Source organism: Condylostylus longicornis, unplaced genomic scaffold (genome assembly GCF_029603195.1).
Source record: "Condylostylus longicornis isolate FDR11 unplaced genomic scaffold, ASM2960319v2 ptg000018l, whole genome shotgun sequence".
In the NCBI taxonomy this organism is placed as follows: Eukaryota; Metazoa; Arthropoda; class Insecta; order Diptera; family Dolichopodidae; genus Condylostylus; species Condylostylus longicornis.
Window position 1 is genome coordinate 8760504 of NW_026577987.1, and position 72089 is coordinate 8832592.

The following is a 72089-nucleotide window of genomic DNA, read 5'->3' on the forward strand; positions in this document are numbered from 1 at the left end:
TTACAATTTGGAAAAAATCAATTATCGGTACTATATAAATTAGTTTTCCAACAGTGTATAAGCTCTATCGAATTTCTATAAGAGGCAAAATGAAATAGTTATCGGTTTCATATCCAAATTATTATCCACATCTAAACTAATTAGCAATTTACTACAATTAGCAATATGAATTAATTGGTATGAATAAAATTGTTACGGCGAAATTTGCTTATTTTATAAACCATGGGTTTGATCGCCTTCTTTTTTTTAATTTTACATTGCATGGGTGTAAATTGCAGTATATAGTTTCCATATTAGTATTGAATATAATTTAATTTTAATTTAAAACTTTGTAGTATGCAAGTTCAATAAAACCATTTAATATTATTTTATAATCTTATCTAATTGCATTATTTTTCGATTATTGTTAATTTCCATGAAACTTATCCTTGTAATTGTTTCATACAGCCTAATTGATAGTATATATTTTTGGAATTATTCCAAATAAAATATGAATAAATTTTAATTTTACAATAATTTTAATTTGAATATTAAAAATCACTTAGATATGGAAAAATGGATGAAACTAGATTTTCTATTTTGTTTTGTAACTAATAAACAAAAAATATAGCTTAGTCAATCATATCTAGAAAATTTTTCTTGAAAACTGAAATTCTTGCATAAAATTTGATTACATAATAATTTACTCCAAAAATTGAAAAACACAAGATAATAATTGCTAAAACTTTTATTTAAATGAATTTTTTTTATGTTTTTTAAATTTTCAAACATATTAATATATTTTGCTTGAAGGAAAGTTAAAGAAAAAAATAAATTTGGATATAGCACTTTTCATACTTGAGTAGCACTCGAAAAATTTTTCCAAAAACTATTTTCACCAAAGTAATTATTGCATACATTCAGAACGAAAACTGTAACAAGTTTTAACAAATTAGTTGAATTCGACAGATATTTTTATTATTACAGTAATTGATACATTTACTGTTGACTTTTTGGATTTTATAAAAATTTGGAAAAGTTTATAGTTTCAAAAAAATTCAAGAGAATTTGAGATGGAAAAAGTTTTTTTGTTGCACTTTCCTCTTAAGAGAAGAGCGATAGAAATATACGTTAGGTTTCACCTAACAATCCATTTGCATATAGAATTTCAGCTTGTTAGTTTTGTAAACAGACTTATGGGCGAAATGGAACAAATAACAACTTATTTTTTCAAATTTTATTTGAAAATGTGCTAAAGGAAAACTACAGTACAAACGAGAACATATCAAGGACATTTCAATATGTAACATTGTATATGTTTTCCTCTATAATCAAAAAGTTTCCTTATCCTTTTGTCTTTAACTAAATGTATGCGATTGTCTTTTTTCCTTTTATTCTCTTTTTCTCTTGTGTGTTATACATTTTTTTTTTATAAAGTCATAATGCAGAAGGACATAAATTTTTTTTTACCATAAAAATGTCCTTATTCTTTACTATAATGTGAACTATAGATTTTATATTTAAATATTTTTACTACATTTATTTTTGTTATACGACACAAAAGTAAATGTTTTGTGTATTGAAATTATGTAGGCTTTTGTTTTAAAATTTATATTGTATGATGTAATTGGGTTAAAATAATTGTTTTCTATCTTATAGTGAAATAAAATTTTATTTATAATGAAAAGTATAATGAAATCAGCGTCGAGTCTATAACATATTTGAAAAATGTGTACTTTCAATGGGCGTCTCAAAAACTAAAATTTGTTCTTCAAAGAAAACTGTGTTGAAAAATTACTGAGTTTTTTCAACCAACGTTTTTGTATAAAAATTTTTATAATTTTATAAAAGGAAAAAAGTATTTTCTTTACAGTAAAATTAGGCTAATTAAGTATTTTTTCTACTTTTAACAATATAAAAATTATGCAGTAAAATTTAATTATACTTATACCTATAAAGAAATTAAAGTGTTGATCTACAAGTGTTTTTCCAGACATATAACAAAAATTTACTTTAATGATTTATCACTGAAATGTCGATTGCATATGAGGTGATTAAGCGTACATATAAAATGTCCTTATATAAAATGTCTTTCAAAAAAAAAATTTTTATTTATAAAAATAAATAAAAGTATTCAGAATTTTCTAAATGCCGCAAATTTCACTATAATTATCAATATGCTTAATAAGTTTTTATTATTTAACCCTATCGATTTGCATGGTACAGTTTTTTAAAGCTTATAATTTAAAACATCTCTAAAATTTGTAAATTAAGCCGCAAACGTTTGAAAACGGGGATTTTTCATATGTTTTTTTGGTATTTTATCTCATTTCGTCAAAATTCTTGAAGAAGTCGAACGCAAAATTTGTGGATTCAAGTATTTTTCAGTCAATGTCTGTTAACAAAATACTAAATTTTATTTAAAAAATTTTTGTTAAGTGTATTATTTTAGTACTATTTAGGTAAACTTTTAAAATTTTTTTTAGATAATTGCACTATTCGTGTTTTATAGTAGCATGAATTTGTACCTCTACTCTTCTGGAAACAGCTGTTTTTTTTTCTACCTAAAACTATTTCATTTGTTAATCTGATCCATTACCTTCACTGGTTATTTTTTTAAATTATTTTAACCCTTGGCTTTTCTTGCTTTTTAAATAAAACTGCTGTCATACAAAAGCACAGATAACTTGAACTTCTTTTCTAAAATAGTAATATTGCAGCAATTCTCTTTTGATTGTGTAATTTATTATTTTTTCGTTAGAAAAATTGTCCCTTAGTTTATTTTATACTTTTAAAGTGGCATAAAAACATAATTTGAGTTTATTCTAACTAAAATCTAAGTGCGATTTATGAAATATGACAAATAATTTATCTGAATGTCATATGACGGCTTGATTGTCATGTGGTGAAATTTCGTACTAATTTTTATGTAGTGAAAATTGTGCTTTTTACAACGGTATAGCGAGTGAGTTTCAAATCGAAACATATGAAATTTTTTTGTTGCAATTTAAAAAACCAATATAACTGCTATATCAAAATCGCTTGGTGACATGAGATTTCGAATTGGGGCTATTATTTTTAGAATAATTTTTTTTTACATAATTTTATTGTATATTTAAATTTCGAGTTTTTTTCTTTTTTTTCATATACCTTCAGAATTTTTAAACATACTAATGATGAATAATTAGTATAATAAGGTATAAAATTTGTTTGCTAGTAGTTTAAGTATTTTTTTGTTCTCGTATACACTATAAGCTTTTGCAAAATTTACTTATACGTTTTACATTTGCAACTACAATATTAAAAATTATAAAAATATCCCATTTTAAATTTTAAATTTTTTTTCCTTATACTTTATTTTTTTTGCCTTTATCCACTCCAAACTTATGTTTTACATTTATACTAAAGGAAAAAAGACGTTTTTACACTAAGTACACATTAATTCAAAAGTTCAATGAATAAAAACAAAAATAATAACCTGAAATGGATGAGAGTTAAAAAGAAGGTTTGAGAGGAAAGAAAAAGTTGAGCTTTTCAATTCTCTCTACGAAACTGAATATAGACTAAGTATGTGTGTTTGCACTTGAATTATATGTTGAGGAAAACGTGGAAAATTATATATTTTTTGTTTGAAAGCTTTAAACACTTTTTTACCTCGAATAATTTTTAAAATATAAGTTTAATTTTTATTTGTTTTTTTTTGGCTAAAATCCTACCATTATGCAAAGAGAAAATTCAATTTACTTTTCCTTTTTGGGCTACGTATATTTTTCCTATTTTATTCTTTTCTATTTTTAACTTGTTATATTCCATTTGTTTTAAAGGTATTATTACATGCAATAAACAAGTATGTAAGTATTTACAAATACTTATATATTTATATATATATTTTATACCTACGTGCATACAAAGTGATTCTTCTGTTTGTCCAATATGCTAGTTACAATTTTACAAGGTATTTAAAGTAAAATTATAAAGCCCAATGATAATTTGTACATATTTGAGAATCACACATGGATTAAGTTCGTATATAATGTGCAATTTTTCATATAAAGGCAAATGTTTTCAATATTTTGTTCTTTTCGAAGCCTGTTTTAATTTGTCGTCAGATAGTTCCATATTTGAAATCAAAGTAAAACTGACAATATGAGTTTTCGTTTCACAAAAAAAAAAACAAATATGTTAGTATCGTTTTGCCCACAAATTTTGTAAAGATCTCACTCAAATATTTCATTAATCTAAATTTTATTGATTTCGACACATCGCTGGAAAGTGAATACTACTTATGGTTTTGAAAATGAGTTCATTAAGTTTATTATTCTACTTGTCGTTCTTCAAAACTTGTAATGAAAAATATTAATATGGCGCTCAGAAAGATCTTCTTGTAGGCTTCCTAATTTCAGAAAGATGGAAAATTTCTTTATTATTTTTTCATTCGGGCCTATTTTATCACCCCGGTTTAGTAATACCATCGGATTTCAGACACTCTGTGTAACAAAATCATAATATATTACATATACTTGTAGTATAGTATTGATAAACTTAAGTAAGAAACAAATTCTGTAGAAATAGGAAAAAAGTGAAAATAAAAATAGAACTCCATTTTCCTTTAGGAATTTCTTCTATCACTATTTTTTGTTTCAACTAAAAAAAAAAATATTTTAATTTTTTACGATTATGTCTGTTCTTTTTTTGTACACATAATTATGGTGCGGATTTAACTCTATTACATAAGTATTTTAACTATTTTTGAATGTATGAATGAGTATGTATATATGTATGAATACATGTATAACAAGGTATGTTTGAGTGTAATTTGTGAGTAGATACGTAATTGGTAGAGAAAAATATGGAAAAAAATTTAATTATATAATTTTTAAATTTAGCTTGTATAGGTTTTTCTACACGAAATTTTTTGTAAATCTTAAAGAGATTTGAAAAAATCAGTGAAAAAATTTTGAGTTGTTTTTAGAGTTTAAGATAAGAGGTATGTGTGTACATAAGTAATAATAATATTTTAGTTAATGAATGTAGATTTTAGTTGACAGCCATTAAGTTATTGTAGTTAATTGTTTTTTTTTTCAATTATAATTCTCGATTTTGTCCTGAATTGGGAAGAGAGGAAAAAATGCACAGTATCGAATAGCATACAGACACAAAGTTAATTATTCTTTTAAATTATTTGATTTATTCTTAATGTTTAATGTTCGAATAAGTTCGAAGTAAATAAATATAACAATTTTTAATATACATACTTATATTTACATACACATTATTTAAACAAACCTTTTAAAGTTTTCATTGTTTTTTCTATTTTCAGGTAATGTTTTATGCTGCATCTGGAATTTGTCAAATTTTAGTACTTATTTCATAGCTTCATATACATTTTATGTATGTATATATAATTTCAGTGTTAATTGCAAAGCAAACAATACTTGTTTATACTCCAATAATTCTGTGTGTGGGATCCGACATTCATGAAAGTGCAATCAACTAATTGAAAAGAACCCAATTATTACAAAGCTCAGAATTAAGAGGAATAAAATAAAAAAATATAAATATTAATATAAAAAAAACTGGCTACATATTGGTCTAATTAAGCTATCCGTTTAGAAATGAAAATGGTTAAATAAATACCAATTAACAAGACCAATTCTGCCCGTTTGCAATTTTTTGAAATTTTAAGCATACCCTATTCTTGTTTTAAAGACAAAAATTGCAAATTGCTAGTTTACCATTAGGAATTAGTAGACCACATAAAAAGCTCTCCGAATCTCGAATGTAAGCCACCAAAAAGGACACATGTTATTTTTTTTTAACATTTTATTTTACTGATATTAAACACAAGTTTTTTTTGCTATAAAACATAACAAGGAAATTAAAGAATAAGTAAAAAACAAAAGGACAGTTGTATGTACAACATCTTGTCCTAGTTTTTTTTTTTTAATTTTTTAAGTTTTTCTCTTGTTTGTTTTTTTTTTAATTTCATTTTTTTCTTTCTTCTCTTTCTTCCTTAGAGCATCCTGTGTTGTAAATGCTTCTGTATGTTTGTATATATAGTAAAACGTAAATATATTTTTACTACAGCCATCTATAATAGGTAGAGTAGAAAAAAAAATTCTATTATAAAAATGCAGGTTTTAGTAAAAAGTTTTGAGAGAAAGAGTGCATAAAATAAGGTCGAATAAACTCGTTACATACCTTTTTCAACAAAAGGCAAAAAACACAATGTTTTTTACACGAAAAATCTGAAATTTGCATATTGTTAGGCTTCATATATAGCTAGTAAGAAATTACATTCGTCCTTTGCTATTATTGTTCTTATGTTTCTTATGGCATAGAATATTATGCATCTGTATACATGTATGTAATTAAAAATTATTCTTATATGTTTTTTATGAATTTTCGTACAACCTATTGTACGCTTAAATTCTTGAATTGTTATGAATGCGATGGGATTACATGGTAATGAATCGTTGAGAAAATTATTTTAATTAAAATTAAAACAGAAAAAATTATGCGTTTCCCGTTTCTTTTTTTTTTATTTTTGATAAATACAAAACAATTTAATTTAATTGGAATTGAAAAAAAAATTGTTTTAATTTGTTTATGTAGCGGAGTAGTCATTATAAATTATTGAAAAGTTGCATCGTTCCAAAAAAGCAAGGATTTTTAATTCGCAATGAAACTCAACGAATTAAATTCAAAAAAAATTTTCGAAAAACTAAATTTTTTACTTTTACAAATTTGTAACATGCTTGAGTTATTCTTCAATATCCAAAAGTTTTTTTTATTAAGCTCTTCTTCTATAATTTTGTAATATTTTTTGCAGTAATTATAAAAAACTTGAAAATTCTTTAAGAACTTTAAGCACAGCTGTTATTTTCTAACATGCTATATGTGCAAATTTTGGAGTTAGGATTTATCGAATGTGCTTCACGTAAATTAGAGCTGAATTATCGAAAATCCCTTAAAGTACATATTTTTTTCCGCTTACTAAGCAATTACATTTATAGAAAGTATAAAAAAGTTTCCTTTTTCAGTATCTAATAATTCGAACTAATAATAGCAATTTAGAGCTAAGAACTTTTTATTTTTTGTATAATACGAGATTATTAATTCCTTAATTAGTGATACGTCATAAACAAAATTTCAAGATTGTTTTAAACCAAGAAGTGAAACTAAGAGCTCTAAAATGCATAGCTTGGAAATATATGGTTGTATATATATATGAATATATGCTTGTGTATGACGGTAATAATTTCTAATAATAATAATCATCAGTATTTTAAATTATAAAATATTTAAATAACGAAATTCTCAGAATGTAAAGTTAAAGATCCTTAATGAATATTATACAAACATATACATGATTTTTGCATATACATACTTTGGATATAGTATATATATGTACATATTATGTAGTATATCAACTATAACCAGATGTTGTTGATTGTTGAAATTATATTGTCTGTTTTCCCTTTCTCTTTCAATCTAAATCTCTTTCTATCTTTCTTATCTTCTATCTATCTTATTTTTTCCCGAAATAAAATTTATTAAATATAAAAAAAGCAATTTTTAGAAAAGGGAATATTATTGATTTTCTTTAGAATTTGCTTCTCATTTTGTTTTCCGTTTTAAAGATTTGATGAATTTATTACAAGTAGGAAAAAAAGAAAAGCACACAGATTGTAGGGAAAACTTTATAAATCACATCTGTTTACAAAATAAGATGATGTTTTTTTAATATCCTATCTTATTTAATAGAGATAGACGGACATATGTATATTATATATGTATACGTATACAAATTTTTACATTTGTTGTTATTATAAAAGGAAGAAATTCTTATTCTAAATCAATGATAAAATTTATTCATACTACGAGTATATCTAAGATTCTATGGTAATCAAGTACGTGCATATTAATATTTACGTCTACATATATGATTTTTACATAGTCCGTACGTATGTATGGTCAAAAATGTAAAATCGGCTCATATAATGAAAGTACCGTTTCTAAGTCAACTATACTTGAAATATAAAATTTTGAGAAAATTTTTGTCTATTTCTATATATAAATATAGAGATATAGATAACTCGACCCGTAGAATAACACAGAAATTTTAACTCGATCCGTACTAAAAGTTCAGTTGCTATAACACTTAATTTCCTTGAAGAAGATCCAGATGGCTGTCGCATTTTAAGATGATATTGCTTTTTGTATAAAATTTCAAAGAAATCTTTTTAATATTTTCTTCAAAAATATCAAAAGTATGAAATTGGCCCGTAGGTTCCAATTTTGAAGCCTTGGCATAACCAAAAAACTATAATCATTGCGTAACATAGCTAAAGTTAACCCAGATATAAATTATAATCAAAATCGATTCAGTTTAAACAGAGATTTGCGAGGGCACAGATAATTATACCGAAGTCTATTCAAAGATAATTTATGTTTTTCTATCACGGATGAAATTGAACTCCTGTTGAAAACTCGACATATGATATTTGATACCATCATTATACTCTGTTAATTTACAAAATTCATAATATAAAAAAAAATCCCGATTAAAATAAAAATTTGTGTATGGATGAGCTATGTCAAATACTAAAAGCAAATTTAAAATTGGTAATCAAATGGCAACGGGTTAATTCTTTTAGGAGATTTTTCAAATTTTATAATTTTTTAGCTAAAAATTTATGCATAATTTCCTGTTAAAGAAGGAATTCTTGTGAATTAACGGTAAAAAGTACATGATATGTAATATATAAAAAGTTAGGGTTTATGTACAAGTTTCCGAAATTCTAGGAGGACTTAACAAATTTTTGACAGCGAAATTTACAAAAAAAAAAATGTCAATTAAGGGCGTTTAACTCGATTTTCAAAATAAGTGTACTTACTTAGTCTTAAATCGATGATATAAATATATTATGAATTTACATACATATGTGTAGGCATGATTAAACTTAAAGTTCTCAAATTTTCTTACTATTGTGTTATGTGCACGTTTTTTAAAATAATTTTGAGTACATGTAATGTATTTCTTATAAATTGTTTATGAAGATACATTTAAATTTAAATGTGTATACATTTATGTGAATCTAAATATTATATAAATGAATTTTGTAGGTGGATGATAGGTAAAAATACATATACATCCGTGTAATATTATTCTATTCTCTATACAGTAAGTAGAAATTTTTAAATGTGGTTATTGAGTATGAATTCGTTTAGTTATGTAGGTTGAGTATAGATGCGATATTTATACTTTTTTTTAACAATGGATTGCGGAAAAAATATTTCAAATATAAAAAATGAATGAAAAGAAAATTTTTATTTCTCTTTCTTTTTCAAAATCTTGTTTAAGAGCAACACAAAAAGTACTTTAATTTAAAAAGGAAAAAAAATTCCTATATTGTTTTAATCTTCTTCTTAGATCCTTATTTCTCTTTCCCTATCCCCTCTGTTCACTCTTTGGTTCAATGAAACCTATACATTTTACGAGTATATAAGTATAAGTATAATTTTGATTGAAAAGTTAATGACTAGCAATGCTGCCAAATAGATTAGCCCAAATATCTTAATTTTTTTTAAATAAAATCTGCATTAAGAAGATTTGATAATAAAAATTTTCGAACCCTTCGAGATCTTCAATTAAAATTCAATAGAAAAAAGTAAGAAGTCAAAATATAACGATCTTAGTTTGCACCAAATCTAGAATTTAGTTGATGCGCCAAGTCGATTAATATAGAATTAATTGCAGAGGAGAATATGAAAAATTTTCTGTCATGGAAGTCAACTTTACCATGCGTTACCATAAATTGACTTTTTGATAAAAATTTTTTTTTTTGTGAACTTAGGAAAATAGAGAAAAAAGTATACAAAATTCCAATTTTCAAAAACTTCAGAAGCATTAAAAAAACTTGATTTTGAAGATAAAATATCTTTGAATGTAAAATTTCAAAATTTCAAGAATCTTATTTTGAAGTTTTGCACAAAAAATATAAAAAAAAAAAACTTCATTTTTAACATAAATCTTAACTCTTGGTAGCTCTGATGGCTAGAAACATTGCTACGTCCTATCAAAATGTCTACAGCACTAGTATGAACAATAAAGTGCTCCCATTACTTTTCTTAGATTGTTAGTAGTACCTTTGGCATATGCTATAAAAATGTATATTATAATATACATAACTGCATAATGTGTGTTTGTGTACTCGTTCTTGTTTTACAAATATAATAGTAAATTCAATAGTATATTGTTCAAGAGTCAAGTGTCAGCCACACATACCAACGTTCAAAATATACATGAGTATATTCAATCAAGTATAATATCTATAGTACGTTTTTGTTATAGAATTTACTTTGTGTTTTTTAAATGAAAAACATAGATCTTTTGCAGCTTTGCGTCTCAAAAATTCTTTAGAAAAAGATCTAAAATTTCTCAAACATATGTGAAATCAACTTTACCGTTCCTGAAGAATGGCTAAAAGTGATCAAATAAACATAAAATATTAGATATTGAATTTGGATAATTGTGTGTTAGTGAATATTTTTCAAAAATGAAAAGAATGTAAAACTTGCATGTGAAACCATGTACGAGTATGCAAGTACATTCATGTATACATAGAAGAATGTTGATATTTCGTTTTCTCCTTAAATTTTATTTTGTGAGGTCAATTCCTTAGCTCTGCATTATATGATTTGCTAAATTTTTTTCTTACTCTGACTTTATGAAATATCTGCAATAGTAAAATGCAAAGGTCAGTGTTTTAGCTTCCAGCATTTTTATCTTCTTTATTCTTTTTCTTTTCGTTCTGTCGCTGTGTACTCTGCCTTTTTATTTTGTTCTTTTTTAACATTTTTTTCAATAATTGTTGTACAATATGGAATTGGAGTATATACCATTTTCTACGTAAGAAATAAGTGTCCTTATATGTATACGGTGATTGATAGTTTAATAGCGTATTATCAGGTTTATGAATGATTCCATAGCAATTGAAAAAGGGAATTAATACTTAATAATAAAACATCTAATAAAATAAAAACTCTAAAAATTCAAGTTTTCTTGAAAAATGAAAATTTTCGAAACTCTACTACTTATTTAATTCCATTTTGTCATAAGAAAAAATTGAAATTAATCAAAAGAGATTCAACTAAAGATCAGTATATTTAATTTATCTGTATTTGGTGCAAAAACACATATGTATGTGCATATGATGTTATTTTTCCTTCAGGCAAAAGAAATGTGTAATATGACGTACTAGAATCAAACAGGATTTTTCAACAAAGATTCACCAATAGAATCTTACATGCAATACGTGTACAATGCAGAATGCGAAGGATTGCTAATGCTGTATAAATTTATTAAGTTAGATCATTTGTTTTTATGCTTTTTCTTTTTATTGGACGGAAATATTCTTTAAACCTCGAACAAAGAGATAAAAGTAATATTCTAAATTTTTTTTTAAAATTTGAATCAGAATAGTTTAGGGTTAATAATTCAATTTTTATAGCAGTATTAATTTTTTTAAAATTATATTTATTACAATATATTAAATAAGTTGTTAACACTCATCTCTTTATTATAATGTTACATAGAACCAAGAACCAATAGAACCAAGAGATTCGCTAATATTATTTTGATCCGGAAGTATACATGCTAATTTATTTTGCTTACAAAAGTATTTAAAGAAGTTTTTTAGTGAACACTTCTATATTTCATTAAATTTTCTTATTGCTTTAAACGTATTATATTAATTTCAAAGTTCAGGATAATATTCCATCTACAATTTCAGGTTGTTTCATATTTTAACTATGTTACATGTAAAGTTCAAATTCAAAAACACATGGTTTTAATCAATATATAGTTAAAAAATTTAAATGATGTAGTAGGTAAATAACTACAAAATTTCCTGTAAACTGTAGATATTTTTTTTAGGAATTAGAAATGAATCAGAACATAAACACGCATCCCTTTTTTTTATCTTCTACTAACAACTTTAAATGATTAGTGCAGCTTCCAACGTTTTTATGTACTCCCCAAGAAATATGCAAAAAATAGTGCAAATATTATCTTTCATTATTAGCTTTTAAATACGTTTGTATATGTATGTATGTATGTACATATTTAAAAAAAAATTGTTATGTAATTTTTATGAATCAACCCAACCGGGCCAAAAGAGTCGATGAAATAAAAAATTCAATATTAACGCAAAAAAAAAGAAAAAATGAGGACGAAAAAAAAAGTTTCAAAAATTCCCAAAATTCTGCAGATAAAGTATATTGCCACTATAATATGATATTGTCTACCATAATAGCATATTATAAAAGAATGATAGTTAAAAGCAATAAGCAATATATACAAAAATAAAAAAAAGCATCCATAATATAGAAGAAAAACGGGAACAAAACAGTAATTTTGTAAATCGATAAAAGGATAATAAAAAAGGAGAAAATTACATTATACAGCAATTTATTCTACATATGTATGCATAACGATAAGTAGCTATATATATGAATGTATGCACATGTATGTATATTGATTGTATATATGTACAAATACACTTATACAACATGCATCCATACGATTTACGAAATGTACGTTATCCTTTATTGATATGCTACACATAGAGTGTAGTAAGTAGTGTAGTATAGCTAAAATTAAAATTGTACATAATCAGTACGTATACATACATTTATGTTCGTATATGTATTTTTAACTTTCATACATGATTACATACTTAAATGAATTTATTTTTATAACATTTTTGTTATTAATTTTTTTTTTTTTTGTATGGATATTTAATGTGAAAAATGGTTGATTGGTGGTGGTTGTGAATGTATTGTACACTGTTATAACTGTTTTTATTTTATTTGTGTGATTCATTCAAAAAAAGAAGAATAGTATGTAAGTACAATAAAATATTCTTAAATTCTTGGAAAAACATAAAATAAACAAAAAATGGTAATAAAACGAAAATAAAGTATCAAAATTACAAAACAAAAAATGGTAATAAGGCAAAGAAAATAAATCGATACCCGGCGTAATGACAAAAAATTAAAAAAATTATTGTAGAAATGTTTACGCGAGAGGGTGTGCATTAACATCACCATATGGTGGAACGTGATGATGTCGAAAATTTTTAAGTGTATTGATTTTATAGGTTTTTTTTTTGTATACATATATAGATATACATACATATGTATATGCATACTTAATATGATTAAAAATATAATTTATTACATTTAAATCAATATACATATATACATATGTATGTATATATACAAAAATGAAACCAAAATTTTGAATCACCGTTTTTCACTAATAATCCGCTCTCGATCAATATGAAATTTATAAAAGCTGTTTAGAAAAATTCCGAAAACAAAATGAAGTTTTTTAGATGATTTCCCTAAGAAAAATAAATTTTAAAAACCTATCGGTTCGGAAGTTTAAGTGAAAAAATTTTTGCGTATGCGTATGGCTATATCTGTAATCGAAAGTTTTTTTTTTTTGATTACAGATATAGCCATACGGATTATTGTTGGAAAGTTCTTGGCAAGATTTATAATTTTACTATTCTGAAATGAACATATTAAATATACATATGTAGTTTTATCCGCTGCACAATATTGCTGATATTTAATAGATTTAAAAAAAATACCTACTATGAGGCCACTTGTGATCACATAGTAGATTTTAAGATCTACAAAAATCTTAAACCAGGAAATTGATTTTAAAGCGTTTAAAAAGTTTTTTAAAACACTGTAAGACACTTGTAACTTTTTTCTTTAGATATTGTAGATATTTGCGACGGCAGAGCTTGTATTAAAATAAATTAAATATGACTTAGAAAAAAATAACTAAACTCATTCCGAAATTAAATTAAGCATAATTTACTATTTATTATTTAAACTTGAGACTAATTTTAACTATTTACTATAGGATGTTAATCGTATTTCTATATTTTTATAAGTTGCTCTAAAATCTAAACTGAAATGTCCAGCATAATTAATTACGCCAGCCATAACTGATTACCCATATTAAAAATATCGAATTTTGATTTATCAAAGCTCTACTTTTTCTTGCTAAACTTTATGTAACTCAAATATTGCGTGGAGTAAGCAATAACTCATTTTACAGACATGTACCCAAATAAGGATTTTATTCTTTATTGGTATCAAATATAATTAAGACTGAAACAAATTTTTTCTCATCCCTAATTTGTAACTCATTAAATAACCGATTCGGCCACTCTTATTGAAAATCCTATATTTAATGCAGCATATTTAGAATTTATTAAATGTAACTCGTTATATTATATAAATATTTTTGATAGATTTTAACTATTTATAGATTTATAGTTTTACGTTTGAGTAATTCTTCAAATATGGTTTTAATTCATTCAATAATCGTAAACTTTTATGTATGCACTTATTATAATACATATTTATTTGTGTATGTGCATATATACTGGATAGACGCATTTTCAATAGTATGAGTTAGTAGTAACTATTACAAGTAAATTTAGAATGTTAAAAATAAAAAATCGAAAATAAAAAGAAGACACAAAAAATTTCATATTTATTATATTCGTTTCTTGTTTTCCTGGCTAGACATTTATTTTTGACTTTGCAAATTTTTTTTTGATCCTTTACATTTGTAATATTATTTTTTAATTTTTATAATTTTCTCCTAATATTCAGTAAACAGTTACTTTATTATACCATTCCATTTTATACCAATGAATCTGGAATAATAAAAATTTAAACAGAATTCAAAATTGATCTTATTTTTTTCTAGTTTTTTAATTAGAGTTCCAAAGAACATAATTTTCTTTAACAATTGGTTAATTATTTAACGAGTGATAGAGAGGAAAGTCGGAAACAATTCAAAGAATTCAAAGAATATGTACGAATAGTTTTCGTCAATTAATGAACATAGAGATTTTTGTTATCGAACTTCCTTGGATTTGAAAAACTGCACCAAGCGATGATTGTCACTGACTGCTAGCAAAAGTTTTTCATCTGGCTGGGCAGAAGGTAAATTCGGAAAGATTATATCAATGCACCGAGAAAGCGTGGATATTTTTGGAATGAAATATTCATGTTTACACGAAAAAATAATATGGTCATCAGGTATAGAAAAACCCTACCGTGAAACTTTAATCAAAAGTTTTAGAATTCTGAATCTTCTAGTTATTTCATGAAATCACAAATTATTAAGTATTTCAAAGAATAAGAACATAAACCAATTATTTTAGAAGATTATTTTTAATAAAAGTCTTAGTTTAAAACAAAAAGAGATGATATTTTTAAATAATGAATCGCTTATTATTTTGTTCTTAAAAAATTCGTAAATATTTGCAAAATTCGGCGCTTTAAGGATATAGTTAAGCCTTGTTTAATAATTTTATCGGTATTACTTTTATATTGAGAAGTTGATTTTATTAGTATAAAGTTAAATTAAACCAAATACAACGACAAATAAATTGTTGAAAGTTCTTTTCATTAGAGTTTCGAAGTATGTTCAAGATTCATTCATAGTAATCGTTTGATTTTGTAAATGACAATCACCTGCAATTAAGCAATTTTTACAGTTGATCTATTAGAATTTCATTAATCATTTAACCTTTAAAAAGTGTAAAAAAATTAATAAAATTATAGTGAATTGTAGTGATAGTATCAGAATTTGTGACGGTTACGTCATATTGCCTTGGAATTCATGAGTAACTTCAACAGTAAGCATTTGACATATTGGGAAATGTCATTTTATAACTATTACTAGCATAAAGTAAATAATTGTAAAAATTTTATTTAAAATCAATTAACAAAAAAAAAAACAAATACCCACATGTACATAATATTGTACATAAGTAATTTATTATGTATACGTACTATATATGAGTGTTGCAGCAATATACGTAACACAAAGATATTTTCCATTTTTTTTTTATTATCATCTAATTGTTAAATTGGCCTTTTGAAGTCTGGTGCATTATTTTTAATATTTTTTCTTATTTTATTTCATAATTTTTTGTTTGGAATTCTCATCTTCAATAATGTAATTCTTGACTATACTTTTTTTGATTTTTTGTGACCTCAACGACTTTTGATATTTTTGTTGCATAGAGTTTTTTCGTTATGAGCAGGATGAGGTCATAAACTCTCTCTGTGAAATGTTAGGAAGCAAGAAGAGTAATGGATATAAAAAGTATATCAGTTACTGGTTAATGTTTTTTAAATATTAATTCACTTACTCATATGCTGCATCTTAAATGTTTTAATATTTTTATATATCCTTAAAATTTCAGTGAACTTTAAACATTTGAAAAAGTTATAAATTTATGATATACTTTCCTGTAACCAGAGATCAACAATCAGCAGCCTTTTAAAACTTTTTGTTCGGCCCGCCAAACGACCAAAATATTTTTGCAAAAAATCAATAAATTTATTGAGTGTGAGAGTGACGAAATCTGTTTGGCTCTAACAGAAGCACAGTAAGAGAAATCTATTTTATTGTGCGGAAATAATTCATATTTTATCATAGGAATAATTAATAAAGTACCAAAGAAAACAAAAATGAATGACGAAAATCAAGATTTTAATGAAAATTTGACTTAAACATTATTTCTTTATTACTTAATGATTACACAGAAACGCTATTATGCTTTATTTGCAAAGAATCTATAAGTACATTCAAAGAATTTAGTCTGCGCCCCCACGACAAGCAAAAAATAAGTATGATAAATATGGGTCTCAATTCTGTTAAAGCTACATTTGAATATGTGGCCTGTACAAGATAATTTAATTTTGAAACTGCCTCGGTGCGCGAAAAGGTTGCTGACTCCTACTTTACACGGTAATGGTTTTTGGAAGGTGTTTTTTTATTCTCTATAATAGTCTTAATTCAAAATTTTTATTGTTACTATTATTACCGATCACATTCCATACAATTTACACATAGCACAAATTCAGTCTTACCTTGCCGTTCAATAAAGGTTCAAAGAATTGCTCTTCGAATTTAGAGTCACAATCCTGAAATTTATAATCAAAAAACCTATAAATTAATTTGACAAAACCAGGATCTTGCTTTTAAACTAAATAAAATACTTGTTCATTAAACCAGTTCTTTCAACAAATACAGAAAATTATGTTCATCTGTTACTGTAAAAATATGTACACAAATGCACAAGACTTATTAAGGTTTTCTTGAGGGGACTGATTTTTGAAAAACAGATGACAAAAAGCTACATTCATTATAATGAAAAAATTTCCCAAAATATAAAATCAAATTTAATACAATAAATTTTTATTATGTTCTGAACAATAAATTTTATGTGTAGGTAGCTTTGTTAATGTTGTGTCAAACTTATTTAATAATAACAATATATTAAAAATAATGTAATAAGGTCCCAAGTATCGCAAATATGTTATAAAAAAATATTCAAATCTGTAATCTATTGATCCATTTTTATTTAATTATCAATTACATTATATTTTATATAATATGTGCATATCTACATATTTGAAACTTAAAAATATAATCTATTAAATTTTATTAAACAAATGAAAATTAATTAACATTTTTCCTTTTTCTTTCCAGAATTTTTTTAAAAAAACTTTTGGCCTTTTTTGGACAAATTCTTCCTTCAACTTTAAATTATATATGTATGTAAATTATGTATTTCTCTTAAACGAAATTCACCACACGATAGAATTAACCATACGGAAATGAAAATTTCATCATAATAAAATCTTATTATAATTAAAATTAAATTAAAAAAAATCAATGAAATAATTTAAAAACGAATATTGAATTACATAGAATAATATTATTATGCTGGGTCGTCCATTTCCAGTCAGTATATTAAACCCAATAACGCATTTTAATCTCATTATTTTTAAATGATGTCTGATATAAGGAACGAGAAAAATCTAAAATCAAACGAAATGCCAGGTATTTAAAAAAGAAAATTAATAACTTTTATTTTATAAAAAAAAATCTTCCCATAGTATCTGTATCTGGTTTGAAACGGCTTCGGCAACTGGAATCATTGATATTAGAAAACGGTGTGTCAAATATTTTTCTTGGCTCTGGTGATGGAACGAATACAGATTTACCAAATAATCCGGGTAAATCGTTATCTGTTGAAGCTTTACTTGACGCATTACTGGTGCTGTATGATGAATGTTGTAATTCGTCACTACGACGTGAAAAGACTGTTTCAGATTTTATAGAATTAGGTAATCGTTTAAAAGTGCTTGTTATAAATCCTTTACAAATTTATATTGTTTTATTTTAGTTAAACCAGTTATTTTATTGCTAAAACAATTACGCCTGACCAGAGATGATTTCGAAGTTCTAAAAGTTATTGGGCGCGGCGCTTTTGGAGAGGTTTGTGTTGTTCGCATGGTTACCACGAATCAGATATTCGCAATGAAAATTTTAAATAAATGGGAAATGTTAAAAAGAGCAGAAACTGCATGCTTCCGTGAGGAAAGAGATGTATTAGTTTTTGGTGATCGCCGTTGGATAACAAATTTACATTATGCTTTTCAGGATGAAACTAATCTTGTAAGCATTTGATGTGAAAAAATATCTTTTGTAATTAATGTAAGCTATAAAATTAACTTTTAATTTGGTTTTTTAGTATTTGGTCATGGATTATTATTGTGGTGGTGATTTGCTTACATTACTAAGTAAATTTGAAGATCGCTTACCCGAAGACATGGCACGATTTTATATAGCAGAAATGATATTAGCAATTCATAGTATTCATGAGCTTAGATATGTTCATCGTGATATAAAACCCGATAATTTAGTATTAGATGCTAGTGGTCATATTCGTTTAGCAGATTTTGGTTCATGCCTAAAGCTTGGCCCTGGTGGTACTGTACAATCTAATGTTGCTGTTGGAACACCTGATTACATATCTCCAGAAATATTACGGGCTATGGAAGATGGCCAAGGGCGTTATGGTCCTGAATGTGATTGGTGGTCACTTGGGGTTTGCATGTACGAAATGCTGTATGGTGAAACACCATTTTATGCTGAAAGTTTGGTGGAAACTTATGGAAAAATTATGAATCATAAAAATTGCTTCGACTTCCCCCCTGATGATGGAATCGATTATCAAATATCAGAAAATGCAAAGGACTTAATTAAACGTTTAATTTGTTCACCAGAATTTCGTTTGGGTCAAAATGGAATTGATGATTTTAAGAAACATCCATGGTTCGAAGGAATCGATTGGGAAAGTATACGTTTAGGTCAAGCACCATATATACCTGAGGTTTCAAGTCCAACAGATACTTCAAATTTTGATGTAGATGATAATGATATTAGATTATCAGACGCTGTACCACCAACTGCCAATCCAGCCTTTTCTGGTTTACACTTGCCTTTCATAGGTTTTACATTTACACAAACAAGTTGTTTATCAGATGTCGGAAAAATTCGACGTGCCGATGCTGGTACTTTGGATATAATGACAGAAGCCGATGATTATAAAACAAACAATATAAATAATACTGGCGCAACAACCGGTGAGGAAAAGCGATTAAGTCCAGATAGCACTAGAAGATTACAAGATGAAATAAACATACTGACAAAGAGAAATTGTGAATTAGAAAGCCAAATAAAAAGTTTCGAACGACAGGAAATGCAAACAAAATCAAATTTAAGCAGCGGCCATGATTCAATTGACGGGCAAATGGATGCTAAAATCAAAGATTTAGAAAAACAGATTAGAATTTTAAAACAGGAAAAAGAAGATTTAGCAAAAGAGAAAGGAGATGCGCTAGAAAGACTGAAATCTCAAGATATTGAATTAAATGATGCTTTAAGTCAAAGAAAGTTGGCTATGACAGAATACTCAGAAGTTACAGATAAACTTTCTGAATTAAGAAGCCAAAAGCAAAAATTGTCGCGGCAGGTAAGATTTAATTTTTCTGTTTCATTCATCCATCTAAATATGGTTCATACTTAATTTACCTTGTAGGACAAGCCCATTTCTAAAAACTTTTATTAACTAATATTGTTTCTTATGTTTGTGTTTATGACAGAAAATCGAATATGCATTAAAGTTAAACCTGTATGAATTCAAAACCGCTATTCTGAATTTTTGTAATTAAAACAAAAAAAAAAACAATTATTTTGTTTCTGGAATTGAAAAATTTATAAAAAAAAAACTGTAATTTTAATAAAACTAATTTGATAAAAAATTTTTTTGATATACGGATTTAGTGTAGTGGTTAAAATTGTACGCTAGTAATAATGTGACGACGGTTCGAGTCACCATGAAACCACTTTCATATAAATTTTTTTTATATTGTTCTTTAATTTTTGAAAGAAACATTATGTAGCTAGGACATAAACCTAGATAGTTCATAATAAAATAGGCAACAATGTTTCTATACATTTTCAAAGAAAAGTAAAGCATACACCAATTGCGGATTTGAAAGCATTTTGAAACAAATGAAATTTATGTACTTTGGTGTAAATGTTAAAAACCTCTAAAGTACTTGACTGAATTTTGCAACATGAGTTCAAATCCAATTTGGAGGAGAAATTAAATTGCATTTGCGTTTTTATAATAAGATGTTATAAAAAATAAAAAGCCCCACTCTTTGGCTCAGCTTTACGAATCATATAGTGAAGTATGGAGAATGCGATGTGAGGGCATAAAAATGTTTGAGAGTATTAGCCTTCGGTGTCCAAGTAATTTATAGCATGGAACCCATCACCCTCGTTACTCCCAACATCTTTTTTTTAATTATATGTATCATAAAACACCTTTGATAATAATTTAATGAAAAATAACGTAGGTACGCGATAAAGAGGAAGAATTGGAAACGGCGATGCAAAAAATTGATAATTTACGTAATGATTTACGTAAAGCAGATAAAAATCGTCGTGAGATGGAATCACGTATTGAGGATGTCATTGCTGAAGTTACAAAAGAACGAAAATTACGAGAACGTTCTGAAGAATATTGTAGACAATTGCAAGCTGAAGTTCGCACTCGAAGTACGTCAGATTTAGGATCATCATCATCATTGGGTGGCATTTCTTCGGAAGCTTCTCGACTAGAAATTGATCGTATTGAAGTTCAGTTTACTGAAAAGTTAAATCAACAGCAATCTAGGTTTAATTTGGAAACAGCTTCGTTGCGAGAACAACTGAATGAAGCAGAAAAACATCGAGATATTCTTTACCGTGAATTGCAGCAAACACGAGAAAAATTTGACACAAGTCGATTGGAATCACTAACTGACACTGAAGAAACAATATCAGAATTAAAGAAACGCTATGAGCGTGAGAAAACTTTATGGATGGACGAAAAAAGGAAATTATTAAATGAAATCGAACTAGTATCAGAAAATGGTCGTAGAATCCAAGCACAACAAATGCAGGTTGAAAACGATTTTGAGGAGTTAAGGTTAGATTTGTATATGTAATTGCACATACGAGTATATGTATGTATATAGTTGTTGTTATAAATAGTTTAGCTTTTTTATTTTGAAAAATGGAAGAAAATTAATATTTATATTGCAATTATAATTGTTACATTAACAATAATATTTTAGAAGCAAAAGACAAGCAATCAGCCAATGGGAAAGACAAATGGCCGAAATTATACAGTGGGTATCAGATGAAAAAGATGCTCGTAGCTATTTGCAAGCTTTAGCAAGTAAAATGACCGAAGAATTAGAATATTTGAAACACTCAGGTAAGGGTTTGATTATTCATATCTAGATCGATTAATGATTTTTTATGTAAATAAAATTTTAGGATCATTACATCAGAACAGTTCCGACAAAAATTGGCGTAATCGTAGATCACAGAAGTTAGATAAAATGGAATTATTAAATCTCCAAAGTTCACTGCAAAGTGAAATACAAGCTAAAGCAGCTATTTCAGAAGAATTGAGTCGTACGAGAGCCGACTTGGTCGCAGCACAAAAGTTAATAAAATATATTTTTTTGCATTTACACTAAATAAATACGGTTAAACTAATTAACCATTATTGTCTTATTTTTAATTTTAGGGACCTACGGGAAGCAAGGCAACGTTGCGACTCAATTGGTCATGAATTAAAACGAAAAGATAGTCAAGTTAGGGAGTTACAGCAACGTTTAGAAAATAGTGAAGGATGTAAGTCAAATATTAAAAAATACTCCTCTAATTTTACAAAATTAATCAATACTGTATTATTTGAAATGTTAAATTATATACTTAGTGTTTGGTGATGGAAAAACTCATATAAAAAATTTAGATAAAAAAATGTTCTCTCTTTTGTTTTTGATCATATTCAAATAGAATTTGAGGAATTGAATTTTTTAGTTCATTCAAAAAACATTGTTTTGAAATTTGGAATTTTAAATTTTAAGTATTTTAAATTTAAGTATGTATTTAACGTTATATATTATGAATACTTGATATATAGTAACATAATAGCATACAGATGTATGTATTTGAATTTTTATTTGTTCAAATTTTTTCTAAACTTGCTAGGTAAACTATTGACGGCTAACTTTCTTTTCTGTAACACTATAATTTTATAAAAAAATTTGAACAAATAAAAATAAAAATACTGAAATTATGAAATACATATGTTGAATATATACTTACTTAGTTTTCCTTTAGTTATACTTAATAATTTATTTTATTATAAACAAAAATAGAAATTGAGAAAATTATGTTTCTATTTTTATTTTAATATATCTTGAAGTTTTGTTATATCAGCTAAACTGTACTTTTTAATTATTTTTTTTGATGAAATAATTTTTTAAGAACGCTTTTTTAATTTTATAAAAATTTATTTAATATCTCAACATAATTTAAACGAAAATGAAACATTTTTATTTTCATGTAAATTGTAAATTATTTAACTGATTTAAGTTGATCTAAAATATATTCAAGTAAAGAGATTAGATAATTTATTAGTAGAAATTGTATATTCATTACTAAGGGTATGAAATTTATAAGAAATGTTAATTAAATACATATTTTAAAATAAAAGTCTATAAAGATGTTAAAATTTGCATGGGAATTTTAATTACTTTTTTTCTTCCCTAAATTCCGAAATTTTTTCTTTTTATTAGTCGAAAATTCCTAACACATATTTCTGTGTTTTAACGTATTTTTAATATTAAAAATTATAAGTTATTTTCTTACTAATGAAGTAAATTAAATTCAATATCAAGGTACTATAATAATTAGTAAAAATTTGAACATAAATATTATTTAAAATTAAGTTTCAAAGCCTTTCTTTAACAAAAAAAAAAAAACACATATTTGTTAAATATTTTCCTTCTAGCTTAATTTTTAAAGCTATAAATAATGTTTTTTAAATTTTTTTGACTCTACTTTTTTTTCGATTTTCAATAAAACTGTGTTTAATTAACATTTTTTTTTTAATTAATAGTACTAAATCTGTTTTGTAAAGTGATTAAAGTTTATTTGTAAAACAGCGATGTAAAAACGTTGTAAAAATTTATTTTAATCTAATTATTTAAAGTATTCTAAATTTTTTACTTCTTGTCGTATAATAACAAATTTTTACATTAGGAAATAATACTTTCTGAAATATGTATATGCTTTTTTTCAAATATGTCCGTAACCAGAAATGCCATTTGCAAGTTGGTTGCAAATGAAGCTTAATTGTAAATGAAATTGATTACGCTAATGTTAATAGCTTAATTAAGTTTTAAATTTGCAATTTTTGGTGCATTTTTGGTTTGCTGCTTCTGGAAATGACATTTCCGACCACACAACATAACTTACAGGCAACGTAATATAATACAAATTTCAAAATATTTATAAAGTTTTCTTAATTTTTTCCTGTGAATTATAAAACAAAAACAGGAAATTTATTTCATACAGTATATAATCAATTTTTGTTGCGCATAAATTATCGCCTTTGTTTTTTTAGATACATTTCATGAGGTGATGGTTTATTGTTATAAAACTATGAAAGTTTTCAATGTAGAACTTCAAATTTCGTAATTGATTATTATAAAAATTACAAAAATTTTTGAATAATACCTCATCACCCCATTCTCTTGAACGGATTGTTTCAAACGTCTAAGAGAACGTAGCTGAATGTGTCTTGAAAATGCAAATTATTTCATTTATTTATTTTACATTTAACATTGACTGAATTCTTTACTTTGAATATTTGTGGAAAATGAAATTATTTTATAAGTTTGTTTATGCAAAGTATATTCAATCCTTTTACAAAAAAGTGTAACACAAATTATTATATTTACACATATTCATTGATATGTATTAAGTTTTCTTCTTGATTTTGTGTGTGATACATATTGTTTTAACCAAAAAATAAAGGAACAAAAACAAAAATAACATCAAATAGCTAACTTCCCTTTTCATATGTATTTATTAGTTTATTGAAATAATTAGATTCGTTTTGGAAGGTATATAAAAATTTTTAGTTTAATGTTATTTTTATTTCTTATATAAATATTTTTTTTTTATTTTTAAAATTATTATTCCACAAAAAAGAAACAACTCAAAACAAAAAAAAATTCAATTAAATTTGGTTTCATTTACATTATTTTACCACAATCTAAAAAAAAAAAAATCAATTAATTTTTTAAGGTTTTTATTTGTTTTTTACGACTTATTCCCTAATCATCTTTATTAAGTAAAAAAATATTCTAAGAAAATTTATGTAGCTGTATTAAATTTAATTTAAATAACTAAAGTTTTTTTACATGATCTTAAGAAAATCAAATAAATTTGCTAAATCAAAAAATAAATTTTAAATGCAATTTGATTTCATTAAAAAAGGAAATTATTGCAATGAAAAAACAATATTTTATGATCAATATTTTTGTTATAATAATAAAAAAATTTGATAGATTAAGGTCAAATCTCCTTCGAATTTGTTCAACATAACTATTTCACTGTGATATAGGTATTTTCATATTTATAGGAATTTTTACAAATTATTTAAATAATTACTTAAAAAAATAGCGATAAATTTTTGTAAGAAAATATCTCTTTTAAAGATATAAAAGGTATAATTTACTTCATAAAAATATTATTGTCTTTAAATGATAATATGCAGTTATTGATTTAAAAGTTTTTGATTTTCCATGCAAAAGTTTTTAATTTTATTAAATAATTTTTGTTTTGTTCTTTCACATTTATTATTTTTCTTTTTTTTTCTTTTTTTCTTTTTAATTTTTTACTCCTCTAAAATAAATTTTTAAAAATAATGAAATATTGTAAAATAAACATTGAAAAATTAAACAAATACGTTTATTTAGTACGTCGTTCATCAATTGGGACGACATCAGATATATCTAGTCAATTAGATTACAATCATAGTAACAGTACACCTTCTTTAATACCATTAACAATAAGTTGTTTCAATAATAATAATAACGAGAATGAAAATTCGAATATTAATAACAAAAATAATACAATATATAATGAAAGTATGATTACTTCAAATGAAAGTCATAACAAAATTGATTTTAAACATTATGAGACTGAAATAGATAATTTATCTGCAAGTGCGACAAATGCAAGCACTGCAAACATTTCTAATTTGGCAACAACACCTACAACAACAACATTAAATTTAATTGAGCAACTCGGTGAAATATTTAAGAAAAATAATGAAAATAGTGAACTTTTGGAAGAATCTTCCAAAAATAAAATTGCAGCAAAAAGATCATTTTCAAAACGAAGAGATTTCGAAAAAAAGCGTCGTGAGAGTGAAAGTGAAAAATTTGTTAATGAAATACATGAAAAAGAATTGCGTTGTGAAAATATTGAAGATGATGATTTAATCGACGAAAATGTTTTTTCTGATGCTTCTATGGCTCCAAATGATAATATATCGAATTTATCATTTATGGTATCCAGTGATAGTGATTTACGTTATAGAGATGACGATTGTAATTTTTCTGATGCGATTTCATTAACAAGCAGTTGTGATACTTTTGATGAGGATGAATTTATAGCGAACATATTAAGTAGCAGTACAGTAGAATTGAATGAAGTTGATCCAAATATTAATGAAAACATCGGTGGCACTGAGCTAACAGAATTTGAAAAAGAAATTGTTAACAAATATATGAAACAATTGGAAGTCAATATAAATAAAGTTGAGGAAGATCTTCTACAAAGTCGCAATAAACCGCAACAGTTGCCACAATCAAATGAAAATCTTAAAAGTCTTTCAAAAATAAATTGTAAGAATACAAATCTACTAAACAAAACAGAAAACATTGAAGAAAATAATGATCATGAATGCATTGAAGAGCATGCTAACGAAATTAATATATTAAATACTAATACTGTTAACGAGAAAAATATTAACGATAAAAGTAGTAATAATAATAATATTAGTAATAATAATAATATAAGCAATAATAGTAATAATAATAATAATAATAATATTAATAATAGTAACCATGACAAAAATAACAACAATAATAATAACGACAATAATAATAATAATAATAACGATAATATTTCGAAAAATGAAAATAATTGTGATAATCAGAATAATAGAAATAATATTCATAATATTGAAACTCGCATTAATAATGATAACGATTTAAATGATAGAAACTCAAGTAATGAAACTGTAAATGAAAACATTAATATTAACAACTTAACAAATGAACAAAACTATTTTGATAACAAAGTTAATAATAATAATTTAAATAATAAAACATGCAATAATTCAGAAATTGGGTTTAATACAGAAAATATAATGTATATAAATAGAAACGTATCAATTGAAACTAGTATCTCAAATTCAGATTTGAGTAGGAGAAAATACATTGAAGCAGATAATACTAATTTTTGTAGTAAAAAATTACATAAATCAAATATCAAATGCCATATTAATTTATTGATTGGGTTTTTTTCATGTATTTTAGGTATAATTTTTCTATTTATTCGCACTTATTTGAATGAAAATTCAAATTAAATGTATTTATTTCTTAGTAGACACACATAATTGAAATTCGTCATATAGATTAGGTATTTTGATCCTGCAAACATTGTTAAAAGATATTAAAAAAAACTAGTTTTTTTTATTTACAATTCTTAAGATATTTTATTTAAAAAATTGAAATATTGGGAATCCAAATTGTGTTATTTTAAAATTATTCAAATAATACTCACTTTGCTTAACTTCTTGAAAAAGCTGTTGTTGTATGTGTTGCTTGCTTCGAAGTTTCGAATATTACGAGCCATTATACTTAATTGTATACCGCACTTTATACGTTTTGTTTGTAAATAAATGTATAAAACATTCTTTAAAGTGCTATTTAAAAGCAGTCTATTGACTTTTCACGTTAATCATGTTTGCAAAAAGAATAAAATTGGCTTAATGTTTTTTCATCAATTTTAAATTGAAACATTTTGGAAAGCATGTTATAAAACAAATAAATTGAAAATACTAAGAAGTATTTTTGCTAATATGCATAGCATAATTCTTGTTTTGATGGTGCGAACTTTTTTTTTTTTCAAAAAATTAGTTTTAAATTATGTTTTGTTTGTTTTTTCGTTACAGTCTTTTTTATTTTGTCGAATTTTTAATTTTAATTTTATTTTTTGTTATCTGTGTTTTTTTTTGTTTCATTTACTATTTATTCTTTCAGATATTCGAAAATTCGAAAATCATTTAAAAAGAAACTATCCGCGTCGCACAAGATCAACACAAACAGCAACAATATCAGCCGATTCTTCAAATCAAGCTCTCGATTCTACCTTTCCCAATGATCATAAATTTTTTGAATCCCATAAAAATGAATTGGAAAAACCTTTTCAAAATAATTTTTTAAATAAAAATATTCAAAATAATAATAATATAATATATAAAAATCCAAATTCGAAAGATTCATCTCATTCACCTATTAAAAAATCCAAAACTATTGATATCTCAAAGGAACTAAGTAGCCAAAATAATAATTTAAAAAAATGTAATAATGCTAAAGGAAATAATTCAATTTTTTTAACCGAAATCAACTCAAACGAAAAAAATGTTAATGATTTAGTATATTCTAGTAGTAGTTTACTAGTAATTGCCAAAAACGATGATGATAAATCTTACAACAACAACGACAATAATAAAAATAATAAATATAAGAACATTATTATTAATAACTTTAACGATGATAATGATAAGCAAATGAATAATTATAATAATAATAATAATAATAATAATAATAATAATAATAATAATAATAATAATAACAATAATAATAATAATAATAATAATAATAATAATAATAATAATAGTAGAAGTAATAACAATAAGAATAATAATAATAGTAATAATAATTCGAATAATAATTCAAATAATATTAAAAATAGAAACATTAATCGAAAAAAGCAAAAGTCGAAAAAAAATCGATAGAAATACGAATTTTAATTTTTGAATACTAAATTTTTCGATATATTATATTAAATTTTTGAAGGTAATATGAATGTTTATAAGGGTTTTATAAACATCCTCAACCCAGCGATTATTTATTAGCGATTGAATACATTTAATTTATTAAACACGTTAATTTCATATGCATATTGATGAGTCACTTAAAATTTATCGGTTAATTCGATTTGCTTACACAAATATTCTGTAGTACCTTAAAGATCGAACATCATAGCTAGTGCGATAATTTTTTTTTTTTGTTATATGAACCCTTATTATCTTAATAAACATCATTTAAACTCGAAGTTTGTATCAGTATAAGGTACCAATAATTTGTCTAAAATTACCTTTTTTTGTCCGTGTGACTTTTCATATACATAAGTAGAAACTCTAAGTTATTTCAACATTTGGTTGTAATATTAAAATAACAAGTTCAATGAAACGAATCTCGAAATACTGTTGTTTAAAAGTTTGAAAAAATAGTAATTATATTTCTTACCTATTAAACTCATAATTACATTATATGTTTTTGTCTAAAATAGCAAATTTATCATAAAATGTTACCATATTTTAATTTGTTCAAATTTTTGAAAAACTTTTTAAAAAAGCAAATGCATTCAAATTTTTGTTAACTTTGTTTTATAAAATTTTTTCTGTTCATTTGTTTTCACAATATACACATACAAAAGTTTTTGTAATCTATTTAAAATTTTATTGCTCGCTTATAAAATTAAGTTATTTAATTTTAAATAAATGTACACATAACAATGTGTACATATATATTTTAATACATATATATATATATATATATAAATATTTAAATGTTGAAAATATTATTTAACTTTTTTTGTATATCACTGTTTCTCTTTATTTTTAATACATATACAATTTATGCATAATATCAAAATAAAAAAAAAATAAATTTCAATTATGTTGTATGTTTATAATTTATTTCTATTTCAAAACCATTAATATTTAAAATTTCAAATAGAATGTACGGAAATTATGATTAAAAAATTTTGGTTATTATGGTTATTAAAGCGGAGTTACATTACATAAATATTTTACAATAGATGAGAAAAAGATTAAAAAAATAGTAAAGTTAATAAGCAGCTGTTTTTTTTTGTCTTTTTTTTTTATTTGCTAAACTCGTCACAAATAACACCGAAATTAAAACAACATCAATCATTACAAATTCAGTACAACACAAAAAACATTGTTATTTACTGTTAAATTAAAAACTACATTTCGCATCAGCTCATTTCCTTCTATATGGTTTCTTACATTATTTATTTGAGTAAAAATTCATTTTAAACTTCATTAGATTTAGTTTTATATATTAAAAATATTATAAATATAAAATTTATTTTTTAGCTAATAGTTTGTTTTTCAATTTGGAAAAAAAGGTTTAATTAATTTTTTGTGTGACCTCTTTTCAATTTTTTTTTTTTTTGGTGATAAAAATTTTTCATTTAAACTTGTTGTATTTTGTACATAAAAGTAAAAGTTAGATATATAATGTAATAATTGTAATAATTTAATAATTGAAATAATTTAATAACTGTATAAATATTTTTATTAAAATTGTTTCCCTTTCTGAAATCACAGTTTATTAAAAAAAATTAAAACAATTTGATCGGTACTAATTAGGGAGATAATATTTAATTCTAATTAGGGAGATTGAATTAAATAATTAATTAAGTTATATTTTAAATTTACTACTCAATAAAATATTTTTTTTCAATTTTTATTTCATTATATGAAAATATTAAATGTTTCAATTTTAAATTCAAATGTTTTTATTTTTAATAATTCTAATTATTAAATATTTACATATTAAATATTTACATTTAATTAAAAATAATTCTAATTATTAATTATTAATTCTAATTCATTAAATTTGTGTGTAGCTTTATTAGGCATTATAATCCGGACTTAATTTTCTAATTCTGAGAACTGTTTTAGCTTATTTTTCTTAGTAGACTGTGATTTACATGAGTTATATTATATTAAATGGTTCTTCTCTTATTTTAAATACGTATAAAATATTTTTTTGAATTTAAATTTGGAAACCTAAAAAAAAGTACAAGAAAATTAAATTTAATAAACCCAAATTTGAAATCTTTTCGTAACCTGGTTTATTTCATATAATTTATTCTATTTTTTTTCGATAATATTTAAAGCACGCACCATTTCTGGAAAATCTATCAACACCTGGCTAAATAAAGCCGGTAATGGTTGGTTTTTTTTTTTAACAAAAACAGATAAATAAAAATTTTCATTGTTTAAAATAAATTTTTTTTTTGTTTTACAATTTCTTTCTTCTTTGTATGTTTACAATTTCTCCTCTTTTTTAATTTTGATCTCCTTTGTTAGCGAAATTCATATTTTTTTTTAATATCATAGCAAAAAGTTTTGATTCCATTTAAAATATTTCATAAAAATTGTTGACTTTTTTAAAAGAACATGCCTAAAATTATTGCAATTTCGTTTTTATGTTGTAAAAAATAAAAAAATTTAATTGAATTTTGTTTTTTTTTTGCATAAGTTTGTTTTTTTAATACATTTAGAGAGAAAATTTTGTTTTGAGTTGAAAAATGGAGAACTTATTTTTATATTTAACTAAGAAAAAAGTTCCAAAAGTTTATTTAAAATATTAGGAAATATTTTTTTGTTTTCGTTGTTCTCGTTAAACAGAATTTTTGGTTTAATAACAAATATACATTTATATGCATATATATTTTTTAATTCTTTAATTTATTGAGAGTTCTTTATGCTTTTGAATAAATAATACATGTATGAAAAATTTAGCTTTTTGCTTCTGAGTGGCTGGGACATATTGATCAAATAATTACTTTCACTAATGAATTAAAAAAATTCTAATTTTCAAAAAAAAAGCTATTTATATGCATAACATAATTTTTAAAAATAAAATTGGTATTTTTTTTGATAAAATTGCTTCAAAAATTTTTTAATCATTTCATCAAAGTAGAATGTGTGTAAATAAATATGATTGGGTATCATTACATTTTAACTTTCTATTATTAAATTTATTTATTTTTATTTTTACATGACTCAGAAGCAATTGGTAAAATTTAGTTTAGTTCCAAATTCACTTTTACAATTTGATTAGTTTTTAATTTATTTTATAAGCAGTTTTAAACTTTTTTAATTAATAGTTATGAAAATTTCTAACAAAAATTTTTTATCTTTTTTTTATGTTTTTTTTTGTTTCATTTTTCTACGTTTGAAAAATAATTAAAATTTTCTAAAATGACTGCTATGAATTTTGTAAAATAAAAAACAAAAACTTTGTTTTTTCTATTAAAACTCGACGATCCTTCATCCTTTTGTTCAACACAACCTTCTTTATGTTTGTGTTTGTGTTTTTTCTTTTTCTGTGAATATCGAAATGTTTGAAATGTTTTGTTGTTTTTTTTTTGTTAACAACTTTTAATTATTCTATTTATAATTCAAAAACAATAAACAAAAAATTCATCAAATTAATAAAATCATACAAAACATTATAAAATATTTCATCATTTAATGAACTAAAACAATTGTTAAACAAAAAAAAAACTATCACAATTATTATAATATCGCAAATTGCGCCCAAAAAAAATTTCAAAATGCTCGCTTATTAACGCCTGCAAAATAAAATTTATAATTTTCTTTAAAATATTAAATGCGAATTTCTAATTTTTGGAAATAACTTATTACATAATTTAATCTACAATTAAAAACAAAAAAAAACAATCTTCCTCTATTAAATATAAAACAACATCGACTTGGTTTTCGAAATAAATTTACGAAATTTCTATTCATTCATCTATCTTTGAATAATATATTGGAAATTGGTTAAAATATAACGAAATTATAACATGCGATATCTTTCGTATCCATAAAAAAATAATTCTTTTTGCAATAACGTAACGTTACCGTTTCGTCTTCATTTATTAATAATTTACAATAATTTTATTTAAAAATGAAATATTTATAAAAAAATCTGGATAAAAAATATCTAAATTAAAAAAAAACACATTCATAATGGTTGGTTGGTTGTAAATCGATCAAAAACTTTAATGCAAAATAAATGAAAATTCAAAAAAAAAATTGGAAAAATACAAAAATTCAAAAAAAAATCTAGTTTTGGAACGGCCATCATCACAAATGTCATATTTAGATCATTTCTTAAAAGAGTCTGGAGGAAAAAGTAATGTCGATGCTACTAGTATAGGTGGAGGTGGTTCAACAACACATACAATTTCATCAGCACTTGGAGGAAATATGGTAAAGAATATAATATGTACATACTTATTTGAATTTTTCTAAATTTTTATAATGTTTTAGCATCCCTCATCGAATTCAATTGCACAGTATTCACCACATCAACAGAATGCACAAAATTTGTCATCTGCATCTTCGTCATCAAATAATATTCATAATCAGCAACAACAACAACAGCAGCAGCACATATTATCACAACAACAACATTTAGCTCATGCACAACAACAGATGCTTCTTCAACAGCAACATTCAATTAGCGGCGGGGGTGTTTATTCAATTGAAAGTGAATTAGATGGTGAATTGGATGATAATCGTGCTCATAGTTTATCCAGTTCAAAATCAAATCTTAGTGATAATTCAATGGATCAGCACAGTTTACACAGTTCAATAATACAAAAGCAAAAAATTCATCAATTCTTGGTACGAACATTTAGTAGTCCAACCAAGTGTAATCACTGTACATCACTAATGGTCGGTTTAACACGTCAAGGAGTAGTTTGTGAGCTATGTGGCTTTGCTTGTCATACAGTTTGTTGTCAAAAGGTTCCTACAACTTGTCCAATACCGTCAGACCAAGCAAAAAGACCATTAGGAATAGATCCAACTCGTGGTATTGGTACTGCTTATGAAGGTTATGTTAAAGTACCAAAAATGGGTGCTGTTAAACGGGGTTGGGTTCGACAATTTGTTGTAGTTTGTGATTTTAAATTGTTTTTATATGATATAACATCAGATAGAACCGCACTGCCAAGCGTCAATGTCTCACAGGTGCTAGATATGCGTGATCCAGAGTTTGTTGTCACTGGTGTTCGAGAAAGTGATGTTATACATGCAGCTAAAAAGGATGTGCCGTGTATATTTAGAGTAAAAAATATATATTGTTATATCAATTACAACTTTAAGTTACTTTTATATTATTTCCAGATAAAAACATCATTAATTGACGGTGGCCCATCGTCACATACTTTAATGTTAGCTGATACTGAATCAGAAAGAACAAAATGGGTCGTAGCCCTGAGTGAATTACATCGAATATTAAAGCGCAATAATTTACCAAATACAGCAATATTTAGAGTACGTGAAGTTCTTGATAGTTTAGCATTGAATTTAATTCGAAGTGCATTAAGCGCATTAATAATTGATCCAGATCGCATATTGTTAGGAACGGAAGATGGCCTATTCTGTTTGGAATTAGATCAAAGCGGTATGACAATTTTTCATTTAGATGTATACTCATATAAATTTTTTATTTCGTTTATATTTAGAAATAGCACGTATTGGGGAAAGTAAACGGATTATACAGCTTTGGCATATTGTCGAAGAACAAATTCTAGTCGTATTATGTGGTAAACAACGACACGTGCGTTTGTTACCTATTCGAGCATTAGAGGCAACAGATGTTGAATGGATTAAAGTAGCTGAATCGAAAAATTGTATTACAGCTTGTACTGGCATTATTCGTCGAAGCCCACAAATTGTTTATTGTGTTGTAATCGCATTAAAACGACCTAATAATCAATCACAAATAATTGTTTATGAAATTAATCGAAATCGTACTCGACATCATAAAATGTGCGAATTTACTGTGGCATATCCGGTTCAAAGTTTGCAAGTTTTAACTGATATGAGATTGGCAGTAGGCCATCAAAGTGGTTTTACTTCATACTTCTTACAGGGTGAAGCTCAAGCAGTGCGTAAGTATTAAACACTTATGTGTCTATTAAGTCAAACTCGCATTAAGTCAAAAATTTTACATAAAAAAATTTCAGCTCTAGTCCATCCAGAAAACCAATTATGTGCGTTCTTAAATTATTCTGGGGTAGATGCAATACGGGTAATAGAAATTCAAGGTCCAGGTAGTGGTGGATATGGGGAATATTTGTTAGTGTTTCAAACTTTAGCAATTTATGTTGATTTACAAGGGCGGAAATCTCGCGATAGGGAAATTATGTATCCAGCTGTACCGACGCATATAAGTAACAGAATATTTTTATGATTAAAATATACTTTTCAACATTTTCATATTGGTTTACTCTCATTTTAGCGTATTGTGACGGTCATCTACTAGTTTTTTCTGAAACCCATTTAGACGTTTTTAATACCCAAACAGCCGAATGGGTCCAGTCAATTGGATTAAAGCGCTCCCGGCCATTGAATAATCAAGGAAATCTTGGTTTGACATATATTAATGATTCTCCGATTGTTATTTATTTAGCTAATATGCACACAAGTATGTAACTTTCACCAATGAAAACAAAATTATTATCAAAAATGTACAAACATTATTATTAAATTTGAAATATTTTACAGGAGAGCTTTTAAATACACATAGTGAACGAGATGGACGTTCAAAGCCTAAACGAAGATTTTCCATGAGAGAAGGAAATCGAATTGCACGAACTTCGTATGTTAATAATTTTTTAACTTTTTTTTAAAAGGCTGTTAATAATTAAGTTAAAACGAGTCACAACTAATAACCCATACATATTTTTGATTTACTCATATATAGTACCGATCGAAGATCAAAAATGATATCAGCACCAACGAATTTCAGTCATATTTCGCATATGGGACCCGGTGATGGTATTAAAAATCAAAGATTACTCGACTTACCAACGACCATAGAAACAGCTGATCAAACAGTAGTTCAGCAACAACAGCAAAGATTATCAATGCGTCATGCACCACCACCACCGAGAGCTCCACCACGTCCAGCTGGTTTACCACCTTATAATGGTGAATTATTAAAAAGATTTACAATTTCTCTTTTATGTTTTATAAAGATATAAGTTTTAAGCTTAAAAAAATATACATAAATTTCAGGAGCAAAACGAATAGCACCTGCAAGGCCTCGAGAACAACCACCATCCTTACCAGCTCGTTCACCTAGTCCTTTAGGAAGTATGTCTTCTTTACATGATGTTTTAAAGGTAGGACTAAAATAAATTTTGTTCATAAAAATTTGTTTTTAGTTATTTATTTAAAAAAAAATGCGCTTGATGTAATTTTAGTAGTTTTTTTTCGCTAAATCTAAAGCATTTATAATACTTACATTTCTTTTTTATTTTTTTATTCCCATTTGTAAAAAAAAATTGAATTAATAGGTCGTTGATATGCAATCTGGATCGAGACATAGTGTCGCTAGCAACAATTCTAGTTCGGTTTCAAGTCCTCCATCGCCGAGTGGTGATCGCTTGAGCTCTAGTTATGACTCGTAATTAAATTTTTAATTTTTTTTTCTTAAAATTTAGAAAATAAGAAGTTTTTAATTTCTTATATTTATTTATAATAAAAAAATTAATACTATAATAACCATTTAATATGTAACCTATTAACAAATTCACACTCATTTTCACTTCCAAAAAAAACAAACAAAAAAAAGAGAGAAAGTGTTAGAGTACAGCAAAATAATTAAGTTAAAAACACACGAAAAAATAATCATAAACATATAAATGAAATATCAAAAATTAATTTACATTAACGCTAAAATTTAGTTTGCTATTTTCACATACATTTTATAATTCGACAATAAAATTTTATTTGTAAATAACATTATTAAAATTTTAGTTGCAAATATAGGTACATTTTTCTCTTTTCTCATATATTTTTATTTATGTTTAGTTTAAATTAATTTTATTGTAAACTTCTATACAAAAAATTATTTTTTGATTATTGTTTATTTTAGCAAATAAAAAAAACTAGTTTGGAAATTCTTTTGGAACATTGCAGACAATTGCTCTTGTATTTAAAATTTTTTATTCTCAGTTCTGTTTTACATTAATAATATGAAAGTATTTTTTTTTAAATATAGAAAAAAACTGCAAAAACTAATTTTACATTTGGGAAAAAATAATTGTTGAAAATATACTCTTGACACTATGTATTCCAAATCATTTGCAGTTTTATTAAAATAATAAAAATCTAAAAATTTATTCATACTCTTATTCAAACTCTATTATGTTTTGGTAGCAAATTAAATAATAATTAATGTCATTGCTTAATATTAAATTGTATACTTCGAATAACTTACAAATTATAATAAAAAAGTATAGAAAAGTTGGAAAATTTTTTTTCAATTACTTTGTATTGAACCTGCAATTAAGTTTATATAATACAAAATTAATGCGAGTATGAATTACGACATTTATAGTTATTTAATCCATAATTCTATAGCATAACAAATTCTATACATATTGTTAAATTTTCAACAACCTAATAATTTTTTGCGACAATTTTTGGTTTTGCTCAATTAATTACAAGGGGACAAGAAAACTTTCCAGATTTTGATACATATTTTAAATTTTTATAGTATTTTAAATTTTAATTTTTTTTATTAGATGCTTACACAAAATTATGTTTAATTCATTGCCACTCATGTCATTCATAAACAAATTTTCATAAATTAAAATTCTCCATCATACTTTAATAAAAATGAAAATATTTTGTCAAATTAATATCGGGATCAAATTCATAAAAAATTAAAAAAAAAAATTTACTGTATTTCTTTAATTTAATTACTTATTAATATAATTGGTTTAATTGCTGTAATAATCAAAACAAAATTATGATAAGCTAAATTATTTAAAAGAAAATCTTTTATTTGTTTTTTTTTTCTTTGTATTTTTGTTTTTAAATTAACCAATTTGGCATCATTTTCCGAACATTGTGTTTTCACAATCGGTAATATATAAACACTCAACAAAATTTAATCTGCACATGTAGGGGCAAGTGAATTTTTCAGTTAATTGGAGTTATGCAATGGAAAATTCATCATACGAAATACAAGAAGCAACAAAATTTTTTATGGAGATTGACAACATTGTAAATTTGATTTTTAGCATGCAAAAAAATTTGATTTTCTATTTTATATTTAATTATAAATTAAAATTTTTACTTTAGAATTATTAACTTTTATGTCTAAAAATTTACAAAAATCAAAAAAAAAACAATTATTTAACAGTAAGATGCTTTTTTAAAATGATGATTTTCAAATTTTACGGCTTCTAAAATATTATGTGGGCAGCTCTTTATAATAATTTTTAATAAACAATAAAATAGCAAATTCTATATTATGAAAACTTGTAATAAAATAATTAAAATAAAGTTTCATTTTGAAGATCAATAAATATTTTAATGGTATGAACTTATTTAATTTTTAAAATTAAAAATTTTATTCAAAATTCAATTAATAATTAAACTGGAGAAATCAAAATAACTAATTTACATATACATATTTTGAAAAAGTCATTAAGGTTAATATTGTTTTTAAACAAAACTTTAAAAATTCTTTATTTAAATTATTTATTATTTTTCAAAAACAATATGTTAATATAAGTGTAGTTTCGAGAATGTAAATCATGTATGCTATGTTTTAACGTTAAAGTACTTACTTATTATTGTACGAATTGTAAAACTTTACAATCAAGTATATTTTTTTGTCGGCCTTTCGATTAGTGAAAAGTGAAAGCTTATTTTGTCTTCTTTTTTTTCACTTTTATTATTTAACAAGATTTCAAACATTTAATCAAATAATAAAAAAATATTTTAATAATATTGTAATCGATCACTATTTAAAATAATTAATCTTTTATACTAGTTAAAAATATGTTTGAAGGAATAAAACTATGAATAGTGCAACTAAAAATTGTTATAATCTCATTTATTTATTCTTTTGTTTGTTTTATAATTTAATAGATATAATTGTAGATACTTAATTAAATAGTCAAAAATCCAAAAAAAAAAAAATAATAATAAAATGTCTTGCGAATTAAAAATTACTTTGATTTTTAATAATATTTAATTCGGCATTCATAATTACAATAACTTCAATAATATATTGGTATTAAAGAATATTTTTTTTTCTGTAAATAAATTCGAATTTTATTTTATATTTTTTATGTTTTATTTAATGACTTTGATATACATCGTATTATAGCTACTTTTCTTTATATAAGTAAATAAATTTGTGTATTTAAAATATTTTTAAAAATTAAATTAATAATGTATAAATAAAGTATTTAAGCAATTTTTTAAAATATGTTAAATAAAAATAATAATCAACCATGACAAATAAAATTATAAATCACCACTGCATTTTAAAATTTTAGCTATAGTTTTATTCATTTCTTCGTCTATTATATATCAGAGTCATTGTAGAAAATACGTAGTTTGTTTATTATTTGTTTTAATTTCATATAATTTTATAATTTTAGAATAATAGTGAATTATAATAAAAAAGATTTTTTTTCTCGATATTGTAGTTTTTGTGTTATTTGAAATAATTGAGAAAAATAATTTAATGAATATTTCGTATTTATATTATTAAATAAAGCTTTCAAATGTAATATAAAATTAAAAAATAACGCATGGTAAAATAAGAAATATTAGATATATTAATATATATGTATGTAATATATTCTAAAATAAATAAGTAAATAAATTGAATATTTTTATTTTATTATACCTCGTTTTTTTTGCTTTGTATTTATTTAAATTAATGAGAATTTCCAAAACAGAACTTTATTAGTCAGTAAACATTTTTTTTTCCAAAATTCTTTCTTATACCAGATAATGTTATTGACATATTTCTAAGTAAACAATTTGAATAAACAAAATAAAAATTTAAAATTTATATAAAAACATATAAAAAATTGTGCGGTTAGTAATATTTTGAAATAAATTACATTATACTTACTTATTTAAGTAATAAAAAACTATATTTTAAAAATATGACTATTATTATTTTTTTAAAAATGTATCTAAAAATTCCTAAGAATTATCTAAGAAAGAAAGATTCGAATATGTATATGGTCGAAAATAACTTTTTTAGAGCCCTTTTGTGGCTAGCTCAAAACAAGGAGTACACTTAATAAAACATAATTTCTTTTAACTTTGCGATTTTTAATAACGTTAAAGAAACGTAGAAAAATTTTTTCTTTCGAAACTAAAATTTGATTGATTTGAATGAAAATATATTCAAGTATAAATATATTAATCGAATTAAGTTTTTGGGTGGCACAAATCAAATTCAACGTACTGCTTATTCCTTTACTAGACGAACACATATATTTGAAACAATAATGAACGCGTTTTTTTTTTTTGAAATTTCAATATTTTGGCTTTATTTGTTGACAAAAACAAACTTGTGGACTTTTTAAAGGAATTTTGTTTCAGGAATTAGAGCTTTAGAAAGGCCTATTTATTTTCGACCATTTTTTTAGAAGTTTTAAATTTTAACTTAATTTACACCGACACTTTGTCTAAGTTCGCAATTATAAATAGTACGATATGTAAATACCACTTTGGAAATACATGTTAATATAATACATATTTACAACGAATTCGATCATGTACTAAAATATTTTTTGAATATTATTTGTCTTTGCCATTCCATAGGGAAAATATTTATATTTTATTCTTGACCTTAGAAATTTTCTATTTAACAATAAAATAAGCATAACCTTAGACTTTCAATGTACTAAAATAATTCCAATTTTCGTTTAGAAAATCAAAACAAATTTTTTCATAATTTTAATATTAGAGTTTACATTTTCATTTTAATTTAATTAAACCAATCATTATACATATTTACAGTTGCCTAGACGTGTTTCTCAAGTAGTTCGTTCCAAAAGTTTGCGTGCTCTAAACAGCTTCAGATTGAAAAACACCACCACAATTTATGTATTTCCATCAGAAGTTTAAAATTCATTACATTTTATTTTCAAAAATACATAATAAAAAAAAAACAAAATAAATAAACAAAAAAAATTAACACCTAATAAAAATTTTAAAATAAATTTTAAAATTCGTAAAACATTTTTTATACATTTAAAATCTCAAGTTATATAAAAACATACATAAACATACATATTATGTAAAATTGCATACATTTTGTACACAATATTCACTGCCTATTTAATAATATTTTGTGTTGTTTTAATATTCTAAGTTTTTGAAATGGTTGTTAAATACTTCACATGATTTTAAAATGCCTTTAAGATTTACACATATGTACATATGTATTTAAGTGTAAATTTTGAATTTAACAAAAAAAAATAAATTTTGGTAATTACGTATGAAACGGAATACTCACTTTGTAATAATTAAAATGTAAATGAACTGACATATTTTGAGAATTATTTTATTTAAATTACATAATAGTCAATTGAAATTTAAATTATATTGTACATAAAAACTCTTAGCAGCCATAAGTGTACTAGCTGCTGCTTACAGCTTATATATCATATCCTTTGATTTCGAAAATTTATAGCTTTCAATAATTTTATTTGTACCAAAATTGAAGTTTTACATACTGTAGACTTTAAATTACATACATATATATTGATTTTTTTAAACTATCCCAGTATGACTTATTATGCAGTTTATTTTCTACTAGCGAGATGTGAATTCGTAGATATAATTATAATTGTCTTAAAAAGTAGTAAAATTATTAGTTTAAAAAATTAATGAATAATAATTTCTATTTTAAAATAAATTGGAAATTAAGGTCTTACGTCTAATTTAAAAAAATATGTTGTAGACATGGAGGAAGTGAAATACTTTTGAATTAAATTTTCTGTTGCCAATATTAGTGTGCCGCAAAATTTTTTCATTAAAATTAACGAGTGACAAAAAAAAACGATAAGAATGCTCTGCTCTAATTTAATAAGCTCAAATTTCATAGTGGTTATGTTGCATTTATAACTGAAATTCTTATTCAATCTCTTAAACACATCTTATTCGATGAGTTAGAAGGATGTTAGTCTTATACATATTCGTACAATTTAATATCTTTTTTTTTCCAAATATAATAAATTATAGTATAATAAAGGTATAATAAATTTTAGTCGACTTCATGTCACATGTTTAGACGACTTCATGTTTTTGAAGATGACAAGTTCAGTCCTTATATTGAAATGAGAAAATTAAGAAAAAATTTAAGAAAAATTAGAAAAAATTTAATTTCAAAAAATTAAATTTGAAGTTTGACTAAAGAATGAATCGTAGCCTATAATTACTTAAGCGAAATTATTTTTCAACATTTTTATCGAATTAAATTCATGTGAAGTATACAAAACACGCTTACTTACTACTAGTTAACTAATTATATATAAAATGTATATAATATTATTTTCCAATACAATTTTTTATTGAATTTTTTTACCTTGTTTTACATTTTTTTTATTTAAAAAAATATAATATTTAAGTTACAATAAAACATTATGATAATTACATACATATGTGTTCTAAATAAAGTACATACATATTAACTTAATAGAAAAAAAAACACTTAAATTGAATCCTATATAAAATAATTCGCTTTATGATATATTCAAAAATTTTTTGAAAGTTGCACTTACCATTTTAAAATGTTTTTGTTAATTTAGTGAATCTACATTTTTAATTATGAAAATGTTTAAAATTTTCTTTTTTAATTTTTAACAATATTTTTTGTACTTCCCTTTACTAATTATATTTTTTTTATTAGTTAACTTGCAATAATGTTGATTGTTCTACTAAAAAATTCACTGTAAAATAGAAAATTAATATTAAAACAAAATTTTTGAAGCTTCTGTATTTCTCACAATTTACTTGAGTTATTAAAACTTGGAATTTCGCATATGCAACTTTTAATTATTAAATAAACAAAAAAAAAAAGAAATTTTGAAAAAATTGTACGAAATCAATTTTTTTTAAATTATTGTTACATATAAATTTTAATCATTAATTATTTGAAACTTTATTTTCAAAATTTAAAATAATTATTCAAATACAAAATTTTCAGCCTGTGTGTTTTATTATATGCGTTTGATTTGTATTTATATTTTACATTATTTACACTAATTGTAAACTATTTCTATTATTTTAAATTTTGTAAGGCTATTGAAAAATCTTGCGTAAATATTTTTTAATATTAATAGGAAAAAAAACATTTTAAACAATTAATTAATATTTCCACCTTTCTTTAATTACACGTATACAATAAAATATGTAATAGGTTTTAAAATAATTATTAACATCAATCATATTAAAAATAAACACAAATTATATGCATAAATATATAAAATTATATAACAGGACAGAAAAAGAGAAATAATAATAGATAAATTAAAAAAGAGTTAAACCTGAATTAAAAAAAATTCATTATGACAATATTGAATATAATAGAAGAGATAAAATTAAATTGTATTTATATTACTATTGATAAAATTAAAAAGAAAAGTATAGAGTAACATATACATAGCAACTTTGATAATATAAATATTATGTATACAATATATATTATATACATATAAACACAAATAAGGATATAAGCCGTATAGATGTATGTATATATATATATATAAACTATTCATTAACAATTAATTATTATTATTATTATTATCATTATTATTATTATTATTATTATTATAATTATTATTATTATTATCATTATGAATATATATATATATATATATATATATATATATATACATGTATATTGCATAAAAGATAGTTATTATACATATTATTAAATTATAGTTTTAAGGCAAATAAAAAAATGCGTATTTTTCATAATTATTAAATATTGAAAAAAAGATAGTTATAGCGATTATACATAATTAATTATTTAATTAAAAGTTTTATTAAATTGAATTTGCATTATAGCATTATTATTGTTTAGATAAGAAAACTAATTCAATAAAAAGAAAACAAAAATTAAGATTTAAAATTATAGATCTCATTTAAAAATATTATAAATACAATATACAAACACAATGAAAAAACAAATTAGTAAAAAAAATTAAATAAACTTTTATATATATAAAAAAAAAAAAAATTATTAATTTTATTTATATAAAATATGAAAAAATTAATACAAAATATTTATTTCCAAGTTTTCAAATGCAACATTTGTTTAAAATAATTGGCAATTAAAAATAAAATTTATTACTTTAAATTTCTGCGAAAGTATAAAGTTATTACCGTAACGCTAGTTAAAAACAAATAAAAAAGAACAAAAGAAATTAAAAAAAAAGTTAACTTCTTATATTGATATGTTAGTACATACATATTCAAACATAAAATTATTTATATATACAATGTAAAATATTAATACCAATATAAAAATATAAGACTATTTCCAGTTTATTCTCACGAAGAATAATAACGGTAACTCTATATAATATTATTTTTTATATAATATAAAGAAGTTATTATCAAAATTTATAAATCAATGTTAATTAATTTAATAATTGTATTTATGATGATCGAATAATAAAATTTTTGTGTCACTTTTCAAACAATATTAATTTATTTCGGACTTATCCGGAGATTAATTGGTCATATTAGAATTTTTTATAACTTTTATCAATTTGTAAATCACTTTAGAAAATTTTTGTTTGAACACTATCAAATGGTCATTAAAGTTCCAAATTTTATTACGTAGAAAAAATTTTGTGCAAGGTCTTATTGATTTTAATGGTTCTTTTCAATGAAAAACAAAGAACTTTAAAATTATTTTCTAATTAAATACTGGTTGTTTTCGATAACTAAACTATTTAATGCATTTTTACACCGTATGCATTTATATTAATCAGTCATCATAAATTTAAATATTAAATTATTGAAATCACATTCTTCCATAAATTAATAAAGGGAAAAAGAATTGAATAAACTAAAAAAAAAAAAAAGAAATTAAACCGCATTTTCTCTGTCTCTTTCTATACGTACTCTATAAATTATACATCAATAATTATACTTGTTATTTAAATAAATAAATATTAATAAAATATTATTTAAAAGAAAATACTATATAATTTGATTATTCATTAAAAAAACACACATATACTACAAAATTTACTCGATAGCTAAGAAAAATTAAAAAAGCAATTAAAAATTGTCAATTTTTAACTCTTGCCTTCTGCAAGCTCTTTGTATTTAAGATGGTATAAAAATTATATAAATCGATATTTTATATATGTAGTTGTTACCTATGTATTCTAAATTTTTATTTACTGGTTACTAAATAATTTAAATTTTTAGAATCCTAAAATTAAATTATTCATTATTATTTTTATCTAATCATCAAAATTCTTTTAAGTATAATTATAACATTCAATTTCCAACATTTTTTTTTCAATTTCCTGTTTAGTTTCTCATAAATATAAAGAACCAGTATCCTGTTTCTTCTTATCTAATAAGTTTGAAAAATTAAATACATATGTATGTACATAAGTATACTCAACAATTTTTTTGATTCACATCTTATATAATTACCCCAATTTTTTAATTGGACACAATCTTTTACAAATTAATATAATAGAAGTTTGATAAATCTTTGTTGTTTTTGATAAATTTTTTGTAAGCAGTTTAAATAAAAATAAAAAATTTTGTTTTCTAATCAATTTTCATAACTTAAACATTTTAATAAACATCTTAAACGTACTATAATTATGAACTGAAATTTTTGTTTTAAAAAATTAAAAAAAAAAATTGGAATGCAATATGATGTGTTCTGCTTATGTAATATGAAAAAAAAAAAATAAAATAAATAAAATTATATAAATTAAAAGGATTATAAATAAATAATAATGGTTATACTACATAAATGTATTATTTTAATTAAATAAGAAAATCTAACGATAATAAAAATTCAATTGCAATAAAACCAACAAAAATCATGTAGTTGAGAAAAATTTTACATTTTACAGCCCGGCAACCATTTACGAATTCACTGTGAAACAAATTTAATATTTGATAAAGTTTGGTAAATTGATATAAAAAATATATACTTACATATTTACCATTATTTAGACATTCTGAATTTTGTCTAATGAACATTTACATATCTTGTTCTAGCCCTTCAATTGTTTTTCCCGAATTTCAGTTAGTTTACCGAATTGTTTCACATTCATTAATATAATTGCAAACCCACAAATTGTTATTTTTATTAGTAAAGATTAAATAAAAAAAATATTTTAATATTTGCAGACTCATGTTGCTTATTCATTTATTTATTAAAAATGTGCAATAAATTTAAAGTTCGAAGTTTCTATATTTTTAACAGTATTCTATAAAGTTCGAATATTCTATATACATACACTTTTATACGACTGCAGGTGTAAATTCAAGTTCAGATTTATTTGAAGATTTTATCAGAAAATATTACATCTACTTGTTTTTTCATCTTTCATATTTCCCCGTTAATTCGTTTCTTTATTTGGGGGTTGGGTTTTTTTTGTTTCCACTTTAATATAGTCTAAAATTTTATGCCTACTAAAAATCTATAAATATCTCCAAAAAAGCATTTTTTATCTTTTAAGCATTATAAATAACAAAATTATTTTTGACAACGTCAAACTAATACGACTCGTAAAAATTTAGTGAAAAAACATACGCTCATGAGAAAGATCTCATTATTTTGTACTAATAACAGAGTTAAAATTTAATACGGTCTCGTGAAGGAAGGAATTACTTTGTTGAAATATGCATGCTCAAAAACAACTCTATGAAGCTCATCGCATTATTTTCTAAAATCAGAGTTTTTATATTAAAAAATTTTTATCTGATCAGAACGTATTCTCAAACCGAACGTCAATTGAATCAACCAGGTTCCGTTCACAAAATTTTAGTGATTTGCATACTGTAGGCAAAGGCGAAATATTGTTCCACATTATCCTATACAGAAATTTTGACAAAGCACTCAATTTGTTACTGCTTGAAAAGCGTTTCGAAAGTTCGTTTTTGCTTTAAAAAGCAAATAACACATAAAACTTGTCTTGACAAGTGGGTAATATATTTTAATCATTTTTTATTTTTCAGCTGTAGCCTACTAACATTTGACTTCTCTTGTCATTTTCCGCATTAATTGGTAAGTTTTAAGACAAGTTAAAATCATAACTAAATGTCAAAGCATATGACTTTGACAATTCCAATTTTTTCATTCATTTGACAATTCATTCCATGATGTACACCCACTCTGTAATCTAAAAAAAATTGACGAAAATGTAATTTTTTAACCATATGACGACGTCTTAAAATTAAGCTTTATTCCAATTATTTCATATTTTAATCAAAAGCTTCAATTAAAATTATAAACATAATCAGGATATAAAGATCCACACAAAATTTGACAGCTGCAATAAAAAATTGTGGTATATGGAATAAAAATGCAAATTCAAAGCAACACCAAAAATTATTTCATTTTCTGATCTCAAATCTAGATGTCAAAATATACAACTTGATTGCAAACTTAATTTGTTATTGTTTCTAAACAAATTGTCACTATACAAATTTTGAAACTGTCAAAATTGGAACTGAGCTTTGCGACAATTAAAAGTAATTAACTTTAAAGGTTTGAATGAAATTATACGAGGCAATTCAAATTATGAATTTTCTATTATTAATTTAATGTTGCGTCGTAATTTTTCTGCTAGCAAATCAAAGCAAAAAGTTGTATCTTGCATTATCCGAATCTAGCTAGAAAATCTAATTCCAATGTAATACATTATCAGTCGTTTAATACACAACACACAGCATTAATTAAAATAAGGCAAAATAATTTTTAACACATACATATATATGTATTAAACATTAATTTCTGGGTACAAAATGAAAAATGTATATACATTTTATATCAACTTAAACAATTTCTTTTGTGTTTTTTTGTTTTAATTTTGTGGACGATATCTGAATCTTGAATATTTCTGAAGGTATTATACAAGTTCCTTTTATTTTTTTATTTAACAAAGTATATATGACGTCAGAGACAATTGGCGTAAACACTGGAACTGTAATGGTCGCCTGTTGACAATTTTATTTGTATTTTCCATCCAATAAAATCTCGCCCTTTTCACTTAAAATCCGAAGATATTTACAATCCGTTAATAATTTATCCAATTTTGATAAAAAAAACCTTTAAAATATCGTTGAGTGTAAACGTTTCCTACTACTTTTTAAACCAAGATACTACGAAAAAAAGTTAAAAATGCAACACTGTATGAGGAAGCTTTTTTGTTTGTTATGCTTTTAATTTTGACATTTCAATTAGAACATTTAAAATATAAGTTGTCTTGAAGGTAATTTTCAGTTGAGATTCTGCTGTTCTGTTATCTGTTGTGTTGCAAAATTGTGTATTGTGGAAATATTTTTTTTTTTTGGTGATTAAATTAAATTACATTTAAATAATGGCTGCCGCAGATGTTGAAATTCCCAAGGTAATAAAGTTCCATAATTTTCAGCAATTAAAAAAAAGGTTTGTTTAGAAATACAATAATTTTCTTGTTAAATACAATAATTTTCTTGCTGAGTAGAACTTAGCTTGTTCTACTCATGTCTGGGATCAATTTAAAGTTAAGAAGGCGTAGTTTTAATGTCTGTCGTTTTTTAAATGTTCTTTATTTTTCTTTAAAAACTTGACAAAATTTTGATTTATAGAGTGAAGAAATTTTCAAGATATACATACATTTTTCAAAATATAATTAAAAATTTGAATATAAATTTTGTATTTTATTATGAGTTTTACAAATATGAACAAAAATTTAGTTAATAGTGCAGGAAATAAAAAACAAAAATTTTTACAAAATGAAATGGATAAATTCCATTTTAAATAAAAAAATATTTGCTTGATCTCTTGAGTGAATTTTAATAAAACACATTTCCAGAGTGAAAAAGTATAATCTGGCTGTAATTACATTATTTCGTATAGTAAATACCAAATAATTAAAAAAATGTTCCATCAATAAGTTTTAATCTATTAAGACAGCAACCTAATTGTACGTTATACCTAAATTGCATTGAAACATTTTTGTAGTAATTCATTACATATTATGAAAATACTAGAAATTATCAAATCTTGTTGTTTTTGGAATTTACCTTATTATTTAGATAGACACCTGGTTATATAGTATGTGAATCCATTTATTGTTTTTTTATGTCTCCAGTCTATTTCATATATCAGGTAAACATTCGGCTATGTAAATAAAAAGTTTTCCAAATTACTAAATTTACTAAATTTTTACTTTATTATGTTACTGCAAATGTAATCGAAAAATAAATATGTACCTAGCTATATAACATATTGTAGGTAAATACTTATTGTATGCAATACAATGTGAGTACAAAAATGAATTGCGGTAGGGCATTTACCTTATGTTGAGTAATTTAAAAAGAAATCAATGAATCATAAAGAGAAATATTTATTTTTTTTTATCAAGGACATAAATAGAGAGACGACATTATTACAAGATTTAATAATAAATGGTTTCTAAGATATCAACCTTGTTATATTTTTATAGATTTTTTTGTAATATTAAACTTAAACTGGATAGTATGTTTTCTGTTGCAAATACCTACTATTTCGGTTTTCTTCAAAATATACTTAAAAATTAAATAATATGCAATCGCTTTTAAGTGCTTGTTCAAAGCAGACGGGAAGAAATCATTTATGGGTATGTTCATACTTACATTTTAATAATATTTATTATTGATTGTGACTTTGAAAATTAAAAAATATTTAATACTTATCTACCTAATCAATATACAATATTGCAAAAAATCAATAATACATGTTACCTTTGTACATATTATTCAGCTCTATGTTGGAAATTGTTAATGAGTAATAAGTGATATTTATTCAATAATCTGCATTTAACAGGGGTAAGAATATTCATACACTACGTATACATGTATGCACCTTAAAATAGCAGTATGAGATGTATATATCTACCGGATATCTACTTATTTAAATATCTAATTGAATAAAAATAAACCTTTTTATATGAAAGTGAGTGAATGTAAAAAATAATATAATGTAAGTGCTAAGAAGAATATAATTGATCAATAAATTTTATAATGATGTGGAGTCTTCATACATACATACGAGTAATAATAATTTCAATGCACAGAGCACCTACTTTTTTGAATTTATTTTACTTAATACGTTTTTAGAATATTTAATGAATTTGTAAACTCTTATGTTATGTATGTATGTCATACAACAAGTAAATGTGCTGTATAGAATATATTCTATATCAGATTTAAAATTTCTATAGTATATTATACGCTATGTACATTTGCCACTCTAAAATTGTATTCAAAACCCAACTGTAAAATTCTATTAAAAAATTCTTTTCCTGCACTTTGTTTATTATTTTGGTTTTTTCATTATTTAGTACAATATGGTTACCGTCCCTAAATAGTTGTTTAGAAAACTTTTTGTTTATTTTTACCATACCTTATTATGCAGTGAATATTTATTTATATGATGTACATATGTATGTATATAAGTAATATGTATTTAATATGTTAAATACGTGCCCATATCCGTTGTTTATGGTGGTCAGTGGATATTTAACGTTCTAATATGCTAATGTTAAACTCGATACAATTTTATATTAGGTACCGATTTTACAATTTTTTTCATTTTATTTCCTTCAAATGGATGTATTCTACGTGCACGTATGTATCACATATATGTATGTATTTATATACATAATACATCAATTGTATTTATATTGCATTATTTGTTTATCATGTCTACATTTGCTATAATAGAGCTAATAAAATGGGTTTATAGGTACTCCATTCATAAATTTTATGCTGTTATATACCTAGTTGCTTACGCGATATTTAATTTGCAGTAAGGGGAACAATTTTCACTACTGACCTTAATCACATGAATTTATTCAATTATTTTGTGCCAATTTTTTTAAATTAACACTTTTATAAAATTCAAAAAAATTATTTTGTGTCCATACAAGTTTTTAGAGTAAAATTTTTCTATCGTAACAATTTCTGTATTACATGTTATATGCATTAATTAAGAAATAATTATTCAATTGTATTACTTATAAAAACATATTATAATTATAGATATCTATTTGTTACATACACTATTCTACATATGTACTTTGAATTTTCGTTGCAAGAAAATCATGTTTAACAATTTCGTAAATTAAACTTTTCCAATTTTGAAAAAAAAAAAATTAAAAATTTTACTATTCCTTGGTACAAAAACTATTAAGTTTTGATCTAAAAGGACTGATGTTATTTTTCTTGTAATTGTCAGTTTCATATCAACCAGCAACCTGAAATTTGGAAAAAGTTATTTTAAAGGCATGCAATTCAAATGGAATTGCTGCTCTAATCAAATTTACTGTACAATATTTTCTTTTATTGTTCTCCTTCCTTTTTTTTTATATAAAAGGATTCTGATGCTGTTCTCTTCAATGGCATTCCAAGAAAAAATAAATTCAAGGATCACTTAAAATTTATAAATGCATGAACGATTTCTAAAAATAATTTTTTTTTTTGTACCGATTCCAAAATCTTAATTATCTTAAAAGTTTATCTTTTTTGTCTGAACATTCGTCTGTTTTTTTTAAATAATTTTAATTTATTAAAATTATAAATTAGATTTTTATTATTTTAACTCAAAAAAAATGTTTCGTATAATTAAAATAATGTTATTGTTTTAAGCGAGAGTTGGGTAATAATAAGTTTAGAATTTGAATTTCTTTAACACGTTTTACTTTTAGAAGTATTTATTATAAAATTGAATATTTTGATATTGTGTGTCAACTCGACTTTTGGTTTGAAATGTTATTAATATAAAATATTTTTGATATTTCCACATATTCTTGACATCATTTTCGCTTTATCTAAATCTTAAATGAATTGCACTTACAGTGTAAAAGATGTATTTATAAAGGACGTAATTTTTTTATAGGAAAAATTAAAATTTTGAAGTGGACAGCATATCCTTATTGCAAAATTTTTTCTATTTTGCATTAAAGTAGTACAGTTTTACTTCTGAACGAATAAAGAAAGATTTTTGTAACTAATTTCGCATATTAAAATTGATTGTTTTTGAAAATAAAATATTTGAAAATATTGCAGTTTTAAATATTATAATTTCGAAATGATTCGAATGTATTCCTACTGTTACGTGGTATAAAGTTCACAATAATACATACATTTTCAACTACATATTCTTATAATGAAAATAATATTATTAAATTAAACCTTTTCTAAATAATTTTAGCATGAGCACCATATACGAACTTTGAAATTGGCAGGACATGTTGGTTTTGATAGCTTACCTGATCAACTTGTCAATAAAAGTGTTCAAAATGGATTTGTTTTCAATATTATGTGTATTGGTAAATAATTTTTATTTTTATAATCAGAAAATAAAAATGGTTTAATTATTCTGTTCACTAATTTGCATAGGTGAGACTGGTTTAGGAAAGTCAACCCTAATGGATACACTTTTTAATACTAGTTTTGAATCTACACCCAGTCCACATACATTGCCAAATGTTAAACTCAAAGCCCATACGTATGAGCTTCAGGAAAGTTCAGTTCGTTTGAAATTAACAATTTGCGATACTGTTGGATACGGGGATCAAATAAATAAAGATGATTCATTTAAGGCAGTTGTTGATTATATTGATGCACAATTTGAAGCATATTTACAAGAAGAATTAAAAATAAAACGTTCTTTATCAGCCTGTCATGACAGTCGTATACACATATGTTTATACTTCATTTGCCCCACAGGACACGGTCTTAAATCATTAGATTTGGTTTGCATGAAAAAACTGGATACAAAAGTGAATATAATACCAATTATTGCCAAAGCCGATACAATATCTAAAATCGAGCTACAACGCTTTAAGGCAAAAATCAATCAAGAATTACAATCAAATGGCGTACATATTTATCAGTTTCCAACTGATGATGAAACAGTGTCTGAAACGAATTCCATAATGAATGGTCATGTACCCTTCGCTGTTGTCGGTAGCACAGATTTTGTACGCTTGGGTAATAAAATGGTGCGAGCCAGGCAGTATCCTTGGGGCACAGTGCAAGTTGAAAACGAAGGACATTGTGATTTTGTTAAACTAAGAGAAATGTTAATTAGAACGAATATGGAAGATATGAGAGAAAAAACCCATACAAAACATTACGAGTTGTACAGACAAAAACGATTAGAACAAATGGGATTTACCGATGTTGATAGTGAAAATAAGCCAGTAAGTATGAATAAAATAATACAAATTTTAGATCGTTTTGAAATCAGTAATCCGAATTATATTACACAAATTTATCAAATAAAAGTTTAATGTACTGAAAATGTCTTATCAAAATTTCTTTACATTACGTTCTTTAATAAAATAAAAGTATTGCCATAAATTAAATACTAAATTTCCTTTTTAGGTATCATTCCAACAAACATTTGAAGCCAAACGATCCAACCACTTAGCAGAATTGCAAGCTAAGGAAGAAGAAGTAAGGCAGATGTTTGTGCAACGGGTCAAAGAGAAAGAAGCCGAATTAAAGGATAGCGAAAAAGAGGTTTGTTCTAAATAATATTCATATCGAATAAGTTTTTCTTTTATGTCACTTTAAACCTGCTTTAACTCTACAATTTTCTTGCTGATGTTTTGAATTTGAGATAATTTTGAGATTAAAAAGGTTTGAATTGCCAAAAAATTTTGAATTTAAAAACTCATTAGAGAATTTTTATTACTTTTATATTAATTGATACGTAAATCTTAAATGTTAAAAATTTTAGCTTCATTCTAAATTCGATAAATTGAAGAAAGATCATGCTGAAGAGAAACGTAAATTGGAAGATGCACGTAAGAAGCTTGAAGAAGAATTTGTCGAATTTAATAGGCGTAAAGCACAAATGGCAACCCATCATACTTTGACTTTAGGAAAAAATAAGAAAAAATGAGGTTTATCTTTAGAATTAATATCGAAAAACTAAGGTGTAATAATATGCAAATATTGCATAAATATTTATTTAAATAACATTCACTTTTAATATTTTTGGTGAATAATTTTGTCTTGTTTTTTTAATTTTTTAGTTTTTAAACTAATTTTTAAAAACCAAATAAAGTAACAATTATATGAAAAAAGTATTAATAATTTACTAAGGAAATTTTCATTAAAGAAAATCATTAAATACTAACATTTGTATAAATTTTATCTATATTTCATATTATATTAAACCTAATAAAAAGAATATAATAAATTAATCATTTTACGCACAATTTAAATAAATTTTAAATTAAAAACGACTAATTACAGCTTAAATTTTTAAAGTGGTTTTTATAATTTATATTTACAATAATTATTTTTGAAATTGAAAGTAACGGAGTTCTAAAATCATACCAGATTATAAAAGAATTATTGGGCTTCATTATGAAAAAAATTATCGTACAGTACACGATATTTCCTAAAACTTTTGCAGTGCTAGAGTTACAGCTTTCCGAATAATCGTCAAAAAGTTTTAAATTATTGATTGACCTTCATATTGAAAAAAACACAATTATTCTATTAAAAAAATTGTGTTGTTAATATTTAAAAAAAAAATTACTTTTTATATATAAATACATATATGTATTATAGTTTTTACATACATATATATACTGTAATACAAATACCAAAAATTTTTAATACCATTTAAATTTTTAAATTAAATAATAATTAAATAAAAATACATACGAATAAAAAAATTTGTCGGTTTTACCGGCTATTGCTTCAAAATAACGTCATAAAACGACAATAATGCGCTATGATTATCCTATATCGTGTATTGGATTTTTTCATAAAGGCATTCGGAGTAGAACATTCGTTCAGTTCAATTTAATAAGCTTAAAAAAACAATTAACGGTTACTTTTCATTTGCTTCCTTAATGTTTTTATGAAAATATAAAAGTATTTATGTAATAAAGTTTTTTTTGTTTGAATATTTCTTGTTTGAATTTACAATTAAACAAAAGAATTAAATGAAGCATGGCTCAAGCTTCTAAATAATAATTTTTTAAACATTTTAATTGAAACTTTCCAAACCATTATTTCTTTATTTAGTTTAATATACTCATGGAAGCAGCGATAAGTATAATTAAATTCTTATTAAAACCAAGAAAGGAAGTAAATTCCCAAAAAAAAGTTTGATTTTTTGTTATATGCATACATACATATATATAGTCATAGTATTATTTAAAAAAAAAACATGCGTTTTATACATACTATATTTCATTATATCTTTTAAAAACATTTGTTTAAAATATGTACTGTAATGTAGTTATTAATATACATATGTAAGTAATATTATACATTGTACAGTTTTATTAAGAAACAAATTTCAATGATTTGCTTATTGTAAAATATATATAATATCCATAACTTCAAAATTGCAGTAATACTGTATTTACTACACATTATAATGCCTACAACCGTAAGCTTAATTGTGTATTAAAATTTTATTATTGCATCTTTTAAGTTAGGATATTTCATACATTATCTTGTCATTATGTTTAATTTGTTTTTGCTATCGGATTAAAAAATTTTTTTTCGATTATAAGACATTTTCTGACTTCTAGAAATCTCCATTTTTAAGAGTTTCAGCACTTAGAATTTCTTCATCAAAAATAAATAAAATTTCAGCAACAGTCAAAAGGGAGAATTTCTAAAGTATAATTTTTCTAATATTCATGCCTTTCACGTTACAATCTTTCAATTCATAATAAACCTTGTAGCATATTCAATGATTTCTGGCCGGTCCGGTTGTCAGAAAACTTTCCAGGAACACTTATAATAATCTGAAACCTTTTCGACGATATATCGTATAATTTATTTTTAATAAATTTTTTTAGAAGCACCGGAATGGTGCTAGATCTTCTATGAGACCATTAATAATGGAAAAAGAGAATTTGGTATAAAACTGCATTGTATTTTGTTTAATCTAGCATAACTTGCTCGACTAAAATATATTTCAACACTCCCAATACCTGTGCTTATTCGACGACTGCTGAATCAATGGTTGACATAAGTTTCATTTTCCTAGCCAATAAAGTTTGTTTGCAATACAGAATGAAATGTATGTAATTATTTGATGCAAAAGCCATCGTGTAAACACATCTAATCAATCTAAATTTATATGGCCACTGTATAAACTAATTTCAAAGACTTGACTTATCAATTTTTTTTTCATTAAATAAAAACTTTTGACAGAAATGTATTAAAAATTGAAATTTAATTTAAAAGAAGTGAAATTTTCAACCATTTCTGTTTTGCATACTTACATATTATCTTAATAGTAAAGAGAAAAGTTTTTTCAAAAGTAACAATAAAAAGTAATCGCCAATATTAAAGTAATCATTTGCCATATCAATGCATAATTCATTGAATATTTTTACGCTTGTAGGGGAAGTGACACATCCCGAGTTGTTAGAAATTTTATTCATTTTACAAAGAAAAATACGCGTCAAATATATTAAATATTTTTCTCTTAGTTTTATAGAAATAATTTTTTGGAATTGGTAATTTTGTGCATTGAAAATATTAAAAAAGCATTAGACTTTCAATTGTTTTAATTGTGTTTGGCATCTTTTCTGTCCACATAAATTAACAAGAAAGAAAAATAGTTTTTGACATATGGGTTGTCATTTGATTTGGTGAAATGTCAAATTAGAACTTAACTATGTATGTACTCAAATCAAATTCAAAACTACATTGAATATCTTGGAAATTTAGAAAAAAATACATAAAACATAAATCAAAAAAAGAAATTAGAAAATGTTCAGTAAAAGGGGTTCGAGTTCTGGTGCAAAAGGTAGTCGTTCACAAAGCGGTTCGTCAACTTCTTCTAAAATCACAGTAACGAAAACTCCTCATCAGACTTCAGGGGGAACTAATATTATATTGGAAACGAATGATACGGAACCGACCGTTAATATACCATTTATTAAAATTGGTGATAATGCACGTTTATTGCCAAAATATTCGTCTTGTAAGATAAAAATTTACCATTTTGCTATTTACGCATAGTTACAATATTAAATTAATTTAAAATTTTAGCGTTAATGAGATCGAAAGATGACTTTGTTCCAGCCGAAGATTTGGATTTTATACAATTAGAATTAGAAAGCTTATTATCCACCGTTGCGCAGAGACATAGATTTCTCAAATTGGAATATGAGTCTTTAGAAAAGGATGATAAACGTCGTAGTAAAATAGTAGAAAAACAACCGTCATCACCTGGCAAACGCAAAAGATTAGATGATAAAAAATCTAAGACTTCACAGTTCAAATCAACAAAACAAAAAAATCCAAATTCAACATATTCTCCGGCTGCATCCTTACATACGGATGATAGGTAACTATAAATGTTAACGAATCTTCCCATATAAAAATATTTATTTTTGATAATGCATATTCATTATTTAATGTTTTTTTTTAATACAACAGCAGTGAGTCAACAACACATTCGATACCTCAACAACAGCAGCAACAGCAACATCAGCAGCATCAACATCATCATCCGCATCATCACACCCAAGCACATCATGTACCAAAAAAGGAACAAAAGCTAATGCTGCCTAAGAATGATATCCCAAATAAATTTTGGCTTTCAGTTGAGCCTTATTGTATGCCATTAACTAATGAGGATCTTAAAGTTAGAACAATTTTAATTCTTTTTAAGAATCTGTTATATTTTTGTTAATTTTAAATTTTAGTTAATTGATGATTTATTAGAGCAGTATCAAGGGCCTTTAATACCACCTATACCTGATCTTGGACCTCACTATAGCTCTATATGGGCGGCCGAAGATATTAAGGAAGAGAAAGACAACTCTAGTTCAAACCCAAAATCAAAATCAAAAAACAGTTTACACACAAATAATATGGACAGTGGGGACTTATTAAAAAAGGGGGAGAAAATAATGTAATTTTTTTATAATTTATTATTAAATTGACGACAAACCAAAAAAACTATTTCATTTAGGGGTGAAGGTATTACAGGACCCTTAACGCAACGTTTGGTTTCAGCATTAATGGAAGAGAATTTAATTACGGATGGTTTTTCAAATGCGGACAGCAATAGTAGTTCCGAAAATACCACATCAAATTCCGCCTCCACCTTAAGATCTCTTTCTCTAATGAAAAATGGCATAAGTATAGAAAAGCGAATGAAAAAGGAGTTAATAGAACAAGGAATATTGGATTTAGATGATTTTCCAAAGGTTAAGACCTTAATAGCTTCAATGACATTTTAATTTTAATTAATATTTGATTCCAGAATGATGAAGATGAAATATTAAATGAAATAAAACGTGTTGTAGCTGAGTTAACTGCCATTTCAGAATTCAATCGAACTGAACTACAAAATTTAAAATTAGCTGCAAAAGCAGAATTACAAAGACTGGAAGTTAAAAGGAAATTAGATCAAGTAGATCAGGAAGTAATTTTTATTTTTTATTTTAATTGCAATTTTGTCTATTATTTTGCGGTTTTTAGATCATAGAAATGTACAAAAAAGTTCTAATAGCAAAGCAGAAACGTCGACCGTTAACTTCGAATGAGCAGGAAGATATATTCAGATTAACGCAAGAGCAAAGAAGATTATGTGAACAATTAGATAGCATGCCAGTTCCTGGACCAAATTCAAAGGAGTAGGTGCTTTCTTCTGTCCTATTCTTTTTCATTTTTTATTAAATTACCACTGCTAGTTTTAAAAAAAATCTTTACTTTTAGTCTTAAATTATTAATTGGACATTTAGTTTTTATCGTAACTTTTAATATTAAATGTTTAGTTTTAAAAATAAATTGATTTTTTTCTATTTAGAAAAAATTTTGCTGTCAAAAATATCTTAATATTTTAATTATTTTAGTTAAAATTAGGCTACAACATTTTTAAAATTAAAATAAAATAGCTACATATATATCTGTAGAAAAAAATGAAGAAAAAATTGAAACATATTAGAAAGATCTTTAAAAAAATTTAAAAATAAAATAAAAAGAAGGAAACAAAAAACTTGTGTTTAAAAAAAATTTATATGCATGGATAATATATTATACAATATTTAAATTATTATAGTAAAATTATACATACATACATATATTTATTATAATATTAACAATTTGAATTATTATTTATATGCATCTCAAAAATGTCTTAAAATTTCACTGAAACAAAAAATATTGTAAAAATATTAATTTTTAAACGTGTGATTTGATTAATTCATGCCCCACAAATGATGATGATGTGCTGGACCGCGATTAAGGATGTTCTAAAGAAGTTTATGGTGAGAAAAAATCTTAATTGCCCATAGCCAAAGTAAAAATAGTTGAAAATATTAAAGTACGAAATTTTATTAACATTATGGGAAAAATACTTGTTCATTTTGTTGAAATTCAATGAAGAATTATTTATATGCATTCAATAATTTAATTGAAATTGAACATAATTTAGATGTTCGAATTAAAAAAATTATTTACTGAGTTGATTGGAATTTTTAAAATCAATTATATCAAATCAGCGTATATAATGAAAACATACAATCGAAGAAGTATTAAAACAAAATCTCAAAACTAAAGGATATTGTAAAAAAACTTTAAGATTTTAAAGAGCTTTCGAATTTGGCCCTCAAGAACTGTGATGTTATCAATAAGCAACTAAAATTGTGGATGAAAATAACAAATTTGCCAAACAGAATCGAATTTTGTTGATGAGGTATTAGGTGTGTCGAAACGTGAAAAATTTTTGCATCTTTGATCACGCTTGTTTTTAATTCTTTGCTTAGGTCGACTCGAACATGTGCTGAAATTTTCTACCCTGTTAAGATATGTCTTACCTAAATGATGTGACACGGTTGAATGTACCGAACTATTAACCCTCTTCAAATAATCCTTGTAAAATTAATAGGTTGTGAGCTTATTATTTAATTTCTATTCTTTCTGATCTATCTCTAGGCTTTTTGAAAGCGCAATAGAATTTATTATGTATTGCATTTACAAAATTTCCGGGAACAGTAGTAGTATCGAAGAATTTTATTTTAGGCTAGCCAGAAGTGGTAATAAAGATAATACAATGTATGTATGTATGTGCATATACATGGAAGTATACTCACATTTATGTAAGAAACTTAATTAAGGTTTAATTACAGGATTTTTGTCATACGGTTTACAATCAATTGGTGTTGTTAATATTTTTGAAAGTCAAGTGAAAGTGTTCCAGTAAGGTCAATGGATGATTGAGTTCACAAAATTTGTGAAATTCATAAGATGAATAATTAAAGAAAAATGAGGATCTAATTGTAGCCTCTCGCTCTTTCTCGCACTGAATGAGATGAAAGTGGGGGAGTATAATATAATCCCATATATGCAATTTTCGAATTTATTTACTGCATACGCCATTTTAAATTTTTAATTATTTTACTAAGATAATAGATTGTTGAAACTTCTATTAATTTATAGGTCTATAAAAAATTTTGATTAGAGTATACATACATATGTACATATATCTACATAAGTTATAAACTGACAGATTTTATTTGTTTCTGATTTTTTGTATGAGTTGTTTTGATTCTGAATCATTGTGATAAAATAGAAGATAACAGGTGTTTCTACTTTCAAAATTACAGTTACTTAGAATACGTCTTTTTTATATATGGTTACATCTAGTTTCTATAAAAAAATACTTTTTTTTTTAAATTCAGATAAAGTTATTTTTTATTTATTATTTCTAGTTCAATGTTTATTTACTTCTTTTAGGTTAACGTTATTGATTAATTTATGTAGAAATTTTGAAGCCAAATTTATTGATTTTCATACCCTATATTTTTATCTATTATTAATTAATATTTTAAATAGAAATATTTTTGTTTTTTTGATAATGACTGTTGACAGTTCTATGTGCAAATGCTATATTAGGGTGGGCAGCTGTTTTATGAGAAAAAATGTTACGTAATTGGTTTGTATTATAATAGTGCAACTATGCTGCCTTGGGTTTTGAAAAATTATATTTGGGTATATAAAAGTTAAATTAATGTGAAGTATGTCTTGTGAAGAACGGGTGGTTAAATTTTTACTTATATTGACTCATATTTATAAAGTGAACATTTTTCATACTTCTACAAAGATTTTATTATAATAGATTATTAAATTTAACAAATGTTAAACATACTTGTAATTATTGCAGGTTTGCAATATTTTAGCTCCATTGGAATTAAACAATAAAAAATATCACTTCTGCGTGACCAGGTATGGATATTTACTTTAACATTTAGTAAAAAATCACTTTAACACTTTAACATTCACACACATACATATATGTATTAATATATGTATGTGGTTTGCATAAATTTTCGCACTGAAAATATTACAATATCATATTAGTAAAATTATATTAAAACTGATATATTGAGCGGATTTGATGAAAAAAAATGAAATTCTTTGACCCACCTTAATATACATGCATACGTAAACATCTAAATAATGTTTTTCTATGTGTAAGCCATTGTTTGTATGCTTCAAAACATAAACCAAAAATAAATTTTTTCTTTAACTTAATTTTTTTAATACTAGGTATATATTTTAAATGTTTAATTGATGTTAACTTTAACCTTGAATTTAACACCTTTTTGGAAATCGAAATATACATTTGATCAATTTGACTTAGTTGAAAAATGAAAAATGAATGTGAATCATTCACTAGGTAACATTGTATAGCGCATTAAAAACAAAAGAGAAATATTGCTTTTCTCAGCTTTCACCTAATTTATTTTAGTTCAGTAAATCAACTTAGAAAACTGAGTGTTACGTTGAAATCTAGTATACGTTGGTACTCTTGCTAAGTGCCCTGCTATAATATATGGTTGCATATAGAATCTTATGAGAACGGGTATGTATGTACCTAAATAGATTTAATAATGGTTGTTTCACATTCCTATAAAATTTGTATTTTTGGGAAAAGAAAATATTTAAAAAAGCGAAAAAATTATTTGTATTGCAGTCGTTAAAATGATGTTAGTATTATACCTCCTCTAAAAAATGTAATTTTTACTGAAGCCAAAAGATTTCAATTTCTTCTAAAGAGATTTCATATGAAACACTAGGTATATAGTTTAAATAATAAAATTTATTTATGGCAATAGTCAGAATCTTTACAATTTTAATCATAAATATAGCATTTTTTCAACTAATTTATTTGGAAAGGATCAATTAAGAGAAATTCAAAATTTATAGTTACAGGTAGTAAGGAGTAATATTAGAAAGCGTTCGTAGCAAAGCACCCAAACAACATTTTATCTGGTTATAACATTTAAATGAAACAAAGGACTTATGTACATGCAATTTTCAAAACATAAACCTATTCCTTAATATTGGTCATAGTGTTGGTTATAAATTTCATTGAAACTTGTTAACTAACAATTATTATAAAAATAAGAGCATATTAATTAAAAATTGTTAAAGAATTTACAGAAAAATGCACAATTAAAATTTTTTGTACTCGAAATAGTTATTTGTTCAACTCATTTTTAAGATAACAAGTTTAATCAAATTACTAAAAATTAATAAGAAGCAAGAGCACCGATAATTTATTGTTTGGTTTCACACTTTTTATGAAAGCCTTTAAAATCTTGAAATTGAAAGCATAAAAGATTTTTTTACATTTGATAGCTTCAATTAAAGCTTAAAGTGTTATGAGAACATGTAATTTTTTAAAAATATTTCACACGACGTTGGATATTGAAAACTTAAAAAACAAAAAAAGCGAAAAATCTGAATTTTTTTAAAATTAAAATGCTTAGCATATCAGAAGCACATAACATAGGAAAGAAAGTAATATGTTCATTTCAAGCGAGTTATTATAATCTTTTGGAAAACTTTTGTTTGAATCATAAACATTCCATCAAAATATTTTTAAAATCCCCGTATATAAATAATTGTTGAGCTTTGGCATCCACTTTAGAACAGAACATTTACTCATTTTTGATTCCTAAACGATGGTGCACAATATTGTATTACACACCCTGCGTGGGAATATATTATAAAATACTAAAATAATAACAAATAAAATTAAACAACAACTAATTTCAATTAAATTACATTTCGTCGGTTAAAAGGCAAAAAGCACTAAGTGGATTTTTTGAGAATTCGGATTTTATAGATGAATTAAATCAGAATAATATAATCTTTGTTGTGGCAAAAAATCATGCAAATCCAGAATATAGTTTATAAATCCAGAAATCAAAGAGACCAATCGAATTGCACTAATTGATTAGTTTTACAATTTTACGATTTTTTCAAATTGAATTTAATCAAAACACAGTTTCCTGACTTAATGCTTTCTGCTTCTTAATCGACGATTTTTTCCTTAAAAATTTTTCAAATTTCACTTTATCATTTAAGAACTTTTGTAATTCTTAGAAAACATGTACCAGTATTTTCTTGCTTTCTTTTATCTTTTTTGGAATCTGAAATCTACTTTCACATATGGATTCTAGTTACTAATGAAAGATGTAATATTACAAACTGCGTTCGATCTACAATCGTGTCATAGGTAATTGTGACGTAAAGACATCATATCGCTATATTATACCTATATATTTACAATTATGTCTCTATACATTTAATTGCCAATATGAATTTCTTCTTCATTTCTTTAGATTTTAGTTTTTATTAACTGAATATTATACATATGTAGAAGCACTGTTGAAACGGAACACTCTTCAATATTTGCACAAACTACAATAGTGCATAAGACCAGTAAGTATATAAAATAAAATTTTGCTAGTTTACTTCTTTCATATTTCATATACAGCTGCATATACATACATAACCTATTCATATAATATAGTAATTTAAAGAAATATAGGTATAGTCCACTAGATATTTTCTTTTAAGAAAAATAATTATAACGCAAGTAAGAAATTCAAATTAAGTTCCAGATTATAAGCAAATACTTGTACAATAAAATCAATTGTTTGTATGTATTGTTTTTTATTAAAAAAATTTGAATTATTTTGGTTTGCATACCCAGAAACTCTTAAGAATTCTTATCTATATACATCATTGATTTTTTGGAAAATGTCAAATAGAAGGATATACTTTCAAATAATTATTTACTAAAATGTTAACAATTCAAGATTTAAGTTAATAAATCTTTTAAAAAAAGAGTTCTGAAAAACTGGTGCAATAATTTGTATTTTTATTTGGAATCGGAATTGTTTTAATACTATAGATAAAACCTGTATTTATATGGTTAGTAACTACATTCAACTTTATAACATAGTGTTTTTTTAAAAAAGGTGCGTCTTTCAATATTAATTACAGTTGAATCTTGATATGGAGAATGGTAAGGGATCGAGATTTATACTATGTTTATAGTAGTTTTTAAATAAAAAATTTAGTGACATTAGAGCGTTGCGTTAGAATTCTAGATTTGGCACGTTTTTATTTGAATATGCTTTATGATTTCAATATTATTTTTTATCAAAATTTTAGACTATAAGCCTTTAATGCTATTTTATTCGATAGAGCAACCGTCGGCAAACTTTTGTAAACTATGGCAAATATGTACTATGTGAGTATGAGGATGGGCCATGCTCATATAGAACGAATTCCTCACATTAACCATTGGCAAGAAGAAATGACATTTTCAACTTACTTTATTGATTGTTTTGTTGTGGAAAATAATAAATTTGTATGGAATTTTATGTTCCTGTATCTATTATCTATGAATGAGTTCTTAAAATTTTTCAAAAAAAATTTAATAGTCACAATTGAATATATAGAGCATAAGGCTGTCATTAGTATAGGTTCTACTGTAAATTGTAACAATCAACAAAACTATGGTTTAAAACAGTTTGATAATTTCTTTAAAATCATCGGTGACAATTAATTTTTTTAAGAAAAGCATCAACACATTGTTATGATAAGTGTTATAGAACCTTGCATATATAGCAAAAGCGTATTAAGGTCACTCACTCATATGTAAAATATTTTAAAATATTAATTTTCATTGAATAATATTTGTTATAAGAACACAATCTAATATTCGTATACAAGCATAACTGTATATAGGTAATCAGAACTTTAGCAATTACTTTATGAATTACATTTTAGAAATTGATATATACAATTATATGTATGAGAAAATAATTGACCTTGACGATATTGAAGGTGATATAAGAATAGTTTTTCTTAATGAATTTTATTATAAAAATTATCAATTTAATTTCTTTTTGATTCAAAATTTTCTTCATAAATGCAAGAAAAATACGAGTATAGTAATTGAATTGAAAAGACACTTCAGTTCAACAATGCCACATTCACAAATAATTCAAAGTAAATGACCTTGTCAACAGTTAGGTTTTTGTTGCGTATTAGTAGAGCATATAGAAACATCTTTAGAATGATTTGCACATTGCATTCAGACATTGTGCTTCTATTTTATATTCAATTTATATGAATTATGAAGAATATAAGGTTTTTATAATACTAAAATGTAGTCGATGATCAAATCTATGGTTTATAAAATAGCACATTTTCCTTTGGTGTTGTATATCCAATCGAATTTATAAATCGTAGACTTATACTAATAAAAAACATATTGAAATCAATTTTTTTTTTATTGTACTAAAATTTTGCACAACGTTAGGAGTAATCTTAGGGTAATAATTGTCGAGAAATTTATAATAACATATAGGGGTTGAATTGTATTGTTAATTAATTTAGTTTAGGCATATTATCATTTAAGCAGATTAATTAAGTTTATATAGGTATAAAATTCAGAGATAAAGAGATTGAACTATATAGGAAACATTCAACAACGTAAAGGTAACACAAAATTCTAATCCAGTAGCAACTAGATACTACATAATTTCCCGTAAAAAATTTATTTTTAGCAATATTCAGGCTCAAATACATGTCCCAAAACATTCCAATAAAATTATAAAATGAACACGAAAAATCTTCACAAATTATAATTTTGTGAATCTAGATAAAGAACAATGATTAGCTTAATTTATTTTATCAGTTTGCAAAACTTACAATAGCATTTGATTTAATAGTTGTCATCATTTTTGAACATTTTTTTTTTTCTGAATTTAAAAACATTTTTCTTGGTTTTTAGGGTGGGTTCTTTTTTTTGATAATAAAAATTAACAAAATTAACATTGAAATTTTTAATTAAATACTAAAGAAAAGAAAATGAAAATTGGCACTTTAACAATTAAAGAAACCTTTGCGTATACGTGCAAGTCACAAACAGAAATTATGATGCTACTATATTGGGGTCTTGACCTTCAAATCGTTGTATTTACTGTTTTTGTTTTAAAATTATTTTAATAATTTTAAATTTTTATTTTTATAAGTTATTTACAAATATATACCTTACATTTTTTCAACTGTACATACTCGCATTAGTAGCATAATTAAAACATAAGTTCTTATAGATTTTTTGTTGAAATGTAATATGGTCTTCTTAGGTCTTAGGTTCTGAAAAAGAAATTTAAAAAAATTAACTTGGCCTAATTTAAAAGAAATTACGCTAATTTGGCCATGCAGTTTAGTAGGTATTCAATTTTAGGTAGGTATTCAATTTTCGCATATAGACCTACATCAATTAAATGCATATTTTACTTGGGTTTTAAAACAAATATACAGAGTGTTTCGTATACGATGGTGAACAATTTGAGAGATGATTTTTTGATTAATTTCCTGCAAAAAATTGTATTTAGAGTATAGAGGGTTGGTTGCAGATATACTCATTTTCCAGCTACACCTTGTTGAAAAAACGGTATCAGATTTTCTCTGCATATAAATAAATAATCATAACTTCGGAAGCATGCTACATAGAGTAACCATCCAGATATTACCTGCTTTACAGGGAATTTATTGCTCTTTATTTTCGGTCTCACAATTAATTTTGATATAACATAGTTTTCGATACAAAACGTATCTAACGCTAGCATGTATAATAAGGAATTTGCATGAAAAGTATGAAACATGCATCTTTCGCATGTTTATTAAAAATTTAAAATGCTTTTGCGGCAAAACTATGAGAAATAGAGGTAAATGTTATATTGGTTAACTTTTAAATCTCATTGTAGCCCATTGAAAAAAAAATAACAACGATTCAAATTTTCGAAAACTATTGTTAAGATCAAATTGACTGTTAGACCGAAAATAAAGAGCTATCAGTTGTCTGTAAAACAAGCTCCCAATGGTTACTATATATTACAAGTTATGCCTAGTATCTGGTACCTAGTTTTTCAACATGCTATAGGTTGAAAGCGAGTATATCTGTTACCGAGTATATGGGTGGAGGATATAATTTTTTACTGGAAGTTTACCAAAGAATCATCCTTGAAAATATTTTCCACCTATGCGAAAACCACTGTATATCTATTATTAATACACAAAAATCTTCTTAATACAAATCAACCTTCTTAAAGCAAAAATTATTTTATGAAATAAAGAATTATTGCATGCTTTCAGGATAAAACAAAATTTTTAAAGAAACATTGACGTGTCGGCCGGATAAGGCGGTTGATTAGGAGATTTAAGACAAAATTTAATAATTATTATTGTTGGCAAGACATTTAATACCGCTACTTTTTATGGTATTAGAATTTTGCTAATTTCGAGATGCGGGAACTTAGAAGGGGAAAGAAGCCGAAAAAAATAATTTTTTTTCCAGGAAAATAAATGACTAATTACAAACCATTAAGCCTTTGTATATGAAATATTATATGATTATTATAAGATTTTTTGCTGTTTGTACTTAAATTTTAATAATTAGATTGTTATACACAATATTGGTAATAAAATAATTGTAATTTCAAAAGTTTCCTTGCTTTATTTAAATGTGGATAGAAAACTAAAAAAACCAATTTAAATTGTAATTAGTTACAAACTATTGAATTATTATCTAATAGCCAAATTATGTAATTATGTTTGAAAGTATTAATGTTTTCACAAAAATGCATCATGTTAAATAAGTGATCTTCATTAATAATTCAATATTATGTATAATTTATTACAGTTTCATTTCAATTTTATGTTCAATTTCAAATATTATTAATGAAAATAACAAGTTTTTGTATTTTAAACGTTGGCGGTAATTTGTTTTGGTTTGTCATATTTTTTTTTTCTTCTTTAAGTGCAAATTTCCGACTCTTAATATTATGGCATACCCAATTTAGTTGGATTTTCTAATGAAAAAAGATCTTAACTTGATTTTTTTTTCTTCTCTTTTGATAATTACAATTAATTTTTTCTTTGTACTTGTACAACAATTCTTTTCATAATTGAATTTTTTGTTTTTGAAAAGAATTGAGGATGATATGAGATTAAAATAGCTAAAGGAAAAAATGAAAAACAACAACAGCGAAACTGATAGGAAATAAAAGCAAGAATTTTATTTTTACAAAAAAAAAAATATACAAGTGACGACTTCGCGTATCTTTCTCAATCGAACAGTTAATTAATTTTTTGTTTTTGATTTAAAAATTAAAATTTTTTAATATAAAAAAAATTCACTTGCAAGAACCTTGAAAATAAAATTTAGTACATCAAACGCTTTACTTTTCATATCATAAGGTACCAGGCCTACAACAAAATTTAAGCTCTGAAATTGTTCAAGCAAGAAGGTTTACTTTTCTACTCGAATTTCTCTATAAGCCGATGTACCCAGCACAGTATAACTTTGTTTTTACTATGCCCAATTCTAGTAGCTGTTGTAGGGATCTATAATGGAGCCCCGATACAATTTGGTACCAGCATAGCATCATAATTGCCACAAACCTTTTCGAAAATATAATAAGAATAATTTTGTTAATACTTTATTTTTGTTTAAATATCGAGAAAATATTTATAAAGAGGTTTCTCATTTAAGTCTTTTGATTCACATATTGTTTACATTTAATGAAACTATTATGCGGAGGTTGAAATGACTAGGTGTGAATACCGTTTCCGATGATTAATTATTAATTTATAATTTTTTATTATATTTTTTTATAAGTTTAAGATAATGGAAAATATTAGCTTGTAGTATAAAACAATAATAATTTTTATACAAGTTCTTTATTCAACAAATTGAACTTTATTTTTTTTTTGCAAAAGTAAAGTATCAGTCTAGTTGCAAAAGAATTTAATTCTATTGTCCAAAAAAAAATATACAAAAACACTTCTCAGAAGCATTTTGTTTTTTGATTAATTAAAGGGAAAGAACATAAATTTTAAAAAAACCGGAAGCTAGTTGACTAAATTACACATCATAATATAGAAAAGTACTGAATACGATAAAAACGTTTTCAACTTAAGCTTATTTGCTCGTAATCTTTAGCATTCAAAATTTGTTTTAACAAATAAGTTTTAATAATAATATTAATTTGACAGTTTTAAATACGGTCACCGCTCTTTTACATTATGGTAAAAAATTTTATATTTTATGACTTTAACTCACTCACCACACTTTTGAGAATAAAAATAGTACAATTTTTGCTATTTAAGAATTTGTACTAAATCTCAACACACACATGATAATCAATTCATACACCTTTAGGAGTAAAGTGACAGAAGTTACATGAAATCAAGTGAGTTTTTTATCACATTTTAAGTAACTGTCAGAATTATTTTATTTTAATTTCATTATTTCAATAATATGCTTATCTCGTGAGAAGTAGTTTAAGGAGAAAAATTTACCTCTACTATAATTTGACGTTTATCGTTGTTTTATTTTCGTTTTAATTATCTTAGGTGTCGGTTTTTGTTTTTAAAAAAATTTAAATGGATAATTAAAATATAAAAAAAAACAACAAAAATATATGTAACAAAATGAATAAAATTAAAATAATTTGCATTAAAAAAATATTAAATTTAAACAACTTTTTAAACTATTAAATACTCATTTACTTTTGATTTTTATGTATGTCAAATTTTAATTAAATTATTTTTTAATTAGGTTATTTGAAAGCTAACCTCAATATTATTTTAAAATAATCGAATTTTTCTAGGATCCGTCCGTTTCGGATTTTGTATCCAATATCCAATATTATTTTTAAAATTTTTTGATTACTTGAGAAATTCAACAAAGCATTTTAAACGTATGAAAAAATGAAATGGCCGAATAATAAATTCAAAGTTCTGGGCGAGTTCAAAGTCAATTTTTGTGTTGCAAAAACATGAAAAACTAAATAATGTGCTTTTCGTTTTTTCAACCCTCTGTTACATTTTCAAATCAAAAAATTTTAGGTATGTTAAAAGTTCGCTAAATTCTCTTAGCGAGCTTTTAACATACCTCTGATTTGACACTATGTTTCAAACGTAAATTTTACCCACCAAATTTTCGACCGTTTACCTGGTTGTAAATGATTTCTAACTTGTTGCTGAACACCCTGTGTGTATCTATTGTTTTAATAGTTTAAATTAAATTAAGATTTTAGATTTAAAATTAGAGAAGCTCAAAATAGTCAATTCATTAAACAAATTCATAATTTACTTTGAAATTTTCATTTCATATTCTTTTATCATCCTTGAATAATTTGTATACACATAACAAATTTTATTACCATGTTTGGGGTGTTTAGAAAATTTTACCTGTATAAAAAATTCTTGAATTCTTTTCATATTTTATTTTTTTATTTTTTTTTTTGCGATTTACCATAAATTTCTCATCGATTTGATGGGTGTAAAAAATTTTTTTTTTAATTAATTTATCATATATCATGAATTTTGAACCTAGTAATTTTCTTTATAAATATATATATATATATGTGTACATTCACATACAATATTATGCACAAATATATAGGTACCCCAAAATAACAGTGAGATACAATTTTGAAAAATGCAATTTTAAGTAATCTTAAATACGTATGTAATATTTGAGTGTTTTTCAAAATATAGTTCTAGCTTAGTAGACTACATTGGTGTTTGTTAAAAAAATGTAGACTACATTGGTGTTGAGCAATTCTCAAAATGTTAGAAGAGTTTCAAGTTTTCAAAACTCACTGTTATATTTTATGAGTAAGTTAGTAAGCAAGAATTTACTAGCATACACTGCCATTTCTACTTTGGTCGACATCTATATTGAAAATTAAAAAGTCCTGCTTTTTTCAAACTTTTTTTTTTTTAAATTATGTTGCCGTGTCAGATGTTTAGTTCGGAATATAATAAGCTGTAAATGTAGTTCCGAATTTTCAAAAAATTCCTGTACGAGTACTACATATTCTCTTTAGTTTTTTTTTTGTCATATTTTCTGATTCTTGTAATCTTCTGATTTACGTGCATTATTAGGTAATTATATTAGTAAAAGAAAAATTCTATAGATAGAATCAAGTTTCGGAAATTGTATTTACTGAGGAGTCTATATTATCTGAGTTTTACAGAGAGTAAAGAACGCAAAAACCGATTTCATTTTATTAAGTAAAAAACATTTACACTGTTAACTGAAAACATTACAAACATTACAAACTTAAAACGCTGTTGTTTTAAAGTATCGATATACATTTACATATGTACGTAATATATGAGTGTATATATTAAAAATTTAAATAAATCTACATAGTTCATAGCTTAATATTTTATGTGAAAATTTTTGAAATTCTAAAAAACAATGTGGAAAGATTAGGTACACGTAAATGCAACATAAGAATTTGAAATAAAGGTTAATAATGAATTGATTGTAAAATTGTTTTTTTATAACACTAAAGGTTGGTATACAAATAATTATTGTTATAATGTAAGTATGCAGGTAAATAATGGATTGAATTAAAATTTAAGAGTTTATAATAATTGAGTGATAAATCAAAATTATGTAATGATTTAATTTTACAAATATTTTCGGCTGTAAGCAACGTTTGTTTATACGTAAAATAATTAAAATCAAATAATTGGCCTTAAAATCATGAAAATTATATAAGAATTTTTTGTTTGTCTGCAATTCTTTGCAAATATTTTTATAATCTTAATAAACTAGTTTGAACAGTTATTGATTTTGATATTACCATTACATTTCACAATCATAAGGTATTTTATATCAAATTTATATCTAAATTAAAAGTTTTCACTTCCTTTAGTGGAACTCCATCGTATAACCAATGAACACCGAACTAGATCCCCCACGCAAGTAATTTTGTAAACTCATTAGACCAGGAATAGTTCAAACCCCTTGGGACTTTCTACAGAATTGTAAAAAATTTTTGTTTTTTTCTACAATTTTTTTTTGTTGGTTTCAATTAAGATTTTACGCAGCTTGATTTTTTGAATTTTTGTGAGTTTGAGAATCTATCGAAATTAGAATTGATTTCAGTAGACTAGATTAGCGAAAGCCAAAAGTAAAGTCAAATTTCATTAACTTTTTAATGTGTGTGCTCAGTTTAGAAAAAATGAAAATATGTTAAAAACTTTTACAAAAAGGAAAAATATAAGTTTTATTTTGCTTTTCTTTGTCTTTTGAAAATATTGACAATAATTACCTGTTAGGGTTACCTATTCTATATTTACCAAACAAATTATTACGTTATTTTGTCGTTAGCAAATAATTTTATTTACCGAATTGCGAAGAGTAATAGTTTACTAAAACACAAAATACAATTTTGCGACAAA

The 72089-nt window shown here is 24.4% G+C and overlaps 3 protein-coding genes across 7 annotated transcripts; all 3 read left to right on the forward strand.

The window, feature by feature from the left end:
* Nucleotides 1-17622: 17622 nt before the first annotated feature.
* On the forward strand, nt 17623-38793 carry LOC129606527 (serine/threonine-protein kinase Genghis Khan). Of its 3 annotated transcripts, none has more exons than XM_055516882.1 (20): nt 17623-17938; nt 17995-18225; nt 18285-18556; nt 18633-19916; nt 20809-21422; nt 21571-21713; nt 21776-21947; nt 22032-22138; nt 25279-26346; nt 32554-32696; nt 32757-33557; nt 33618-33897; nt 33959-34387; nt 34463-34669; nt 34738-34923; nt 35004-35097; nt 35203-35429; nt 35517-35623; nt 35798-35907; nt 37416-38793. In XM_055516882.1, exons 1-20 carry the CDS (start codon nt 17887-17889, stop codon nt 37423-37425), a joined length of 6537 nt encoding a protein of 2178 aa, XP_055372857.1. In that variant the 5' UTR covers nt 17623-17886; the 3' UTR covers nt 37426-38793. The 3 variants fall into 3 exon arrangements, with proteins under 3 accessions (XP_055372857.1, XP_055372859.1, XP_055372860.1); XM_055516884.1 differs by having other exon boundaries at nt 25279-26211; XM_055516885.1 differs by lacking the exon at nt 25279-26346 and having other exon boundaries at nt 17627-17938; nt 37416-38790.
* An 8976-nt stretch (nt 38794-47769) lies between these two features.
* On the forward strand, nt 47770-54732 carry LOC129606280 (septin-2). Of its 3 annotated transcripts, none has more exons than XM_055516513.1 (5): nt 47770-47890; nt 51718-51835; nt 51906-52711; nt 52896-53033; nt 53254-54730. In XM_055516513.1, exons 1-5 carry the CDS (start codon nt 47861-47863, stop codon nt 53416-53418), a joined length of 1257 nt encoding a protein of 418 aa, XP_055372488.1. In that variant the 5' UTR covers nt 47770-47860; the 3' UTR covers nt 53419-54730. The 3 variants fall into 3 exon arrangements, with proteins under 3 accessions (XP_055372488.1, XP_055372489.1, XP_055372490.1); XM_055516514.1 differs by lacking the exon at nt 47770-47890 and adding an exon at nt 51486-51624 and having other exon boundaries at nt 53254-54732; XM_055516515.1 differs by lacking the exon at nt 47770-47890 and adding an exon at nt 51491-51621 and having other exon boundaries at nt 53254-54732.
* A 1169-nt stretch (nt 54733-55901) lies between these two features.
* On the forward strand, nt 55902-58429 carry LOC129606365 (transcriptional adapter 3). The gene is made up of 7 exons (XM_055516669.1): nt 55902-56481; nt 56550-56847; nt 56940-57147; nt 57209-57417; nt 57478-57715; nt 57772-57933; nt 57990-58429. Exons 1-7 carry the CDS (start codon nt 56268-56270, stop codon nt 58146-58148), a joined length of 1488 nt encoding a protein of 495 aa, XP_055372644.1. The 5' UTR covers nt 55902-56267; the 3' UTR covers nt 58149-58429.
* The last annotated feature ends 13660 nt before the right edge of the window (nt 58430-72089 follow it).

Excerpts from the sequence above, each read along its gene's own strand:
- LOC129606527 (XM_055516882.1), top strand. The coding sequence starts at position 17,887 with ATGATGTCTGATATAAGGAACGAGAAAAATCTAAAATCAAACGAAATG. Across the intron at positions 34,924-35,003 it reads TTTAGCTAATATGCACACAA|GAGAGCTTTTAAATACACAT; the intron begins GTATGTAACTTT and ends AATATTTTACAG. Across the intron at positions 35,430-35,516 it reads TGGTTTACCACCTTATAATG|GAGCAAAACGAATAGCACCT; the intron begins GTGAATTATTAA and ends CATAAATTTCAG.
- LOC129606365 (XM_055516669.1), top strand. The coding sequence starts at position 56,268 with ATGTTCAGTAAAAGGGGTTCGAGTTCTGGTGCAAAAGGTAGTCGTTCA. Across the intron at positions 57,418-57,477 it reads AAAAAGGGGGAGAAAATAAT|GGGTGAAGGTATTACAGGAC; the intron begins GTAATTTTTTTA and ends TATTTCATTTAG. Across the intron at positions 57,934-57,989 it reads TAGATCAAGTAGATCAGGAA|ATCATAGAAATGTACAAAAA; the intron begins GTAATTTTTATT and ends TGCGGTTTTTAG.
- LOC129606280 (XM_055516513.1), top strand. The coding sequence starts at position 47,861 with ATGGCTGCCGCAGATGTTGAAATTCCCAAG. Across the intron at positions 47,891-51,717 it reads CAGATGTTGAAATTCCCAAG|CATGAGCACCATATACGAAC; the intron begins GTAATAAAGTTC and ends AAATAATTTTAG. Across the intron at positions 52,712-52,895 it reads TTGATAGTGAAAATAAGCCA|GTATCATTCCAACAAACATT; the intron begins GTAAGTATGAAT and ends TTTCCTTTTTAG.